General features: G+C 42.6%; 1 protein-coding gene and 3 long non-coding RNA genes across 4 annotated transcripts; 1 reads left to right on the plus strand and 3 right to left on the minus strand.

Annotated features, from left to right (window-relative positions):
• Positions 1–4,908: 4,908 nt before the first annotated feature.
• LOC132875431 (uncharacterized) lies at positions 4,909–8,708 on the minus strand. The gene is made up of 3 exons (XR_009651823.1): positions 8,607–8,708; positions 5,076–5,094; positions 4,909–4,963 (listed from the first exon to the last, which is right to left on the minus strand). It is a non-coding gene; the product is annotated as an uncharacterized LOC132875431 (long non-coding RNA).
• Positions 8,709–25,075: 16,367 nt separating this feature from the next.
• Positions 25,076–25,960, plus strand: LOC132875437 (uncharacterized). The gene is made up of 3 exons (XR_009651824.1): positions 25,076–25,193; positions 25,382–25,482; positions 25,719–25,960. It is a non-coding gene; the product is annotated as an uncharacterized LOC132875437 (long non-coding RNA).
• Positions 25,961–32,781: 6,821 nt separating this feature from the next.
• On the minus strand, positions 32,782–37,991 carry LOC132882258 (uncharacterized). Its single transcript, XM_060915530.1, has 3 exons — positions 37,954–37,991; positions 36,106–36,708; positions 32,782–35,267 (listed from the first exon to the last, which is right to left on the minus strand). Exons 2-3 carry the CDS (start codon positions 36,553–36,555, stop codon positions 33,759–33,761), a joined length of 1,959 nt encoding a protein of 652 aa, XP_060771513.1. The 5' UTR covers positions 36,556–36,708; positions 37,954–37,991; the 3' UTR covers positions 32,782–33,758.
• Positions 37,992–54,492: 16,501 nt separating this feature from the next.
• On the minus strand, positions 54,493–59,736 carry LOC132875443 (uncharacterized). The gene is made up of 4 exons (XR_009651825.1): positions 59,645–59,736; positions 58,423–58,509; positions 56,965–57,037; positions 54,493–55,205 (listed from the first exon to the last, which is right to left on the minus strand). It is a non-coding gene; the product is annotated as an uncharacterized LOC132875443 (long non-coding RNA).
• Between the last annotated feature and the right edge of the window lie 12,353 nt (positions 59,737–72,089).

The raw sequence follows: 72,089 nt of genomic DNA on the forward strand, positions 1-72,089 counted from the left end.
TTTTCTCATGTTGCAAGCTTATGGCCCTTTTCCACTACCCTTTTTCAGCTCACTTCAGCTCGCTTCAGCCCGACACGGCTCGCGTTTCGACTACCAAAAACCAGCACGACTCAGCTCGCTTCAGCCCTGCTTAGCCCCTAAAACTCGCACCGTTTTGGAGTGGGGCTGAAGCGAGCCAAACTGTGCCGAGTGAGGCTGGGGGCGTGAGCAGACACTCCCCTGTGCACTGATTGGTGAGGAGGAGTGTCCTCACATGCCTACACACGCCCCGCGAGCGCGCTGGGATCTGTAAACACCGCAAACCCGGAAGAAGAAGAATTACGAATTACGAGAATTTCTGAAGCCTTATGCGCCTCGCCTCATCTATACGCTCTTGCCAGTATCTGTCCGCGTTGTCGGTGACAACAAGCCACAGCACCAAGACCAGCAACACTAACGACTCCATGTCCTCCATGTTTATTGTTTACTATTCGGGTCGTGAGACTACCGCTTAAAAGATCACTGAATCAGTGACATACAGAGCATCGTGCACGAGTTCGCGGAGCGCAAGGCTCGTCGTATGCCCTTCAAATAATGCGCGCAGTAGGCTATTGATGTTTTATTATGAGCCATGTACAGTATGTCGCCTAATGTTTTTTTGTTTCTGAGTTACATGTTCGTTTGAAGGACTTAATGTACAAAATAACATAGTTGCACCCCGTAGTGTTGAAATTGGTAAACACAGTGCATTCAGTGAGGTTTGCACTGCCCTCCTTTTATTTCTGACTCTTCCTGTCACCGTTGCAACCTCTGAGCGCTCATTCGTATGCCCTTCAAATAATGTGCGCAGTATAGGCTATTGATGTTTTATTATGAGCCATGTACAGTATCCTAATGTTTTTTGTTTCTGAGTTACATGTTCGTTTGAAGGACTTGATGTACTAAATAACATAGTTGCACCCGGTAGTGTTGAAATTGGTAAACACCGCAGTTGCGGACATTTTGTAGCCTAAAATGATGTTATGATAAGCTTTAATAAAGGGCCCGGTCATTTGCCCCGCCCCCGCTCTGACTTGTTCCGCCACTGTCACTGATGTCACTGTTTGCGCTGCTTAACGACATCACGTGACGTCCACCCACTTTCGCTAACTCCACCCAATGTGTCCACCCACTTCCAGCCAGCACGGTTCAGCGCGGTTGTAGTCGAAATGCAACTCCAACAGCCCCGCTCAGCTCGACTCAGCACGGCACGGCTCAGCCGCGTTTGTAGTGGAAAAGCGGCATTAGTCTCTGGTTGGATACTTCTGTTGGTTTCTGGTAATTGCAATCGCCCCGACCAAAATCTACACCAGGTAATACATTTACCATGTACAAGTATCTAATACAAGACCACTTAAAAAATGCAAACCATCACTTTAAATCACAAGACATATTTTACTGGAATAGTGAACGAATTTCAACAAGGATTTTGTTCAATTACACCAATCATCAAAAATAGTCCTACCATGTGTTCAGAATCAGGCCCTGTCCACACGGCAACGGATTCAGGTGAATCTGATAAAACTGTTTATCGTTTCGGCCTGGCGTCCACACGGCACCGGCGTTTTGGGTGCCCCAAAACGAAATCTTTTGAGAACGGGTTCCAGAGTGGAAAGATCTGGCAACGGCGCCGTTGCAAAGTCGTCTGGATGAGTAGAACGGATTTGTTTACGATGACATCACAACCACATGACTGTGAGTGCTTCACGCCGGGCATAGACATATAAACACAGACGCCGCCTTCCGCGTAGAATCATGCGTCATCCTCGCCGCCATATTGGATGGGGCAAAGCGGAGAATAAAGATGCCTCATTCATGTGCTGCGTTTAACTGTACCAACAGGTTTACCGTCCAAACGAGATCACATGGGATTACCTTTCACAGGTGAGACTGGAAAAATACTTTTCATTGTATTTGGTCATTATAACGCAATTTTACGAACAGATTTTTCTGACTTTGTGGCTAATATGAAGTCTCGCGCATAATAGCCGCTCAGTGAAACCTGTCTCCAAACAATTTATAATTTATAAATAAATTTATAATTTATTTCATAGCCCACCCAACCAATTTCACCACCAGCTGTCAGATGGTGATGGCACTCTCAAAAATAGAAGAGATTGGAAGCATGTCAGACTGTGAAGCAATCACATGGAGCAATCCCATTGTAATATGGTTTAATTGAATTTTTTTTCTATATAGCACTGTATATTGCAAAAATTGTTTTTGGAGACATTTTATAGCCTATCTGCACGGCATTTAATGAAAGTGATGCGGAGACAGCACGGCACGGCTTCAGCAGCGTAAGCACAGCACATTATTCTACACGATCCCCGCTGAGCTCCAAAACATGCCTTGATGTGTAGATATCGTTAGTAGCCTACGATAGTAGCAGCGGAATAAATACATTTTAAAAAAAAGTTTCCGATAGTTTGATTCCAGTATAGGCCTGCTGCATGTTGAGGAAATTTAGGTCACACCTCCCACGGAATATTGACGGGTATTTCGCACACTATTTATAACCATCACATTAAAAGTTATATATGTTGTTTTGATGCCTGTTTGTTTCCCAAATATATACGTGTGTGTCTTAATGGGTGAATAAAAGGCATCGAGTTAAACATTATTGTAGAAAGGGGCTTTATGAAGTTCAGCCCATTTACTTGCATTGGTTTACAGGGAAGATTTGCCACATCCAATATGGCGGGGACACTGACGTATCCCAGCAACGGGCCACCAGGCTCAATGCGGCGTCTACGTTTATATGTCTATGATGCCGGGTAGAAGAAGGGGTTTATGCGCATGCGTCGTACTTCTATTGTTCTGGTGTCTCCGATGGGACCGTCTTACAGCGCACGTAGAGGTGTGGCATGTGTATTGCATCGTTTTCAGCAAGCGTTGCGTTGCCATATGTGCCTGATACTTTACTGATCCGTTGCCCATGTGGACGCGATATTTAAAAAAAAAAATCTCGTTGTCGTGTGGATGTAGCCTCAGAAGTTGAGTCATTATCTCCACCATCACCACCATCAGGAATTGAGTCGTTATCTCCATCATCACCACTATCAACAACATCATCTGTGTGGCTGTCGGGAGGGGTGCTACAGAAAGGAGAAACATGAACAGGCCTTTTCCATTTGCCCTTTTGGCTGCACCAAGTCAAACCATGCTGCACCAAGTCAAACCTTGCTGCATTATCAGTTCTAACGAGCAGAGTCTAACCATACTGAGGCCCAAAATGGACCATCTCTGCAGATGTGACATTGAGCCATTTGTTCAGCTGATCAGTAGGGATGCTCCTGGCAGCTAATTTGCCAGTCAATTTTTTTTAGACTAGTTGACTAGTCTAAAGTAAGAAAACACTCAGAAATCAGTCAAAATTGAGCACAGTTTTAATTTGCTACGGTTATAGAGCCATTTAACACCATTAATCATGTTCTTCAATAATCTAATAAATGTTGCCATGTGGCATTTGTCGCCCTGCATTTACAAACGTCGCACATATATAACATGACGACAACTCACATATCTTGTGCAGGTAACTTGCTGAGTGTGCCAAACGGTATGTTGGCAGTGCTACAGTAGCACCTGTAGCTCGCTCTCCATGCAGGTAAACGTCCACAACCTGTGCTGAATGTGGTTACACATTGCTCCAGTTGAGTGGTTATATGCCAGTTTATTCTGACAAAGCCTACATGCAACCTTATTTTCCATTTTCTATACTGTCGCAGCACATTGCTTTTACGCGTTTGTCACATTATAGTCCACCTCTCTTGTTGGATTGAAACTGCTGTGCTAAATCAGTTTCAATGAAAAAAAAAATTGTAAAAATACTGTATACATAGAAATATTTCTAGTTTTGTTACTACTCCTCTTTTCTGCCCTTGGCTATGAGAGGTCTCCATGATCATCATGTTTGATTACTCAAATAATTGTGTGTTATACAGGGCTTTTGATGTCCGAGACACTATTTAAAATGTGACCCCACCTCAAAATCAGAGTAGATGATTGACTCTGTGCCATCGCTATCCATGTGCTCGTTAAGGGACTGCTGCACAGTAGAAGAGAGACAATTCATGACAAATGTGATGTTTAGGGAGAAGTGTCACACGGAAGGCAGAAGACGTCAAGTATGCTTATGAAGCCAAACGCTAACCATTCTGTGCCGTTTAAATCACAATATAAACTCACCTCGAAGTCGGAGTCCATAGCGTCGCCCGTGCCATCGCTGTCTTTGTCTGTGCGCTCATCAAGGGAGTGCTGTACAATTGATCACGTTCTGTTACATCACTTGGTTTTAATCAAAAACAGCCACAGCCAATGAGCTGTGTATACATACAGTAAAGCATCAAGTTGGTAGGCAATGCATGCAATACCTTAGTTAATAATCATAATGAATACAGACATGAAACAAACAGTAAGGGAACCTACTTTTTCAGGCTCATCATTCATCCTCTCCCTTTCACCATCACTGCTATTTACACCGTGCCCACTGGGTTGCTGGGGGGGGACATTTTTGGAAATAACTTAATATTTGGAGTTATATGCACACCTCATGTCTCATGACAACATGATGTTTAGGGAGAAGTGTCACACCGAAGGCAGAAGACGTCAAGTATGCTTATGAAGCCAAACACTAACCATTCTGTGCCGTTTAAATCTATCACAATATAAACTCACCTCGAAGTCAGAGTCCAAACCGTCACCCGTGGCATCGTTGTCTTTGTCCATGTGCTGTAGAAGAGGAGAGACAATTCAGAACATGATGTTCACTTGGTTTTAATCAACTGCTGAGAGGAGACAATATGTGGCTTATTGAAGTTGAATGAATATTACACGTTAAAGTATACCATGACACTTCAAATTGTCCAGACTGTACAAATGTAATCTTACCCGTACCTCTTGATGACTCCCAACCTTGGCATCTTCAGTGAAATCAGAATCTGAGCTGCATAGATGATGATTATTGCCACACATTCGCTAAATATCTATAACCCATACGCAGTTTAACCACAACACAATACATTTTACTAATAATATGTATTGATTGTATTGTTTACCTGTCTCCAACACTGGCATCTGAAATAAAGTCAACAATATTAGATTGTTTTATTAATCATTAATGTTACATGAAGCTTGCAAATATACAAATATTTTACACTTTAAATTTGAATTTGAAGACACATTTGGCTGCACACCAATGCAACAAAATGTGTTTTAGCAGTTGACATTAATGCTCCCATTTCTCCTAAGGTGAGGAAAAGTTTAGCTAGCCTGGTAGTTACTGAGCAAAGTAGCTAGATATATTATATATATGGCTACATGGGCGTCGCCACCATTGAATGTGAAGGGGACGTGTCCCCCTCACATTTCATAACTCTTCGTTTGGACCCCCCCACATTTAACATAAAATATGAGTTCACCCAGCGCCGTTTCTATTGCTTCGTGAAAGAATCCATTCCACTTGATTGATAAGAGAATACACAGACCACTGAAAATCCACTCTGGGTTTTCCGGGCGTTCCCTACAACAGCTCACCACATGCAAGCGAATCTCAGCGCGAGCAGAGACAGCTGCTCGAGAGTGAAGGAGGTGATGTCAGCCACATTGCCACCTCACAATAGCTTTTGCTGAAACCTTATTCTTTTGTTATCTGCTCTCAAAATTAACCCTAGGCCACGTTAAATTAATGTTCAACTAAACAATGAAATGAGCTTAGCCTAATGGGGTATTCTTGGTTGATGGTGAATTCATTCATCTCATTATCTCTAGCCGTTTTATCCTGTTCTACAGGGTCGCAGGCAAGCTGGAGCCCATCCCAGCTGACTACGGGCGAAAGGCGGGGTACACCCTGGACAAGTCGCCAGGTCATCACAGGGCTGACACATAGACACAGACAACCATTCACACTCACACCTACGCTCAATTTAGAGTCACCAGTTAACCTAACCTGCATGTCTTTGGACTGTGGGGGAAACCGGAGCACCCGGAGGAAACCCACGCGGACACGGGGAGAACATGCAAACTCCGCACAGAAAGGCCCTCGCTGGCCACGGGGCTCGAACCCGGACCTTCTTGCTGTGAGGCGACAGTGCTAACCACTACACCACCGTGCCGCCTGATGGTGAATTGTTTGCAGTATTTCCTCCTCCCCAGACACAATGGACATAAGGACATTCTTTACAAAGCAGCGGAAAGTCAGTCAGAATTTCCCCACAGGACAGGGTTTTTTTTGTCCCAATGGAAATGTTAGTGCAGTTAGCTGGCTAGTCAATGTTAGGAGATGTATCAGCTAGCTTAATGTTAGCTATTATTTAATTCAAACCCAGTAGGCCTGCCTTACTGTAATGCCAAGAATGAGGTCAAGTCTGCTCTGATGATATTTATTGATTCCCTGTTGTGATTTGAAGAACTTGTTTTGTCTGGTCTTTGCCAGTTTTCTGGAAAGTAACATGGGAAACCAGTGTCTGGGGAAGGAATAGTAGAAAGGAAAGCGATGGAGAGAGATGGGTGTTATTCCAGGTGGATTGTGAAGGAAAGGGGGATAAAAGTTATGAAGTGGTAGAAATTGTGGTGGCACCAATGTAAGAAGGAGTTCTATCTATCAATCTATTTGTTATACTGATCTGTAAATGTTACTGTAGTACCGCCATTGCATGTAGGTTGACAAAACTGCACTTGATCATTGTGTGAAGTTCTCTTTTATGTGTCGTTGCTTGACACAGTGTGATTGTGTGTTATGAAGTTTGCATGATGCCATGGCATTTTTGTTATGAGCATCACTAAATCGGAAAAAAGTAAAACGCACCCACTAAAGTCACTGTTGGTGGTGAACAAAATCGCACCTGTTCATTGTGTGAAGTTGTTTTTTGTGTCACCGTTGCTGGACACAGGGTGATTTTGTGTTATGAAGTTTGCGTGACGCCATGTCATGCCTGTTCATTGTGTGAAATTATGAATATTCTTATTTTTAAACATACAGTTGAGTGCCACTATTGCTTGGCACAGTGGCACATTGTGTTACATCTAAAACTAAATAAAAAAAAGGAAACACAAAATAAAAAGTAAAATGCACCCATAAAGGTGATAAACTGTGTCACAGTCATCTCATTATCTTGGGCAGAGCAGTGGGTTTAAAAACAGGCTGATGAATATATGGACTCGTTGAATGAGGACTTATTGTTGAGTCTCTAAAATAGTCATTGAATTAAGTGACTTTTGTCGGTAAAATTAGGTGTTTAACAACCTGTTAAAAATCCACCAGAATGCAGGAAATGGCCTCTAATTAATTAATAAATGTTCTGGGGGAGGACCCCCCACACCCCCCGCCAGTGTGTCCCCCCCACATTAAAAATGCTTCTGGCGCCCCTGTATGGCTAACTTACATCACTGACACCATGGCCAATTTTCTCCATACGGTATATTGTCCTTCGTGGTCTGGGCTCCTTGTCCTCTCGCAAATATGGCCGGTGTTCTGTAAAGTTATCCTACCTCTTGGATTTGTCCTACCAAGCCTACTGCGCATGCGCGAAAGGTCTGCCGAGCCGCGCTGCTTGAAAATCCATCGGTCGTATAATATGGATTAATTTTTGGCTTGGTGTTAGCATTAGTTAAGACAGATACATTTTGCGTGTTTTAATTTATAAACAAACGAAACGATGCCCCGTCATAACTCTGACGTCATCTGTTCCTGTGAGGCGCCTCCATTTTCAGCCCTCAGCCCTTTTCTTTCCGCTCAGCCGCCGAGTTGAATCAGAGCGCGCGAGGCGTGTTTGATTTGATAACTTTAGCGGATGCTCGGCCCTGATTGGATGCTGGTTGCTGGGGGAGTTCGATGCCTCGGCAACCAAAAGTCAGAAGCCAGCCAATCAGGGCCAATCAGATATCCAATCAGATTCATCTCGCGCACCAACTGCTTGGCGCCGAAACAGAGAGACCGGAAGAGAAAGCAGTCAGACGCTCCTGGACAAACAGATGCGCGCGCTGATGAAGCGGCTTAACGGAAATAAAATAAGTGTCGGGTTGGACAACTCTGTCAAAGATAAGAAAATGTTAACCGACCCAAAGCGAGTCGGACTGGTGGAGCACGGGGCGCTTGGTGTAAACCGTCCTAAAGGTGGCTGGCAAGCCTTTCCGGCACAAATGATCTCCGTCAAAGGGAAGAATGAATGTGGAGCAATGAGCGCTCGCGGTGTAGTTGGCTGTGGGAGCTCAGGATATTAATGTTAGCTTCGCTACCGCAGGAGTTTCACCTGGCTGCCGCGCCTCCTCTTTATAGCATCCTTTGCGCTCCCTTTGCTGTGTGTTGTGTTGAAGACAGGGAGCGTTATGCATGCTGGGCCTGTTGCACTACAATAATCCATATACATGCACAAACGGGAATGCAGCCGATCTTTCTGTTTCTATCGGCAAACCAAAGCGCGCACAGTGTAACGCTACAGCGTCCCAGACAGCTTCATCACCACAGCGGCCAGAAACACCTGCCCTTCCGGCCAAACACTGACAACAACCGCGGCTTCCTCACCGAACTCCTCCACCCGAGCCCCGCAGCAGCGCCAACTCTTACAACACTGACAAAAGTTATTTCTGACCTTTACATTCTTGTAGAAAGCCGAACTGCAATAGCGGCCAAAAAGATTTGCTGAATATGAGTGTCCGAACAAAACAAGAAAACACTCCAACATGTCTGCTCATCTGTGCGATCTGCTCCGTATGATGAACATTAATGGGCATGTGCGAGCAGGGTTGCCAGATACTGCTGACGGTTTCCAGCCCAAAATATGTTCAAAACCCGCCCAAAATGTAAAATGTTCTTGATGCCTATCTTGTAAAGTAAAAATATGCAGCTAAAGTCCAGAATACTATTTGTAAATTGAACAACAATGCAAACAGCTTCTAAACGGCAGCATGAGCCCGTCAGTGGTGGAGGTGAAGAATCTGCTGTCTGGTCCTCGGCTCCGTGTGCTTCAATCAGATTATAACTCTGCAATCATCTGCTGGGTTCTGAATCCTACATGCACCAGTAGGTGGCGCACACGCGGAATATTCTGTAGGCTATGTTAGGCTACGATGCATATCTAACATCTGCATTGCTGAGGTTATTTATTTTTTATTTGTCTATCTTTTTATTTATCCCATTTGTTTTATTAATTTTAAAGGCCTAGTTATTCTGCTTAATTTATTTTTGTCTACATCCATGTATTTTCTTCATCTGTTATCCTGATTTTTGTGGATTTGTTAGATTGTACCTGCTTTATATACTTCAATTTCAAAAAAAAAAGTTAGGCTGCGATGCCTGGCTGAATGTAACATGAGAAGAGAAAATGGAGAATGGATTGCGTCATTCTTATTTACTAGTTTATGAGTTCAGTTTCTGCACTACATTACACACATTCATATTAGTCTTACAGTTGCATCGACATTTTTTGTTTAAATAATACTTAATGAGATTAATGTGTATTGTTAATGATTAATTTAGGCCAATGCTCGATTTTGGTTGTTTAAAATACCTAAGGGGTGCTGGGTAAACTAGGTCTCTGACTTGCCTCAGTTGACCAAAGAGAGCTGTTTTTCCTGATTTCCTTCACATGTTCAAGAACATCATTCGGCTTAGTTTAATTTGGATTGGATGTAGACTAGTGGATGTAGATAGTACATAGAATGTGCTGCATCAAAGTCCTTCTAAGGCTATACAAGTGTCTCTGGCTGCATTCTCACATAGAACGTTGGTGCGAAATATTTATAAACATCTGATAAATTTTTGTCAACCAGCCCAAGCCATTTTTCGCCCGCAAAGTAGAATTCAAAACCGCCCAATCTGGCAACACTGTGCGCGAGCCAAAGTTAAGTCTCGTGGTTAACCACACAGCTGCGAACACGACCTTAATGTTATTCTGGTACTTGTAGTTCTTTGAGAAAGCTGTCTAGTTTGTGTCATGGCTTTTAGATATGCTAAAAACTACTACTCCCTGCATGCATTGCGCCGCTCAAGGCCCCAATCACGGTTTAGCAACGTGCGCGCTCCTCCATAGACCCATAGACATACAAACACAGACGCCGCATTGAGCGTAGAATCATACGTCACCCTTGCCGCCATATTGGATGTGGCAAAGTAGCCGAGAATAAAGATGCCTCATTCCTGTGCTGCGTTTAACTGTACCAACAGGTTTACCGTCCAAACGAGATCCCATGGGATTACCTTTCACAGGTGAGACTGGAAAAATACTTTTCATTGTATTGGGTCATTATAACGTAATTTTACGAACAGATTTTTCTGACTTTGTGGCTAATATGAAGTCTCGCGCATAATAGCCGCTCGGTGAAACCTGTCTCCAAACAACGAAGTATTTCCTTCGTAACTACGCTGATTGTTGTTAGTTGCTTAGCTAACTTTTCACGTACTATGTAGGTTTCCCAAAAATAAAGCCATGAAAAAGCAGTGGGAGACAGCTGTGCGACGGGAAGGGTTTTCTGCTACTCCGTCATCCATGCTCTGCAGTGAACACTTCAGAACGGAGGATTTGGACAGAACAGGTCAGACAGTCAGGATCAGAGAGGGAGCTGCTCCTTCAGTCTTCAGTTTCCCAGCTCATCTCCACCAGGTAGGTGTAGAGTTATAAGCAGTGAGAATTAGAGAATACAGTGCCACACTATGATGAACGTTTTTGAACGTATGATGAATGTTTTTAACCTTTCTGAATGTGAAGGAATCAGTGATGTATTTTTTGTTTTGGTATGACGTTAGACCCTGGCCGAACTCAGTTTGGCGCTCATTCAGCTCACTTTATTCAACGAGAGTAGGTCTGTGTGGTGACTCAATAAATAAAACAGTACATTTTTATTTTCATTCACTATTTCCAGTTTTTCCACTATTTCCATCATTTATCATATTCAGTCTTGTCGGTTGGTTATTGTGGCCTCAGGTTTTGGTAGCTTGCTACGGTATGCTGACTGATTAGCTTACCTGAGCTATCTATCGCGTATCTGTCACTAGTTTGCAGTGTACAGGGGATTTCGCACACTATTTATAACCATCACATTAAAAGTTATATGTGTTGTTTTGATGCCTGTTTCCCAAATATATACGTGTGTGTCTTAATGGGTGAATAAAAGGCATCGAGTTAAATATTGTTGTAGAAAGGGGCTTTATGAAGTTCAGTCCATTTACTTGCATTGGTTTACGGGGAAGATTTGCCACATCAAATATGGCGGACACTCTGACGTATCCCAGCAACGGGCCGCCAGCTCAATGCGGCGTCTATGTTTATATGTCTATGTATAGACCCATTTACTGTTTCTAAACAAAGACGGCTGCACGCGCAGCTTCTTGATGACGTAGACTGTAAATTGGTCCATAGCTTAGGTGGTCAATCCCTGCTAAAAAATAATACTGTTCTTTTGCTTTATTATTTTAAAATGGAGAGCCTTGGGGAAATAAAGAGAGAGGAGAGACAATGGCTGGAGAGACACAAAATGTCAAAGCCAAAGGTATGTTGTTTCACTATTATTGAGATATATGGCCCTGAAAATAGTCAAATCTGATAGGTCTGTTTAATCTACATATAATGACAGATATTGCAATATGAGTTAGATCAGGTATTGTTAAACTTAATTGTCATTGAAAATGCATGAAATTAAAATGATGTGATTTTCCTCTATTTTGTAATATGCAAACCTGTTCCCTAGCACCTAGAGAATATGATGTGTAGACTGGGCATCACTGTAGCACTACAGTGCTTAATTTACAATTGTATGTTGTTGTCTCCCGGTCCTTCTGCTCTGCAGTAAACAGAAAAGAAATTTGTGAGGTTCTCTCTCCTGATTGGCTGATCAAGAGGGAATGGGATACCAGAAAATGTTTTTTCTGTTTACGGCAGAGTGGAGGATCCATGCTTCTGACAAAACACTCGAAGCCAGTGATGGCTGTAACAATGTAGAGCTATTTAACACTTATTTAGATTTTTTTTTTTAAACTTTAAAAGCATTTTGATTTCAAAAAGTGTGCAGCAACCCTCCATAAATTCTGACCTTTTACACCCTTCCACTCATACTTGTTTTTCAGATAGTGGAGGATGATCTACAAAAGACATCAAAGCGGGCAAAGGTACTATTACAACCCCAATTCCAAAAAAGTTGGGACAAAGTACAAATTGTAAATAAAAACGGAATGCAATAATTTACAGATCTCAAAAACTGATATTGTATTCACAATAGAACATAGACAACATATCAAATGTCGAAAGTGATACATTTTGAAATTATGACAGCAACACATCTCAAAAACGTTGGGACAGGGGCAATAAGAGGCTGGAAAAGTTAAAGGTACAAAAAAGGAACAGCTGGAGGACCAAATTGCAACTCGTTAGGTCAATTGGCAATAGGTCATTAACATGACTGGGTATAAAAAGAGCATCTTGGAGTGGCAGCGGCTCTCAGAAGTAAAGATGGGAAGAGGATCACCAATCCCCCTAATTTTGCGCCGACAAATAGTGGAGCGATATCAGAAAGGAGTTCAACAGTGTAAAATTGCAAAGAGTTTGAACATATCATCATCTACAGTGCATAATATCATCAAAAGATTCAGAGAATCTGGAAGAATCTCTGTGCGTAAGGGTCAAGGCCGGAAAACCATACTGGGTGCCCGTGATCTTTGGGCCCTGAAGGCCAATTTATGCTGACAACCCAGTCCTCGCAGATGGCGTCGCAGATAGCGTCTGCGTAGCCCCCCCACCTTCGCAGACGCTCTGTGCACACCTCCCAAAAATTGTGACCACCGCAGAAGCCTCGCAGACAGCATCGCAGACAAGAGGGCTCTGATTGGTCCACTCTACATCCGCTGTACACACACTTCCGCTTCCCTACTTTCCCGGTTTGGTTTTTTTTCACGACCGCCATTTTTAAAAAGACGAGCGAAGATGGAGCAGCACGAAGAGCGGTTGATCGAGGAAGTACGTACATCCATAGACATAGGATGTCTATGCGTACATCTGTACGACTCCAGTTCTAGTCATTATAAGTAACCGGAGGATAAACACTCCACTAACCACACCCACCAACTACTCCTAGCGATTTCGCGACTTCGCGCCCCCTTGCGTTGTGGCAGTGAATAACATCGCGCACGCCTATTACTCCCCGCTCAACGATAAATTACAACTGTCTGCGAAAAGCTATCTGTGAAAGCCTTGTCGCAAGAGCATGCAGAGGCCTTTAGACGGCACTGCATCACATACAGGCATGCTTCTGTATTGGAAATCACAAAATGGGCTCAGGAATATTTCCAGAGAACATTATCTGTGAACACAATTCACCGTGCCATCCGCCGTTGCCAGCTAAAACTCTATAGTTCAAAGAAGAAGCCGTATGTAAACATGATCCAGAAGCGCAGACGTCTTCTCTGGGCCAAGGCTCATTTAAAATGGACTGTGGCAAAGTGGAAAGCTGTTCTGTGGTCAGACGAATCAAAATTTGAAGTTCTTTATGGAAATCAGGGATGCCGTGTCATTCGGACTAAAGAGGAGAAGGACGACCCGAGTTGTTATCAGCGCTCAGTTCAGAAGCCTGCATCTCTGATGGTATGGGGTTGCATTAGTGCGTGTGGCATGGGCAGCTTACACATCTGGAAAGACACCATCAATGCTGAAAGGTATATCCAGGTTCTAGAGCAACATATGCTCCCATCCAGACGACGTCTCTTTCAGGGAAGACCTTGCATTTTCCAACATGACAATGCCAAACCACATACTGCATCAATTACAGCATCATGGCTGCGTAGAAGGAGGGTCCGGGTACTGAACTGGCCAGCCTGCAGTCCAGATCTTTCACCCATAGAAAACATTTGGTGCATCATAAAACGGAAGATACGACAAAAAAAGACCTAAGACAGTTGAGCAACTAGAATCCTACATTAGAATAGAATAGAAATAGAAAGCCTTTATTGTCATCACACAGAGTATAACGAGATTCAGAGCTGCTCCATAAAGTGCACACACACACAGAATAAAAAGAAAAGGTATATACAAAATACAAAAACTACTATTGAACTACTAGTTACTATATACAGGCACATTTGTATAGGTCCTGCATGGAGAATACACCCAAGACAAAGCACAGTAGATAAAACCTTAAGGGCAAGTAAAATGGCTGATAGTGGCAGCATCCAGTGGTGTGTAACCATGTGTGATATAATTACAGTTCAAGTATATTGGCATTATAGTAACAGCATACATACACAGACATATGTATGCATGCATGTACACATACATACATTTTATATATATATATATATATTGCGTGGTCCCCGTGGTAGTGGGGGCACTTGGGGCAGTAACCCCCAAACTGGGAGAGTGGCTCCAGCAAATCCCAGGAACAACATCTGAAGCCTCAGTCCAGAAGAGCGCAGTCCTAGGAACATCGAAGATACTGCGCAGAACCCTCAAACTCCCAGGCCTCTGGTAGAGGACCCGAGCTTGAGGATGACATGGATACCACCCCCCCCCCCCCCCCCCCCCCCCCCCACCGGGGGTGAGAAGGAGATTTTTTATATATATATATATATATATACACAATGTATGTGTACATGCATGCACACACATACATACACGCACACACACACACACATACATACACACATTCAGCTCAAGTATATTGGCATATTGTGCATAATTGGCAGCATTCAGTGATAAGGTGACATTTGTATTGACAGTGCAAAAAGACATGATGCAATACACACACACACACACACACACACACACACAAAGTTACCTTTTAAACAGTTCACAAGTAGGCCAGTTCTCAAAGCACCAGTTCCTCAGTGCAGACTGGAGTTGAGTATGGTGACTGCTTTAGGAAAGAAGCTGTCCCTGAGTCTGTTTGTTCTGGCCGGTATGGACCTGTATTGCCTGCCAGAGGGTAGCAGGTTGAACAGATGGAAGCCAGGGTGGGTGATGTCCCTTATGATGTTTTTTGCTCTGTTCAGACATCGAGAGTTGTAGATGTCAGTTAAGGAAGGCAGAGGGCAGCCGATGATCCTTTGTGCAGTGTTGGTCACCCTCTGCAGCCTCTTCCTGTCAGCCACTGTGCAGCTAGAGTGCTACACTGACACTGCGTAGGTCAGCAGACTCTCTAAGGTGGAGTGGTAGAAGGTCACCAGCAGGCTTGTGCTCAGTTGCTCCCTCTTGAGCACTCTGAGGTAGTGTAGCCGCTGCTGGGCCTTCTTGACCAGGGCTGACGTGTTGGTTGACCAGGAGAGGTCAGCAGAGATGTGGACACCCAGGAATTTGAAGGTCTGCACTCGCTCAACACACTCTCCGTTGGTATACAGGGGGGCAGGGGTAGCGCTGTTCTGCCGGAAGTCCAGGATGAGTTCCTTTGTCTTAGAGATGTTCAGTGCTAAGTTGTTGGTTGCACACCACCTCTCCAGGTTCAGGACCTCATCTCTGTAGGCCTCCTCGTTCCCCCCTGTTATCATCCCCACCACTGTTGTGTTGTCAGCGAATTTGACGATGATGTTCTCTGGGTGGATTGCGCTGCAGTCGTATGTGTAGAGCGAGTACAGGAGTGGGCTCAGCACGCAGCCCTGCGGTGAGCCAGTGCTGAGGGTGCGGGCAGATGAAAGGTGGCGGCCCAGCTTCACCTGTTGGGGTCGGTTGATTAAAAAGTCTTTGATCCAGGAGCAGGTGGATGATGGGAGTCCCAGGCTGGTTAGCTTGGGGATCAGGATGTCCAGTATTATGATGTTGAAAGCTGAGCTGTAGTCGATGAAGAGCATTCTGACATAGCTCCCTTGTCTCTCCAGATGGCTCAGCACAGAGTGGAGAGCAGTGGCTATTGCATCCTCAGTCGATCTGTTAGGCCTGTATGCAAACTGGTGGGGATCCAGGGTGGGGGGGAAGACAGGTTTTTATGTGGTGCAAGACCAGTTTCTCAAAGCACTTCGTTATGACGGGGGTGAGTGCTACGGGGCGGTAGTCGTTGAGGCTGGCTGTGGGTGACTTTTTGGGGACCGGGATGATGGTGGCAGACTTCAAACAGGTCGGGACGATGGCTTGTTCCAGTGACCTGTTGAAGATGTCCGTGAAGACCTGTGCAAGTTGGTCAGCACAGGCCTTGAGCACCTTCCCTGGTACGCCATCCGGGCCAGTTGCCTTCCTGGGGTTTACAGCCCGGAGCACCCGTCTCACATCCTCAGGCTCGACCTTCAGAATGAGCGGGGGAGTGCCAGTGATTGCTGTCAGTTGAAGTGGGGGTTGGGGTGAAGTGCTGGGGGGAGGTGTGAGCTGTAGTGGGAGCTGGGGAGATGGTCCGGGGGGTGGTTTGGCTGTGTGCTGCGCCTGAGCTTCAAAGCGGGCGAAGAAGCTGTTCAGCTCCTCCGCAAGTGCCGCATCTGAGTCCCCGGCTGACACAGCACAGCCCCTGTAGTTTGTTATTGCCTGAATGCCCTGCCACAGCTGCCTGGGGCTTGTCAGCTGCTCCTCAATCCTTCCCCTGTGGTCCGCTTTGGCTGCACTGATGCCTTTCTTCAGGTCGGCCCGAGTCCTACTGTATAGCGCTCGGTCGCCGGATCTGAAGGCTGCATCCCGGGCACGTAGGAGTGCACGGACCTGGCCGGTCATCCATGGTTTCTCATTCGGGAACACCTGAATGGTCTTTACCACGGTGACCGTGTCAATGCAGTGCTTGATGTAAGCTAGCACTGCATCCGTGTATGTGGCCAGGTCCTTGTGATGGAAAACTTCCCACTGAAAGCAGTCCTGGAGTCGGGGGAGGGCGTCGTCAGGCCAGGTGGTAATTGTCCGTCTTTGTGGCTTTGATTGCCGGCTGAGGGGGGTGTATGCGGGGGGTAGGAACAGGGAGAGATGGTCAGATTGTCCGAGGTGGGGGAGGGGAATAGCTCTGTAGGCATGTTTAAGGTTGGAATAAACATGGTCCAGATTATTTACTCCCCTCGTTGCACACTTCACATGTTGGTAAAATTTAGGCAACACCGTTTTGAGGTTTGCCTTATTGAAGTCTCCTGCAATGATGTGCGCACCGTTTGGGTAGGCTCGCTGGTGGTTGTTAATGTTGTTTGCGAGCAGAGAGAGAGCGGTTTTGACGTTAGCGTCCGGTGGTATGTAGACTGCAGTGATGATAACAGCTGCTAGCTCCCTCGGCAGAAAGAAGGGTCTGCATCTTACAGACATGAACTCTAGGTCAGGAGAACAATGCTTGTCTAAGACTGTACTGTTGTTGCACCAACCTTCATTCACGTAAACGCAGAGCCCCCCTCCTCTGTTTTTCCCGGAGTCGCTATCAGGGTCTCCGCGGATCCTTAAAAAGTCTTAAAGTCTTATTTTTAATATGTGTTTTTTAAGGTCTTAAAAAGCATTATATTTCGCTATTTTTTGAGCTATGGTATTAAATTTCACATGGGAGGTATTAAATTTCATCCGGGTAGCCTACGGTAAATGAAAAAAAAAAACATATGTCTGGATTTTTTTTCCGCGCTAACGTTATTTATTCAACCAGCGTCGTTTGTTATCAAGATGCTGAACAAGTAGCACAAGAGCCGTTGTGTGTCTAGCACTAGTTCTAATAGCGCAGGAACCACGCCACAGGGGGCAGTGTGTTCTTTTATCCATGTAGTAGAACCATTGAGAGTAGAGCAGACGAGGAAGAAGTGGTTGAACTTGAACATGAGCGGAGATGGGGAAGTGTAAGTTTAGTAACAAGTGGCTTGAGGAGCCAAAATACAAAAGTTGGCTAACAACAGCAACTTCAGAATATGAAGCGAGATGTAAGGTATGTCGGAAAGACATCAAGTTAACAACAATGGGCTGTAAAGCCCTTGACGCTCACTCGAAAGGGGAAACGCATATGCGCTATGCTGCTAGTTGGGCAACAACAGTCCCCATGCCAATGTTCGCCTCTACGGTCACAAAAAGTGCAACGCCAGCTTTAGCGTCTCCGGCAGCGCTCGAAACTAACGGTGTCCCGACGTCCCGGGACCATAAAAAATGTCATCGGGACACAAAATTATTATATCTGGGACAATCCCGGGACAATGGGAAAAAATAGATCTAGAAAAAAAGTTCTACATTAATATTATTTACAAAGCCGTAAACCATACGTAGACATTCACCTAATTTGTCAATTTTAATTTTAAAACGTTAACAGCGAAAAATACATAGTAGCTACACTTTCGATGCACCTGCATCCGTAGGCTACAGAGCAACGCATTCTGTTCTAGAATCTTCGGCCGGAGTCCGCATTATATGGACTTGGAATGGAATTGCTACCGCACACGCTGCGCCGACTCTTGCCAGAACAAAAATGCTGAAGTGGTTGAAGCGGACCGACCGCGGGGAAGAAACTGAAAGCCCAGACATAACGTCTCCGGGACCTTCAGGATCCAAAGTGTCATCGCCTGGTCTGCAGGCAACGCTAGCAACTGAATGAACTTAATGAACACTGTTAGACACGTTATAAAATACAACAGGAATGATGTGGCTGGATAACGGAAAAAATGGATAAAATGGATAACGGAAAGTTCATAAAATGGATAACGGAAAGTTCATAAAAATGGATAACGGTAATGGATAACGGAAAGTTCATAAAATGGATAACGGTAATGGTGAAAATTATAAGTTGGCCTTATAAGTGCCAACAGATATTCAAGGTATAAGTAGATGAAATGAACATAAAAGGGGTCTTATTTTCAACTAAAGTGTACTGCAGATGTAGGGAGTTGAAACATTTTCTGAATGAGCTAGTTGGCCCCTTTAAATAAACGGGTATCTATTCATACAGTGAGATCGCCAAAGTTTAATAAACTGAAAATGCAATAACTGTAATTTTGAAGTAGATGATGTATAGGACATGTGTCGCTTGTGTCTTGTGACTTATTGTAAAAATGATATAAAGGGTTCAAAATCGCATAGTTACAAATATAATAGTAACTTCATATGATAATATTAACCACTGGTTATTTCAGAGAGGAAAAAAATGGGGACACTATTGCTTCCATTCGGGACAATACAACACAGAATTCGGGACCACTGGGGGACACAAAGAAAAAAAGTTAATTTCGAGCCCTGGTCTCCGGGTCCCAGCACAAGTGCTTTCGCGGCATTCGCCCCAACCGCTACGCTGAAGGCAGAAATACTGTGGGTTCTGCAGAAGATGCACTTATTTATTTAAAAAAAATGCTTTGAACTTAACCTAGAGTGTGCTTTTTTTTTTTTTTACTGTACGTATTTGTTCCGCGGTAGTGGTCTTATTTTTTATACTCAGTGGTCTTAAAATGGTCTTAAAAAGTATTATTTTTGCTGGTCAGAAATGTGCAGAGACCCTGGCTATTCCTATAGACAAGAATGGGTTAACATTCCTATCCCTAAACTTGAGCAACTTGTCTCCTCAGTCCCCAGACGTTTACAGACTGTTGTAAAGAGAAAAGGGGATGTCTCACAGTGGTAAACATGGCCTTGTCCCAACTTTTTTGAGACGTGTTGTCATGAAATTTAAAAATCACCTAATTTTTCTCTTTAAATGATACATTTTCTCAGTTTCAACATTTGATATGTCATTTATGTTCTATTCTGAATAAAGTATGGAATTTTGAAACTTCCACATCATTGCATTCCGTTTTTATTTACAATTTGTACTTTGTCCCAACTTTTTTGGAATCAGGGTTATTATTTTTTTAAGATTATTGGCATCTCAGCTTTGTGACCGTGATTAAGTAGAAAGAGTGAGGAAAGGCAGGGGAGAGAGGGGATGATATGCAGCAAATGGTCCTGGGCTGGATTCAAACCCTGATCTGCTGCGGTAAGGTCTTGTTATGACACATTTCACCTTGATCAAAACATTGCAGCTCCTGAATATTACAATTTGCCATTTTGTGATGTCTATAATTGTTTTGTTTTGCTCACGGTGCGTGGCCAGTCAATGAACTTGAATTCAGCTAATGAAAGTGTGAAACCACTAAAGAAAACGTGGAACTAAACTTGAATTGAAAAGGAATAAAGAACCACAAAGAGTTATTACGATCTACTGCATCTTGATGCCCCCTTTCGGTGGGATAACTGAACAATAATATTTCGATCAATTGTTGAGCCCTAACTTAAATTATGTTGGAGTATTTACATATCATTCTGTCATTTATTTCCTTTCTTTAACTTTTGTCCCTCTTTTCACTCATACCATCTCCTGTCCAATCTCTTGCAATGTCTTTTGTCAGATCACTTTGGAAGATCTTGACAGTGATGATGAGACTCCACAACACCAGAAGGTACAGGTATGCTGTCCAAAACATGTTTATCTTTTTATTTTATTTTCAGTGACCTTTTACTGTAATCTTCTCCCTGTGCTCCTACCTTGTTGTGGTGTTGTACCTTGTCCCATCCTTGACAACCCAAGATGCTACCAAAATTCTCCATCCTTTAAGCATCTTCTTTCTCTATCTTCTCTTTCTCTCGTGTGCTCTTTCTCTTTCTGCCCTGAAGACTACAGACTCCAAACATGACATCAAAGAGCTGGAGGAGAAGGTTAAGGAAAAGGATAAGGAAATAAGGAGGTTGCGTCGGTTAAACCTGCAACTGCAAGAGGGTAGATATTAGGGTGCATCAGTTGCCCCCTAAAAATGAAAAGTTCCTCCGATCATGATTCATTTTTGTTTTTATGTTCCTTTTGGTAAGAAAACACACTGGGTGAAATATTTTGACAAAATTCACAAGTTTAATGGTGGCACCAGGAGCTCAAAGTTATGGAAAAAGCTGCTATTTTATGACTTTTATGCAGGGCTTTGAACCGGTTCAAGGAACGAAAACCGGGAACTTTTTCTATTTCACATGGAACAGAAACGAAACCGGAAACTTTATTATTTATGTTCCGGAACACAAACGCTTATTAAAAATAATGGTAACCGGTTAATACCGGTTTTTATTTCGTTCCTCAAAGTTTCCGTAGCCTACAAATAAGTCATTCTTCTCCTGCGCAAGTTTCTATGACCCGCTGGGATTCACTTCCTGTGTGACATTCACTGACTGAATGGAGAGAGCGGGAGGGTGGACTACTATCACGTCTCCACATCTTAAATAAGAGGTAAATATTGCAGTCTATCGTTATTCAAAAACGTCAATTTCAAACACGATATCAATATATTTGTCCACGTTAACGAGAGGCTCGCGAACATTAAATGATGTTAACCTCTGTTAGCCTATCAATGCATAGGGCCTGACTAGCCTTTGGTAACACACTAAATGAATTATCTTTCATTTTTGGCACTTTCTGTTTGTGTAGATGGGAAGACATACTGAGAATCCAAATCCCCAACATTTAAAATAATAATTGTTTTGAATTATTTCTTGTCTTATTTAATGACAGGGTCTCCACGGATCCTTAAAAAGTCTTATTTTTAATATGTGTGTTTTAAGGTCTTAAAAAGCATTATATTTCGCTATTTTTTGAGCTATGGTATTAAATTTCACATGAGAGGTATTAAATTTCATCCAGGTAGCCTACGGTAAATTAAAAAAAAAAAAACTACATGTCTGGATTTTTTTTCCGCGCTAACGTTATTTATTCAACCAGCGTTGTTTATCAAGATGCTGAACAAGTAGCACAAGAGCCGTTGTGTGTCTAGCACTAGTTCTAATAGTGCAGGAACCACGCCACAGGGGGCAGTGTGTTCTTTTATCCATGTAGTAGAACCACTGAGAGTAGAGCAAACGAGGAAGAAGTGGTTGAACTTGAACATGAGCGGAGATGGGGAAGTGTAAGTTTAGTAACAAGTGGCTTGAGGAGCCAAAATACAAAAGTTGGCTAACAACAGCAACTTCAGAATATGAAGCGAGATGTAAGGTATGTCGGAAAGACATCAAGTTAACAACAATGGGCTGTAAAGCCCTTGACGCTCACTCGAAAGGGGAAAAGCATATGCGCTATGCTGCTAGTCGGGCAACAACAGTCCTCATGCCAATGTTCGCCTCTACGGTCACAAAAAGTGCAACGCCAGCTTTAGCGTCTCCGGGTCCCAGCACAAGTGCTTTCGCGGCATTCGCCCCAACCGCTACGCTGAAGGCAGAAATACTGTGGGTTCTGCAGACGATTACCCGACACCACTCATACACTTCAAATGAAGGTGTGGGCGCAGTCTTCCAGGCAATGTTCCCTGATTCCGAGTATGCCAAATCGTTTACTTGTGGGAAAGACAAGACATCGTATCTAGCGCGATTTGGTCTGGCTCCATTTATCAAACGTGAACTTCTGGCTACCGTCAATCAAGGCAGCTTCGTTGTCATGTTTGATGAGTCTATGAATCGAACCACCAAGCGCAAGCAGCTCGACATTCACGTGAGGTATTGGGTGACGGATGAGACTGGTTTTCGAGTGCAGTCCCGGTATCTCGGATCACAGTATATGGGCCACTCAGCTGCTGAGGACTTGCTGGAAAACTTCAAGGTAGGCTTCCACCAACCTAACAAATTAAGATAAGGATAAACGTCTTGTTTTCAGTGTTTCATGTAAATGAGAAATTAATACTGTAATTGGTAAGCAACTTTTGCAACTGTTTGACTTGGTTATGAGGACCTGAGTGAGTGTTTCCTCACTGTTTATGTTCATGGCAGTACCCTACTATTAAAATATCGAGAAGGCAGTTAATGTTCTGTTTTGTTAACTGAAGATCAATTTGTTTCCTCACTGTTTATGCTTACAGCAGTACCCTACTATTAAAATATCGAGAAGGCAGCTAATGTTCTGTTTTGTAAACTGAAGATGCACTTATTTATAAGAGTGATTCCACGCTTATGGGTACTGAAATGGGGACATGAACTTATTTTTAAAAATTCACCTAAAACCATTTCTTTTTTTTACCATCAGGTCACAAAACATGTAATCTTTAATGAATGATATGTTAAAAGATAACTTTAATTTTCTGAGATGTAATAAAAACATATTTATATGCCAAAGTCAGAACGTAACAGAAGTGTTGTGGACATATAGATTCTCAATTTTAACAATGTAGAATTACTTTTTGAAACATAGGAAGGTGATGTTTTAGCAAATATAATTAATAAACATGTGTAGTAGAATAAACATACACATTCTTTCAATAAGATTAACATGGTATATAGCTAGATTGTAATTAATTTGTAACAGACGCGAGATGGACAATCGTAACAGAAGTAATGTAACAGACATCATTTTGGAACTCATAGGATTGACTTTGGCATATAAATATGTTTTTATTACATCTCAGAAAATTAAAGTTATCTTTTAACATATCATTCATTAAAGATTACATGTTTTGTGACCTGATGGTAAAAAAAGAAATGGTTTTAGGTGAATAAGTTCATGTCCCCATTTCAGTACCCATAAGCGTGGAATCACTCATTAAAAAAAATGCTTTGAACTTAACCTAGAGTGTGCTTTTTTTTTTTTACTGTACGTATTTGTTCCGCGGTAGTGGTCTTATTTTTTATACTCAGTGGTCTTAAAATGGTCTTAAAAAGTATTATTTTTGCTGGTCAGAAATGTGCAGAGACCCTGAATGAAGGTTGTAATAGAATTAGCCTACATTTGGCTTAAGCTGGATGAGACAGAGACATAATTTTATAGCCATTTGTTAAACAGCTGACAGGGAACGTAATTAACCGTTCCGGGAACAAAATTTTTTTGTTCTAACCAGTTTGGGAACGTCTATTTAATGGTGGAACCCAAAACCAGAAACGTTAAAATTCCGTTTCTGTTCGGAACGAACCAATAGGAAAAAAATTCTGGTTCAAAGCCCTGCTTTTATGACACAATTTCGATCACTTTTCATGAAACATTATGGCACCTTATAGAGCATACCAAATATCTTAGATACACATTTTAGTACATATTCTAAATATATTATCAAGCACAGTTTGAGTTTTAGCTGTTCATTGAATCATTGTTCAGCTACTTTTAAACAATTCAATTGTATTATGAATCACATTAATGCTTCTCAATCCCTTGCAAAGGTTCTTAACATGATCTCTGGGTCACAAGAAATCAGTAAATGGAGTCCAACATTGTGATTCAAACCTTACGCGAAAACATAAAATAAGCGTTTTTTAGCAAAAAATGAACCTCATGGTGCCACCATTAGACTTTTGAATATGGTCAAAAAATGTTACAGGATGTCTTTATTGGTGAAAAGGAACACCCAAACAAAAATGCATCAGATTTTATGAAAGTGAGGGCAACTGATGCACCCTAGTAGGTATTGCAGTAACTTTTTACCTATTTCCATGACCATTTTGTAATAATACTATATAATAAGTTACACAACTCAGTTGGCAATTTTGAATAGTTAAATGGTCATACCTTCTTTTGATTTAATTGTAGGGCTAGCAGATACAATAAAGAAGGCCATAGAGGCTCAGCTTGCCAACAGCAACAGTCATCTGGCAGCGGAGAAGGTATCACGTACATAGTCAGGAGAAGTAATTTCATTTATTGACCATGTAGTGTTTCGCCATACATTTTATCATGTTTGGGTGGCCTGCCTAAATAAACCCTTTTGCAAGCCCCAACTATATCAGGGTATCCGCAGATCCTTAAAGTCTTAAATTCATGTATCTAAAATTAAGATCTTAAAATGTCAATTCATTTGAAATGTCTTAAATTGGTCTTAAATTAATTACTCAAAGGTCTTAAAATTTTTGGGGCAGGAATATTTTTCTTTTCTTTTTTTTTTTTTTCTCGTGGGACTTTTCTGTTGAGCAAAAGTTTAATTTCACTGAGTCGCGCGCAGACTCCTCCTAACCAAAGATAAATGTTATATATTTTTTGTATTGAGTATAGTGCACTAACGTACACACAAACAGATTGTGCGCTCAAAACACATTACTGTACGTCAAATGAAAACACTACTGCTATCACGCAAGAAGATGATGACATCACAGCGAGGAGATTGAATCCAGATAGCATGTATTCTTCACATATTGTTATGGCATTCTAGAATTACATGTATTCTAATATTATTTCATCTTTGCAGAAGGAATCTGTCCTCACCCTAATGAACCCAACTGCCTTGGATTATGCCCAAAGGTGTGATGGACTCTGTCTTCACTGTGGAGGAGATGGCAACGTGCTCCGTCACGGGGGAAAAAAGGGATTGTGGGGGAAAAAAAAAAGACAGCGGCTTGATGTGGACAAAGTGAAGTCAGTGATTGGTAAGCATGCCAGAATATTGTTTTTGTTGGGCAAAATGGTATTGTATCAGCTTCTTAACTCAAAAAATCTTGCTTGTTTTCAATTTTGTCATTAACAGCCCTAATGCAAAGTAGGGCTGCAACAGTTAATCGATGACTAATCGACTATTGGATTAATTTAAAATACAATTTCATTTAATTTCTTACAGATCATGTCAAAAGTGTTCACAAGGGTGTTGGGGACACTGAAATCAAGGCCTGCATGGCACAAAAATTAAGACATCCAGAGACGAGCAGAGAAGGAAAAATGGTAACCAAGTTATACTGATGATGATTAAAATCCAGTTTTGGATGGCTTCTAGAGGGCCGATTGTATGTCTGCACAGGATTTCTGTCTGTTTATATATTTGACTATGAATGTATAGATTGTTCATCATTTGAGAATAGCAGAACGATGTGGAAATCCAGATAGAAAAGAATTTAACCTTTGACAGAATCGGCTGGTATTCGTACTGCCCTAATCTTTATCTTTCAATCCCAAAACAGGGGACCATCTGGAGGAGACCAAGAAGATGAGGGATGCGACGATGCAGAAGTTACAGAAAAGTTCAAAGTTTGTTTAAAGGAATAGTTTGACATTTTGGGAGTTAGATAAGACTGACACCATTTTCATGTCTGTTAATTAACCCTCCTGTTGTCCAAGGATGGAAGGAGGAAAAGGTGAAGAAGGGAATGAAGGAAAGGAGGAATACTATATATCATGTATTTATGTTTAAGATAAAATAACATGTGTTTTCAATCAGACATACAGTATACTTCATTCATGTTTTGTTCCAGGTATCATGAGATATCAAATCGTTTTATCTTATGTATCGAATCAAATCATTGAGTGGATATTTACGTCCCTACGGAAGTCTGAGACAAAGACTAGTTTTGGAGATATGTTGTTGTAATTCTCTCTGGCCTGTACTGTTATTTATCCATCTGGACTGTTTTGATGTGAGTTGACTAGTTTTGGTTAGGGGCTGTACAGTAGAGATGTCTGCCTTCTCTCTAATATAATGGAACTAGTCACGTGTTCAAAGCACCAAAAATGCATTTGAAAAACTTAAAACCAGTGTCTTTACAAAATCAATGACCCAGTTACCCCCCAAAAATCCACAGATCTTGTTGTGTCATGTTAAATAATCACTGGTGTCAAAGGTTGGGGTTAGGGGTGATGCTAAGTAAATATGCTTTTACTTACTGTACCTTTTTTCCTCTCACACATCTGCCAGCTCGTCCATAACTAGTTTAGATTTGTGTTTTTTTTAAATACTAATACATTTTCTATTGTACAGTACACACACTACAAGCAAGTGTATTTCTGTATGCAAGATTGTACATGGGAGTTATAGGTTTATTTTCCCTGTGCAAATAATGTGATCCCGTGGGTTTCATATGGGATCACATGTGATTCACATAAAATTGGCCCAAAAACACGTTTCCCATGTGCAAATAACATGTTGTCCATGGGTTTCACATGGGGGTAGGCATGGATCTCACATGGGAATTCACGTGATTCACATAAAATTGGGCCAAAACCACATTTTTCCCATGTGCAAAACACATTTTCCACATATTTTATACGTGAAAAAAATCACATGTGAAGTTCATGTGGTTTTTCTGTAAGGGTATATGCAAATATAAAAGAAAACTCAAAAACACAAGTGATTTGATTTGCTGGAGTATATGAGACTGAGGAACTGAAAATAACAGTTTAAATTTGAAAACATTTAATAGGGTTAGTTATGAAATGTACAGTGGTGCTTGAAAGTTTGTGAACCCTTTAGAATTTTTTTTTATATTTCGACATAAATGACCTAAAACATCAGATTTTCACACAAGTCCTAAAAGTAGATAAAGAGAACCCAGTTAAACAAATGAGACAAAAATATTATACTTGGTCATTTATTTATTGAGAAAAATGATCCAATATTACATATCTGTGAGTGGCAAAAGTATGTGAACCTCTAGGATTAGCAGTTAATTTGAAGGTGAAATTAGAGTCAGGTGTTTTCAATCAATGGGATGACAATCAGGTGTGAGTGGGCACCGTTTTATTTAAAGAATGGGGATCTATCAAAGTCTGATCTTCACAACACGTTTGTGGAAGTGTATCATGGCACGAACAAAGGAGATTTCCGACGACCTCAGAAAAAGCGTTGTTGATGCTCATCAGGCTGGAAAAGGTTACAAAACCATCTCTAAAGAAAGAGTTTGGACTCCACCAATCCACAGTCAGACAGACTGTGTACAAATGGAGGAAATTCAAGACCATTGTTACCCTCCCCAGGAGTGGTCGACCAACAAAGATTACTCCAAGAGCAAGGCATGTAATAGTTTGTGAGGTCACAAAGGACCCCAGGGTAACTTCTAAGCAACTGAAGGCCTCTCTTCCGTTGGTTAATGTTCATGAGTCCACCATCAGGAGAAGACTGAACAGCAATGGTGTGCATGGCAGGGTTGCAAGGAGAAAGCCACTGCTCTCCAAAAAGAACATTGCTGCTTGTCTGCAGTTTGCTAAAGATCACGTGGGCAAGCCAGAAGGCTATTGGAAAAATGTTTTGTGGACGGATGAGACCAAAATAGAACTTTTGGGTTTAAGTGAGAAGCGTTATGTTTGGAGAAAGGAAAACACTGCATTCCAGCATAAGACCCTTATCCCATCTGTGAAACATGGTGGTGGTAGTATCATGGTTTGGGCCTGTTTTGCTGCCTCTGGGCTAGGACGGCTTGCCATCATTGATGGTACAATGAATTCTGAATTATACCAGTGAATTCTAAAGGAAAATGTCAGAACATCTGTCCATGAACTGAATCTCAAGAGAAGGTGGGTCATGCAGCGAGACAATGACCCTAAGCACACAAGTCGTTCTACCAAAGAATGGTTGAAGAAGAATAAAGTTAATGTTTTGGAATGGCCAAGTCAAAGGTCTGACCTTTATCCAATCAAAATGCTGTGGAAGGACCTGAAGCGAGCAGTTCATGTGAGGAAACCCACCAACATCCCAGAGTTGAAGCTGTTCTGTACGGAGGAATGGGCTAAAATTCCTCCAAGCCGGTGTGCAGGACTGATCAACAGTTACCGGAAACATTTAGTTGCAGTTATTGCTGCACAAGGGGGTCACACCAGATACTGAAAGCAAAGGTTCACATACTTTTGCCACTCACAGATATGTAATATTGGATCATTTTCCTCAATAAATAAATGACCAAGTATAATATTTTTGTGTTTCATTTGTTTAACTGGGTTCTCTTTATCTACTTTTAGGACTTGTGTGAAAATCTGATGTTTTAGGTCATTTATGTCGAAATATAAAAAAAATTCTAAAGGGTTCACAAACTTTCAAGCACCACTGTACATTTCATAACTAACCCTATTAAATGTTTTCAAATTTAAACTGTTTTATTTTCAGTTCCTCAGTCTCATATACTCCAGCAAATCAAATCACTTGTGTTTTTGAGTTTTCTTTTATATTTGCATATACCCTTACAGAAAAACCACATGAACTTCACATGTGATTTTTTCACGTATGAAATATGTGGAAAATGTGTTTTGCACGTGGGAAACGTGGTTTTGGCCCAATTTTATGTGAATCACGTGAATTCCCATGTGAGATCCATGCCTACCCCCATGTTATGCAGAAACATAGAAAATTCTAAAGGGTTCACAAACTTTCAAGCACCACGGTATCTGGTCAACCTCATGAGGGAACTGTACTGACAATTTGCCACAGGTAACAGGATTGAATTTGAATTTATATTCATCGGAGCTTCATAAAGTGAATCCAGGACAACAAAACCTTTGACATCTGAACGTATGACTCGTCTTCTGGCTGATAAGCTAACTGAATGAAGCTACCTGCTGCCTCACTTCCCCCACCTCAATTAACCAAATGTTTGAACATACCTTCATTCAGTGTCGCCTTCCTGTGGAGGTTCAAGAACCACCTGGTGGAGATAAAATAAAGTGAATGACTGCCAATAAAAGAAACCAACACCGGGGCAGATATGTTTTTGTTAAAATATCATTCATGACCCAATTTAAACAACATTTCATTCCAAAGAGAAAAGTCACTTTTATGGCTGCTAGGTCTTTTTTTTTCCAGTGTAACAATAAGAGAGATCCAAAATTCCCTCATTAAAAAACTATGACACAAATATATCAACAAAATAAAACAAGAATTGTGCCTTTATCCAACATTAACTTTTTTTTTTTTTTTTTTTTGCTCTGAACGTATGTAAATTGGCACATTTCAATAAAAAATATGCCAACAGGGCATTGTCAAGTCATTTTCAGAAAACTTGTCAAACAAATAAAAAATGTTCTCATTGGTTTTGTGGTGATATCATGAAGCTAACAGTGTTAGCGTCATATCACCACAAGCCTGTTCACCTGTAAGGTTAATGGTAACTTGTCCCTCGTTGATAATATTATTCAATTTGCAGTTTCATTAGCCAATTCTAATTTTTGTGGATTTTGATTTTCTTTCATTAGAGCTGTAATTAACAGCAAACACAAAAGCTGATTTTGCTTTTTTTCCATTCTAAGACACTGTTAAAGAACTACTTATTTCAAAAAAAATTTTTTAAAGCTGCACAATGTTACATGACTTATAATACATAGGGCCAAATTACTCAATTCTGATTGGTCAATCAAGGAGGGCTTTTTTTCCTTAACACAGGGCTGTAATTCTGAAATGCTATTGGCTAGTTCATTGCTTAGTTACGGTTACAAAAATTAGCAAATTTTGTCAACAAAATGGCTGACTCTGCTGACTCAGCAATGCCGCGTTTCACTATATTTGACGAAGAAATGATAAACCAATTGAAAGCTGCAAGCGAAAATGAAAATAAAAAAGTATGAATTTTTGGCTTTCCGTGTTTAAGAAACGGGCAACAGAAAGACAAATAAACGACTCTCTAGTGGCGTATGAATGCTGTGAGTTAGACAAGCTGCTATCGCAGTTTTATGCAGAAGTGAGGAAAGAAAATGGGGAAAACTATGAACTAGACTCTCTTAAAGTAATGCAGGCAGCACTGCATCTGCATCTGAGACACGAGAAATATCCGGGATCAATCCTGAAAGATGTTAAAATCCTGTCCAAAATCGTCGTGTCCTGATGAAAGACGCTTTAGAAACCGATTCAAATGTGCAAGAGAGCTCGCGTCCTGACCGGTTCAGAAAACGTTGTGAACTTGAATGGCTTCCGAAGTATGAATTTGGCCCTCTATATTATAAACAAGTAATCGTATGGGGCTGAGTAAAATTAAGGATCAATTTCACTCGTGATTTCAAAGTTTTGAAAATTTCAAAACCACTCGTGAAATTAATCCTTAATTTTACTCGGCCCCATACGATTACTGACACTAATCTCTCATTCTCACTCAGAAAAATCTCCTCCTGAAGATGTTGACTTTCAAACCCTTTATTCCCTCTGTTCTCCTGAGTTCTATAGAAATAATGTTGGAAATGTAAAAAACAGGCCATTCCTTCATCTATGAAAATAACACACAGCTGAATTGACTGCATTACGTTCACACTGTTGAAAGATTTAAACTGCATTATTTACACTTATCTCTGGATGTTGTAATTCAGAAACACACAAGTTTACATCGTCACACTCAATTACAATTACACAACAATAACTAGCCTACAGTTACAGACCGTTTCATCATTTCTCTGCTGCTGATGTCTCTTCCCTTTCCTTTCCTGCTCTGAACGGTCGGTCTGTTTGCAGCTGCAATGAGTTTTTAATCTGGTTCTGTATCCAGTTATTATCATATGATGATGTATTTCCTGACGCGTCTCATGTCAGATCAAACTTTTTATTGCCATCTTCATATGCTTAAGTTGTACTTTAGTGTCTGAGCGTAGTGAAGGTTTCCTTCAGCAGCCTCAGGTGAATAATCCTTTACCGTGCTGTTTCCCAGCCTCGGGGAGCTGCAACTGGAGGCTGCGCCCAAATACCCACAGACAAAGAAACACAGGCCATTTGGTTTTAAATCTCCCATTTTGGGGACATTTTGTGGGACATTGTTGCTGTAAAATGTTCCCACAATGCACTTGGGGCGCAAAAACCTCACAGTGTTTGGTAATGAATGGAAAAGAGTAAAAATAACAAGGTTTGTTTGGTTGAGATTGTGAACAGAAGAAGATTGGCTTGCATTACTTAATTATTCTTGTTGAGAAAAAAACTTTTGTTTCTAACAAACACAAATTGATTGAAGACTAGATATATCTGTGTAAACATGCAAACTTGAATTTTTATTGTTAATATCACAAATTCAAATTATGTTAAATTTACTTCTCAGATGTATTTTTTCAGTGTACACGGCGGACTATCCCTCCCTAATTTTACATTTTATTATCGGGCTGCTAACATTAGGATTATGTTGTATTGGAAGGAACCTTTAATCCACGATGCAACTCCGAAATGGTTCCAACTGGAAAACCTCCTGATTGGAGGCTAAAAAAATGTTTACCTCAAATCTTCTCCTTTTTGCTTGAGTGTTGCTGCTCCGTTTCTTCTTTGACTGCTTGCTTTTGTGCTCGAATTTTGTCGGAACAGCGTCAGGTTTGAGCTTCTCTGTCCAACACTGGCACCTAAACTCTCCAACAGACAGGGATTCTTCACTAATGATCCTCCTCCAAGTTTTTATTTTTTATTTTTTATTAAACAAAGGAAAATATACAAACTCTCAGGGAGGATCAGACATGCAGCTTGTGAACATGCAAGGCAGGCAGCTGCTTGGGGCCCCCTGGCCCAGGGGCCCCCCGAGAGTCGGGGCCTGAGGGCTTATTTATTTTGTTTTTTATTGTTTTTATTGTTCTTTACTATTGTATTTTCACATTTGGAATTTAAAAAACTTTGGTTTCATACATTTTTCATTGGGGTCAGATTATTTATAACATATTGGTGATGAACACTGGTCAGAAGGGCCCCCTGGAAATTTTTGCTTGGGGCCACAACAGACTCTAGAATCGCCTCTGGGGAGGATATGGATTAAAATTAAAGATTAGGGGATACATGTAAGAGAAAAAAAACAAATAAGGTGCATGTAAATTACATTTTAAATTAGGCAATTAAATGAACATATAGCGGAGCAGAGACAAAAGGAAAAGGATTCATAAATTACAATAACAAATAACGAGCAATGTCTATACTTGTTTTTCTTGCAATTTTACAGTCTATTTTTTTGAGAGACAAGAAAAACGTTTTAAAGTCATTAATAAATCCAGGGAAGGAGGGCTTACAGTTTCTCCATTTTGCACAGTGAATATGATATTTACCGCTTCATAAAATTGTTAATAATGTCCGAAACAGAAGAGGGCAAATTATCCATGTAGAAAATAATATGATATAATTCAAAGGATGGAACATGATTAATTTTAAGTGATACCCAGTTATTTATATCTGACCAAAAACAATGAGAAACAGGACATAAATAAAACAAATGCTCCAGTGTTTCATCATTGTTAGGATTGTGCTGCGTGCTGTTCAGATGCGTTACAAGGAGTACTCCGAGGACAAAAAGAGAGCAAACCACATGAGTTAAATCAATCTGGTTTATTCTCAGTCGTGCCCCAATGCGCAGCTGCGCGTCGGGGCTTTATATACTCTGCGTAGGGAGTATCAGCAGTGGAAAGTTACGGAATGTGCTTTGCACACTCAGTATCAAGGTCACACAAGAGTTATGCACAGTTCAACAGAATGTTTCACACAAAAACATAGACAAAATCAAGATATGAAACGGGAACAGAACATGTGGAAATGCAAAATGTACAGAGCAGCACGTACTGTATTGTAGCTGGCCTAAAGTAAACCCTAAACTGCTACACTAAACGACAGTCACCCTTGGGCCGCGCATTTACAAGAGTAGGTTTAGGAGTATTCAGGATTATATTCTTACAATCCCCTCTTTAATACTCTGACGCAAGCCCAGAGTATTATTCACACCCCAGTCTTGGCCGACACAGGGACATAACCTGTGTGCGAGATCATCATATTATATATACGATCCATGCAACAACGGAAAAGAAACGGGCCACAGGCTGAGCCATGTCATATTAACCTTAGAGTAGTTAGACGGGGCTATTCGGACCGGAAAAGGATCGCTGCTGTCATGGGGTAACAAAGAACACACATAACAGGGTTTACTCATATTCATTGATGTTTTTACAGTGAAGTTTACATATTTCTAAAACTCGTTATCCCTTGGGTCCCGGTGTATTGCTTGTGCGGGTAACCCTGCCCCAAGCGTTGAGATCAGCACGATGATGAAGAAAGTCATACTGGTCACTGACTTTGTTCTCTAATGCTCACAGGGTGCAGACGGCGAAAAATGTCACAGGCTCCCGTGCTTTTTCAGACTCTTCAGCCCAGAACTTTGCAAGACTCACCAACCATCCCCTCTTTGTAGATCAGCCGAAACTGGATTGCTCCAGATGCTGGAAGGGGATCCCTGAAAAGGCCGTCAGCTATTGTCACAGCAACTTCTGAAACACAAAAGTCTGTTAAGCATCAACAATATAGATTTCTATTACATTGGAGCCTTCTTTATTCTGCTGGCATGGATCCACTGTGGAAAAAGGTCCGTTAGCACAGCCGTGCGAGTTACAGCGAGTACATCGGTGGGCCCACTGTAGGGTGACTCCTCCATGGGAGCGTTTAGTTTACCGAATCTCTTTACTAAAACTCTGTCCCCTACCTCAAAGGGGTGAGTGTGTGCCTCTGGAATGGGAGGCTTTTTGGAATTTACTCTCGCCCAATACTCATCCAGCACCCGCATGAGACCCACCGCGTGCTCGCTGAGATGTACTTCAAGATCACCCGTTCCTATAACCTGCATGCCTCTACGCCAAGGGACAGGAAAGGGGCGTCCCATGACGAGCTCGTACAGAGATAAATTGTCGAGAGCAACCTGAGCAGTCATGCGCATATCAGCGAGGACCAACGGTAAAACTTGGACCCAATTTTTCGTGCCTGCGTCTTGCATAGCCTTACGCAACTTACCCTTAATCGTTCTATTCGCGCGCTCCACAATGCCAGAGGACTGTGGATGGTATGGGATATGAAAACGCCAATTGATCTTGAGGTCTTTACATAGCTCCTGCGTTACCTTAGAGGTGAACGGCGTTCCCTTATCAGAGTCAATTCCTACCGGAAGACCGTAACGTGGGATAATTTCCTGTGTAAGTTTGTTCACTGCTGTTCGGGCGTTCTCTTTGCTACACGGGAAAGCCTCAATCCACCGTGAAAATTTGTCAATCATGACCAAAAGGTATTTGAACGGGCCCTGCTTTGGCATGTGAGTGAAGTCGATCTGCCATTCTTGGAAAGGCGTGTCGGGTATGGGAAGGTGCTGATGTACCGCGCCTGGTTTAGATAGATTATTCTGGGCGCACGTTAAACACTTGTCCAGAATGTTGTGTGCGTCTGTGTGCAAATTATTGATGCAGAATGTTCTGTTCATATCTTCCACTACCCCTCTTCGGCCGCGATGAGTGGGACCATGGAACTCGCGGACGAGAAAGGGAGTACAGTGACGAGGTAAACAAAGACGGCCCTGTGCGTCAAGCAAAACGCCACTCTTCTCTGTCGCGCCCTGGGCGTCCCAGAACTGCGTATCTGCCACAGAGGCCGAGGCCTGGATAGAAATGAGATCTATGTCAGGTAAGACAGCGCTAACCATGCGATCAGTAGAAACTAAAGTGCAGTTAAAGCCTGGAGGCAGGACACCGGATGCGGCTGCAGCTTTAGCGACTCGATCAGCGAATGAATTGCCCTTTACTTCAAATGAGTCCCCTCTTGTGTGCGCGCGTGTCTTAACAATGGCCAACGTGCACGAAAGGAGACAGGCGGTGATTAAATCAGTAACAAGTGAAGAATGAGAAATGGGCTTACCGTCGGCTGTCATAAACCCCCGAGACGCCCAAATGCGGCCGAAGTCGTGCGCCACGCCGAAAGCGTAGCGTGAGTCGGTGTAAATAGTAATGTCTGTGTCTTGAGCCAAAATACACGCGCGAGTCAAAGCATAGAGCTCCGCAGCCTGAGCAGAAGAAAAAGGTAAAGAATGAGCTTCAACAATTTCATCAGGGAGGCGACAAACAGAGTAACCACACAGGAACACACCATCCGCAGGGCGGGAACAGGAACCATCTACAAAAAGAGAATCGCCTGTGGAAAGAGGGGTGGAGTGTAAGTCTGGGCGGATGCTAGTCTCAAAAACGATATTAGAAAGACAGTCATGTGAGTCAAACGCAACATCGTCATCCTGTGAGTTAAGAAGACGCTGAAGAGCGTGGGCGACAGAATCAAACGACGAGGAGGGCTTAACAGTGAGATGCTCTGTGGCCAAAAGAATAAACTCATAGCCAGAGCGACGCTGAGCAGACAAATGCTGAGTGCTAAGATTCCGCAGAATGTACACGACGTCATGTGAAGTGTGTAAAATGAGCGGATGCGACAAAACAAGTTTTTCAGCGTCCGTGACCATGAGAGCACACGCAGCAACAGCCCTAAGACAGCCAGGAAGCCCTTGTGCCACAGCGTCAAGAGTTTTAGACAGAAACGCGCAAGGTCGCATGCCCCCCCCCGTGCTCCTGAGCCAGCACCCCAGAGGCGGTCCCCTTCTGATTGCACACATACAGGTGAAACGGCAAACGATAGTTCGGCAGCCCGAGAGCAGGGGCGGAGCACAAAGCTTGCTTCAGAGCCTTGAAGGCCGTTAGCCTGTCTTCAGTCCAGACCAGGGGCTGAGTCAAAGGATCTGAGTGACTTATAGCTGAACGCAAACACTTGTCATAGATTGAACAGTCAGGGATCCATTGACGACAGTAATTGATGAGGCCCAAAAATGCCATGAGAGCGTGCTTGGTTGCAGGTACCTGAGTGTCCATAATGACTTGAACGCGTTCCGGGCTAAGCCTCCTGGAACCCTGAGAGAGGTCATGTCCCAAGTAGCGAACAGTTGTGAGGCAAAACTGCAACCTCGTGCGGGAGACCTTGAAACCCTTCTGCGCCAGGAGTGTGAGGAGAGACAATGTGGCGGCAGCACAAGCGTCTTGATCCTCCGCCGTTATCAGGAGATCATCCGCGTACTGGAGCACCGTGGAGCCCCGGGGAAGACAGAGATCAGCCAGCGCGTCCCGCAATACGGCAGTGAAGACCGCCGGTGAGTCAATGAAACCCTGTGGCAACCGCGTCCACGTGTATTGTCTTCCCCTGTGTGTGAAAGCAAACAGGGGCTGAGTCTCATGGCCCACAGGAACACTGAAAAAGGCAGAGCACAAATCAATCACAGAGAAATAAGCATGGTCACACGGAATAGAATACATAAGAGAAGGAACGTCAGGGACCACTGGAGCCACGGGAACGATGAGTTCATTTATTTTACGTAGGTCTTGAGTGAGGCGCCATGTGCCATCCGGTTTTGGGACCGGGTTCACTGGGGTGTTATACGGGCTGACACAAGGAACCACGACACCTTGCTGCAAAAGAGATTTTAGAATATTGTCAATACCATTGAGCTTACTAGGAGACAGAGGGTATTGTTTAACATAAACAGGTGTAGAGTGTTTAATAACAGCTTCATACGGAGAGCAGCTCACAGAGCCCACATCGTCCTTATGATCCGCCCACAGGGTGTTAGGAAGAGCAGAGAGAACAGGGGAAAGAGCTTGGGACGTACAAGCAGCGTTCAGAATGTTATGTGGCAGCACAGAACTGGATAGAGCAAAAACATCAGGCGGAGAAATACCTAGTTAACTGCTCACGCAGGAGCTGCAAAGCATTCGGTGTGTCCCTCCAAAAAAAAATGTCGACACGGTGCGCTGACGCGGACGGCCACCTTCCTGAGCCGGAGCTATTTCTTCCTTTATATTCATAGCGACGTCATTTCTAGGTTGCAACACATCGACTATTTCGAGCAAACGCTCCTCATCATATAATCTGTGTCAACTGATGAGGTGTTCAAATGTGCGAGCTGATCTGAACAGAGCTGCCAGACATACACATACAGAGGGCTTCCAAACCCATACTGCACACCGCACATTTCACTTACTTCAATAGTTAGTCCATCTGGAGTGGATGTGAGATTTACTTCTAATTTGCACATTAAATCATGTGCTAACAAATTTACTGGACATGTATATGAGATGAGGAATGAGTGGGACGTAACTATTCCTCCCTCGCTTTTCATGGGAGGTTGACTGAGAAAGTTTTGGTTTTGGAATAGCCTTTAAAACAGGTCTCGGGGTGTAAACACCCTTTGATTTATCCCATACCTTCTTCATGTCAAACCATTGCTTTCGTAAATCATACGGTGCGCTGAAGCAAGGAAGCCTGGATTAAACGTCCCATCACGGGATACGATGGAATCTGAGGATTTGCCTCCGTCCACCCAGCCAAATTGTCCAGCCACGGCGTAACGTAATAGCCTAAACCACACTTATTCATCCATTCCGCCGGGGTGTCTGTGACCTCAGGTTTAGGATACGAGCCCCCCATCATACAGTAAAGCAAACGGATCTGAACAGAAACAAACAGCAGATATTTATCTAAATTTCTATAGCACGCTCTTCCTGGACTCGAACCAGGGAAAACAAAGCCCTCCTTGGGGCACTACACAAATTTCTATAGCGCGCTCTTCCTGGACTCGAACCAGGGAAAACAAAGCCCTCCTTAGGGCACTACGGAACTACTTCCAATCAGGTAGTCAATCAAACATGTCTTACCTGATTGAGAGTATCACGTCGGGGTCACCAAATTGTTAGGATTGTGCTGCGTGCTGTTCAGATGCGTTACAAGGAGTACTCCGAGGACAAAAAGAGAGCAAACCACATGAGTTAAATCAATCTGGTTTATTCTCAGTCGTGCCCTAATGCGCAGCTGCGCGTCGGGGCTTTATATACTCTGCGTAGGGAGTATCAGCAGTGGAAAGTTACGGAATGTGCTTTGCACACTCAGTATCAAGGTCACACAAGAGTTATGCACAGTTCAACAGAATGTTTCACACAAAAACATAGACAAAATCAAGATATGAAACGGGAACAGAACATGTGGAAATGCAAAATGTACAGAGCAGCACGTACTGTATTGTAGCTGGCCTAAAGTAAACCCTAAACTGCTACACTAAACGACAGTCACCCTTGGGCCGCGCATTTACAAGAGTAGGTTTAGGAGTATTCAGGATTATATTCTTACAATCATCATTATTGCAGAAGGAACACTGATCCACCTCAACATTAAATCTTTTTTTTAGAAGCTCGGCCACAGGATAAATCTTATTCATGATTTTGAAATGCGTTTCTTTAACTTTAGGCAAAATAGGCCATTTAGTTACCAAATTAGAACCCTGCCAAGTTATCCCTCTGCAATAATCATGAAACATCTTGGATTTCAAAACATTACTAATGAACTTATTATTACATTTTTTATCAGTCAGATTATATTCTCCAATCAATAGATTTGGTAGTACTGTTAAAGGATTATTGTATACTAAATAATTGTGAATCAACTGGGTCAAAGGTAAAGGAATCACATTACATATTTTGTTATATTCTCTTTGAGTACAATTTAAGTTAGATTTTTCTATAAAGTCTGTGTAACTTAAAATGATACCATTACAATCCATTAAATCAGTTACAAATATAATGCCTCTTTCAAACCAATTACTTTTGAAGACTGTGTTCCTGTTCATTGTGATTACTCTGTTGTTCCATAAAGTTGAACTATGAGGAGAAAAATTGTGGGTGAATATCATTTTCCAAAAATGAAGAATCTGTTTATGAAAATTAGACAACTTTATAGGGATCCTGTTCACATCAAAATCACATTTCAAAATAAAATCTAAACTTCCTGTTTTCTTAAACAAAGATCTTGGGATGTGAAACCACATTGAATTTGGCTGTGACAGACAAGATTTTATCCAGTTTATTCTAAAGGTGCCGATTCAAATTCTGCAGCTTTAATACTACCCTTGTCATACTCCTTAACGAGTTGGGACCTTCTAATATAGTGAGTTTTATTCTTCCATAAAAACTGGAAAATAACTGTGTTGGCTTTCTTAATATTTTCTGAGGAAATATACAGGGAGTGGCAAGGATAAATCAGTTTGGAGATACCTTCCGCTTTAGCTAAAGTGATTCTGCCAAAGATAGTGAGGTCTCTGGTTAACCAGTGACTGAGTGATTTCTTCATATCTAATATAGGCTTAGAAATATTAGTGTCTTCTCTTCTAATTAAATTTTTAGATATTGTTAATCCTAAATACTTAACTTCAGATTCAACTCTAATTGAAGCAATAGAGGAGTCAGAGCTTGTGTGGATAGGGAGTAGTTCACATTTTTAATATTAAGAGATAATCCGGATGCTTTGGAGAAGACTGAGATCATATTGAGAGTTTTATCCACTATTGATTTATCTTTAAAAAAATAGATGTATCATCCGCAAACTGACTTATTTTAAACTTTGTTGAAAATTGTAATTCCTTGTATATCATTGGAATTATTGATAAGCAATGTTAATAGTTGTGTTGCCAATATAAAAAGCTTCGGGGAAATAGGGCATCCCTGTCGAATACCACGTAGCACCTTAAATCTAGGAGTCACTCAGTACGTTTACATGCGCATCCAAATCGAGCTACTGTCGGTAATCGAGCAAAGGGTCCCAGCAGGGGTGCCAGAGAAATCCAATCCTACATGCAACTGTGAAATCGAGCTATTGTGTAAGGTGCATTGTGCACCCGAGCCACAGGTGGCGCTACACGCCCCATCGTGTTGGTACACTTCCGGTTGTCGTCATGAAGACGAGCTATAGTGTTGCCAGATACTGCTGACGTTTTCCAGGCCAAAACATGTTCAAATCCGCCAAAATGCACTTAAAACCTCCCAATCTGGCAACACTGGCAGTTCCGTGCTCAAGCTGTTAGGCTTGCTCTAACAGACTGTATGGCTACAAACTGTCTGGCGCAGACCACTGTTTTGTAAGACAACTTATTTTGAAAAACAAGTTGAAAAACAAGTTTTTCCAAGCCAGGTGTTAAGACTGAAGAGTCGAGAAAATGCAAAACTTCCTCTCGCTGGGAGTGGGCCACTAATAAAAGATTGTATTCCAGTCTTATAGAGATCAGATAAAAGTTTTCTGAAATCATCTTGGACAAACAGCTGTTCTCTGAAAACATCATTTGCTCCCACATGCACAACAATACGTTTGATAGTTTTATGCTCGGACATGAGTTTCAAAATGCTGTCTTTGGTGTCAGAGATGGATGCATTTTGAAGACAACAAATAATCATCTCATGACCTTTTAAATGTTTTACAGTGGAATCACCAATAACAAGGGTTGTGGGATCAGGTGGTGTAACGAGCTGCTTTTTGCCTCTTCCCACAGCTCTTCGATCTTGGTGTGATCTCTTTTTACGATGTGTTTGTCCACTTGAAAAATCCTCTTCCACATCCCTGAGGCATTCAAATTTGTTCTGAAGCCTTATGGGCTGTGAATTTTCCATAGGATTGTAAATCCTATTGTAATTTGTAGAACGAGCTGGTGTTGAGGTAATTACTCTTCTGTTTTTATTTTTGGGCTTGCCACCCATCATTTGCCAGTTTTCTGTACTCACATTTTGCCCAGCTTGATCAATGAATTCCTCCACTCGATTTGCAATGCCATCGGTCTGTCGGAGTGCAATCTCTGCATTCTCAGCCACTGTTTCTGTACTCTTTTCCTGAGATATCGCTTTTAATTCGTCTGTCTTTGGCAGAGCATCAATCTTTGATTCCAGGATAGAAATCCTCTGTTCTAGTTCCATGCATTTTCTGCAGGATATTTTGCCCCCTGGCATTTTGTTTTAAAAGCTAACTTATAAAGATGAAAAATAAAATGAAAAAATAGTGGAAATTAAATTAAAATTAAATTAAAAGCTGGGGGCGTCGTGGCTCAGGTGGTTAAGGCGCCATACCATGAATGCGGGCGACCCGGGTTCGATTCCGGCCCGAGGTCATTTCCCGATCCCTTCCCGTCTCTCTCTCTCCCGCTCATTTCCTGTCTCTACACTGTCCTATCCAATAAAGGTGCAAAAAGCCCAAAAAAATATCTTTAAAAAAAAAATTTAAATTAAAAGCTGATAAAGATGAAAAATAAAATGAAAAAATAGTGGAAATTAAATGAGAAAGTAAAGTATAGAAATAAAGATCAAGAAAGCAGGAGCAAAGCAAAGAAGCGTCCTACTCGCTTGAGTAGGAGGAGCAGAACCAGTCATACACACCGCCTGGTGGTCAGTGTTAGTAATTACCAGTCATACACAGCGCCAACTGGCCAGTGGTAGTAATTACCAGTCATACACACCGCCTGGGGGCGGCACGGTGGTGTAGTGGTTAGCGCTGTCGCCTCACAGCAAGAAGGTCCTGGGTTCAAGCCCCGGGGCCGGCGAGGGCCTTTCTGTGCGGAGTTTGCATGTTCTCCCCGTGTCCGCATGGGTTTCCTCCGGGTGCTCCGGTTTCCCCCACAGTCCAAAGACATGCAGGTTAGGTTAACTGGTGACTCTAAATTGACCGTAGGTGTGAGTGTGAATGGTTGTCTGTGTCTATGTGTCAGCCCTGTGATGACCTGGCGACTTGTCCAGGGTGTACCCTGCCTTTCGCCCGTAGTCAGCTGGGATAGGCTCCAGCTTGCCTGCGACCCTGTAGAAGGATAAAGCGGCTAGAGATAATGTGATGTGTGTGTGTGACACACCGCCTGGTGGTCAGTGGTAGTAATTACCAGTCATACACACTGCCTGGTGGTCAGTGTTAGTAATTACCAGTCATACACACCGCCTACACGGTGGTGTAGTGGTTAGCGCTGTCACCTCACAGCAAGAAGGTCCGGGTTCGAGCCCCGTGGCCGGCGAGGGCCTTTCTGTGCGGAGTTTGCATGTTCTCCCCGTGTCCGCGTGGGTTTCCTCCGGGTGCTCCGGTTTCCCCCACAGTCCAAAGACATGCAGGTTAGGTTAACTGGTGACTCTAAATTGACCGTAGGTGTGAATGTGAGTGTGAATGGTTGTCTGTGTCTATGTGTCAGCCCTGTGATGACCTGGCGACTTGTCCAGGGTGAACCCCGCCTTTTGCCCGTAGTCAGCTGGGATAGGATCCAGCTTGCCTGCGACCCTGTAGAACAGGATAAAGCGGCTAGAGATAATGAGATGAGATGAGACACACCGCCTAGTGGCCAGTGCTAGCCAGTAAAGAAATAAAACAAGAGACTGGCTATGATATAAGAAAATTCTACAACCCAGAAACAGATGGGAGCTCCACTTTTAGGCAGTGCCTAAATCTATATATTATTTATTTAAAAAAACCTCAGTGTATTGCAGGGGTGTCAAACTCGAGATAATTTCATATGGCTGTTATTAATGGCCCACTGGTAAATAGCGCTCCCACCACTCATACTATAAATCCCACTGTGCACTGCAACAGCTGCCGCGCAGGTCAAGACCTGTGCACCCACCCGTTTCCCCGCACTGCCAGTGACACACTGATCAGTGGTCAGCGGATAAAAACGTCGGTCAGCACTTTTTACAGTGACCATTTAAGCTAGCCTGACCCCAAAAAAATGGACAAACAAAAAGTGGACTTTGAAAACAGGGATTTTCAAAACAGGTGGGAGGCAGAGGACCTGTTCGTTGACATCAGACGTAAACCTGTGTGTCTTGTTTGTGGAGCTAACGTGGCCGTAATTAAAGAATATAACAAGACGGCATTATGAGACAAAACATCAGGACAAGTCCAAAAACCTGGACATGCAGCAGAAGCTAGAGAAGGCAGAAGAGTTTAAAAAGAGTCTGGTGTTACAGCAAGCTATGTTCACAAAAGCGAAATCACAAAGTGAAGCTGCTGTGAAAGCTAGTTTTGTAGTGGCAGAAGAGAAAGCCAAATCAGCCTGGCCTTTTGTGGAGGGAGAGTTTTTGAAGCGCTGCATGATTAAAGTGTGCGACGTCGTGTCCAGATAAAAAGCAAGCGTTTTCAAATATAAGTCTCAGCAAAAATACGGTTGCTGATGGGATATGTGAGCTTGCCACTGATTTACAAGCACAGCTGATGGAAAAGGGAAAAGACTTTATTGCATGTTCCCTTGCCGTGGATGAGAGCACCGACAAGACTGACACTGCACAGCTGGCAATCTTCATCTGTGGAGTGGACTCCAGTTTGTGTTACAGAGGAACTTTTGGGAATTCAACCAATGCACGACACAACCACACGAAAAGACATATTTGAAGAAGTATCTAAATGTGTGAATGACATGAAACTGCCCCTGGGACAAACTTGCGGGACTGACGACAGATGGAGCGCCTGCGATGTGCGGGGAAAAGAGTGGATTGGTGGGACGGATGCGGGAGAAGATGCAGAGGGAAAACTGCACAGGTGAGCTGACAGTGTATCACTGCATCATACACCAGGAAACGCTGTGCAGCAAAGTCCTGAAGATGGAACATGTCATAAGCACCGTAACACAGACAGTTAACTTTATAAGAGGCCAAGGTTTAAATCTCCGGCAGTTTCAGTCTTTTCTAGAGGAAATACATTCTGAATTTGGTGACGTGCCTTATCACACAGAGGTGCGATGGCTGAGTCGAGGAAAAGTGCTCAGCAGATGTTTCGAGCTGCGTGAAGAAATTTGTCAGTTCATGGAAAGTAAAGGAAAAGACTCAACAGGGCTCTGGGATGAACAGTGGCTGTGCGAGTTGGCCCTCCAGCTTCAGGGACGGGACCGTGTGATTACGGATGTTATATTGATGAGGCTTGACAACCGACTTCATTTATAAACGTAACTTTACTGTTCGTCTCCTCAACTCACAGCCAGAACACAGAGTAGCATTCAAAACCCGCTTCTTGTTTTTTCCTAAGGCGTCACACACCTACAGGAACCTCTAAGGCTCACAAGCCTGTTACATTACAGCCCCTTTTTGATGCATTTTTTAAGTTAACATGCATGAGAGACTGTTCACTTTGTTGACTTAACCTGTGAAAACCTGTCTTATTAAACATAAACATTTTACCAACATAAAATGTACCCAAACATTTTACACGCTGAAAATGTTGCAAACAGCTACTGTGGAAATAGCTTTCATATAGACAACCATGCACTTCAACATCTCTGAAACCATAACAAGTATAACAACAATACACATTCACTAACTGGTGCATTTACTTCATCTATTCTCTGTATCTAACAGGTAGTCTCACTTGTCTACCGGATCTGGTTCAACATGAGTGTTTCAGATCGTTCATTCAGTGTCTCTTTTTTGTCTGCAACGACAGTGTGCTCAGCTGAACCTGTGTGTTTTGCATGTCCGTCATTTGTGCCACAGGGTTTCATCCCTGAGTCTGTGTTCAGCTTGAGGTCCTGTGCATCTGTGACATGAAAGGTTTTCTCATCAGTTTTTCGCAGATACTTTCTGTTTCTTCTGTACAGTCTCCCATCAGGTGTACAAACCACAAAAGATTGCAGTTGGTCATGTTTGTGCAAGACTACTGCTGGCTGCCTGCCAGGTCCCTCCTTTTTGCACCCTGACATTTTCTCCTGCCTGCAGGTCAGACAATGTCTTGGTTTGTCTGTCAAAATATAGTTTTTGTTTCTCCTGCTTTTCTTTCAGCTGACTGTGTACTCGGACAGCACCCTCTGGAGTCAGGAGTGAGGCTGAAGTTGGCAGTTTCCCTTGTAGCCGCCGTCCCATTAGTAGCTGGGCTGGTGATAATCCTACTCCTTCCAGCGGTGTGTTGTGATACTCCAGTAGTGAAATGTAGGGGTCACCATTAACGTCTGATTTTTTCAGCATATTTTTAATCATCTGTACTGTCCTTTCTGCTTGACCGTTTGACGTGTTGTGCTTGAATTCCCAATTTTCTGCAAAGTCCTTGAACTCAGCACTGGCATACTGAGGACCATTATCGGAGATGACAACATCAGGAATGCCATGCCTTGCAAACATTGATTTCAGTGCGACTATGACACTACTACTGGTGGTGTCTCTTAACTTTACTATTTCAAGGAACTTGGAGAAATAATCAACACAAAGCAGAAACTCAGATCCTCTGAAGTGAAAGACATCAGTCCCTACTTTCTCCCACAGTCTGTCTGGTACAGCACTGTAAAAAAACTTAAGTGACTTTAACTTAAAAAAATTATTCAACATTATGCGTACAGATTTTTGAGTAAACAGAACTTTTCGTCAGCAACTCAGATTATTGAGTTCAAACTTAAGTGGACCAAACACACTAAACTCAGTAACTACAACAGAGACTGTTATGTTCCCTGTACTCAATACTTGAAGTTAATGGAACACTTTCTGAAACTCAGATTATTGAGTTTCAAACTTCAACTTAAAAAAATGATTCAACATTATGCATACAGATTTTTGAGTAAACAGAACTTTTTGTCTGTAACTCAGATTGAGTTCAAACATAAGTGGACCAAACACATAAAACCCAGTAACTACAAAGATGCTAATGTTGCCTGAACTCAATAATTGAACTTACTGTAACACTAAAAATGTGTTTTCCTGTAACACTAAAATCGTTAAATGTTTGACTTCTTTTGCAGGTTTTGTTACTTGCTGAAGCAATTTAGACTAGGGATGGGCATGATTAACCGATTAATCGATAATTGATCATTAAGGATTTCATTGATCACATGCAATCACTTAATTTGTGAATTCCTATTTTCTCAACTGGTGTACTTACAAATGACGGTACATTTTTTTAGTCAGAGAGAACTTTATTTGAAGAGCTGAGCTTCGGCACATTCAAGTAATCCACAGTGAGGCAAAAAGATTACAAAAGACAAATGGGTACATCTCTGGTTACTGATACACAAATAGCCACGGTCACATGACAGACGTGACCCCTGTTTCAACATCAAAGATTGCCATTTGAAAACAGTTAACTAGGCAAAAATAATGCAAAGCACAAACAAAAAAATAAACCCTGTAAATTTAAAGGAACAGTGCGCTTTTTTACACTTAAAGCCCCGTTTTCAGTCATCTCGTCATCAAGTACAACAAGCAAATGTGATTTTTGTTCAAATACACCTGTTTGAAGACTTTGTGCTACTTGGTAGCAGCCAGACCATATTGACAATCACTCCAAAAACTGATTAAACTTCCATTTACAAAGACGTGAAACTCACCGAGTGGCCAGGGGTGCTCACTGATACTCTTACAAAAAAATTGCGGCGAAATAGCAGCTTTCCAAAAGGTTTAATCCAAGTTCTTGTGCAGCAACCATAAGAACAGCAACTTGCAGGAAAACCAAAGACTCGTGAGCAAAACAAGCTACAGTACAGCCAGAACTTGTAAAAAATGGCACCCGTGGAACAGTACTTCCATTCTTCCTCATTGTCGGTTTGTTTTCACGGAAGCGACTCTTCTCTTTCTGCTGAAGGGTCTTGAGTTTACTCCCGCCACTGTCAGAATTGTTCAAGAATGCCTTTGTAGTCTTTTGCTGCAGCAATATCTTCTGCTACACTTACCAGAGTTCACTAGACATCCATTTCTATCATCCAGAGTCTTAACAGCGAACACCCCTGACCACTCAGTGAGTTTCACAACTTTGTAAACGAAAGTTTAATCCGTTTTTGGAGTGATTGTCCATATGGTCCGGCTGCTACCAAGTAGCACAAAATCTTCAAACAGGTGCATTTGAACAGAAATCACATTTGCTCGTTGTACTTGATGACGCGATGACTGAAAAAAGGGCTTTAAGTGTAAAAAAAAGTGCACCGTCCCTTTAAAAGGGTACATCTTTGGTTACTGATACAAAAACAGCCACTGTCACATGACCGAGGTGTCCCATTTCATCTCAGCATCACAAATTGCCATATGAAAAAACACGTTCACAGCAACAGGCTGCACAGGAAAAAATATATAGTGTATAAAACATAAAACTTCAAACATACAATCCACAGTGAACCAGGCAATTAACTACACACCAGGCAATGAATTTTACAAATTCAGCCAGTAGCTACCGTAACAGTTTGTCTTTGAATGACTGAGCTCTGGTAGAGCAGTTATCCCCAAGACCAAGAAAGACTTTGAATTATTTCACACGTGTAATTTAATTTCCAGTACCCCAAGGAATTGAGCACATAATCCGAAAAATAAGGAAAACACAGAAGGCAAATTCTTAATATTGTGGATTACCACACATTCTTCAAGCACTATTGCGAAGTCCTCCATTGCACACCAGGCAATGAATTTTACAAATTCAGCCAGTAGCTACCGTAACAGTTTGTTTTTGAATGATTGAGCTCTGGCAGAGCAGTCATCCCCAAGACCAAGAAAGACTTTCTGAATTATTTCACACGTGTACTTCAATTCCTTGGGGTACTGGAAATTTAGCACATATAACAATCCAAAAAATAAGGAAAACACAGAAGGCAAATTCTTAATATTGTGGATTACCACACATTCTTCAAGCACTATTGCGAAGTCCTCCACGTGAGGTGAAGCTGTAGCCCCGCCATCGTCCTCGACCACAGTCAGGGCTGCCATTCTCACACCTTTGGTGTGTTGTTCTTCTGGATCAGTGTTCTGTTGAGCAACAAGGCAAAAAAAAAAAATGTTTAGTTGTAGGCATCTGGACTTCTTCACTCTATTCCAAGGAGCATTTTCTTTTCTGGTTGGTATGAGGGAATCTAGTGGTTGTATATACTTCTCTAGACCCTTCCTTCACCAGTTGACCAAGGAGTCACATGTCAAGGTGTTCGAGAACCCTTAGCAAAGACCATAGATCCTAAGACGGCTTACTGGCCAGGAAATGCATTGCCAAACGTGTAGTACAGAATGCTGTTCCATGGGCCCCTCCATTGGGCCATAGGGGTGCATTGGATGCCATTTTAGGGGGATTATGGTGACAGGTAGTCATAGATATAATAAAACACCTCACCTCAGGTAGCTGTTCTGAAAAATGGCTTCCGAAATAAGTCACCATATATGGTCAAATCTGGCCGAACATCTGGATTATGGAGACCCAAAAACTTAATTTTCGTCCATTTCATGAACCATGTGACCAAATTCGTGGCGAGATCAATGTGTCTGGGTCATAGACATGTATCTATGGTCTGGGTCACTTTTCCCTTAAAAATAGTGTCCATGGCCGTACCAAATAGGTTGTATAAAACACGAGTGGACATGTCATTGCCTGACAGTACCGGAAGGTGGCCAGTGTCGCCGCCATCTTCTGTAGGTAGACCTGTGCTGGGCTGTCAGAGTAAATCAATGGAGAGAGGGCCCACCTCTGTCAAAAAGTGACTGACTGACTCAAAACTGTGGAAATATCCTTTGACACAATAAAACACACAACTATTTGAAATACCTGGCTAAATATCTACCTAAATCATATGACTTATATTTTTTTCTTAAAAAAAAACAACAACAGTTATTTAGTCAGGCATTTCAAATACTGTCCTTGTTTAATGGATTTTTTTTACAGTATTAAGCCAACTCTTGAAAGAGACAGGTCGTTTCTCCATTGATTTACATGGACTGCAGAGCAACTGTCTACATACAAAAGATGGCTGCCAGGATTACCGCGACGACTGGAGGTGTGGCCACTCTAGTGAGCCTTGGGCCGTACTACATGTTTTGATGTGAATGACCTGTCCTAGTATCAATAGTCCTTGCCGTTAGTATCACATCTCTCAGTAGATGTTCAAGTGATGTGAGTTGCAGATGGGCATAGAGTGTAACTCTAGCAGGTGATGATGGTGATGAAACTGCATATCAGCGGGAGTTTGAGAGACTGGTGCTCTGGTACAGTCAACATAACCTGGAGCTTAACACTTCAGATTGTGGAGATGGTTGTGGACTTCAGTAAGCACCCCAAAGTACTGCCTCCCCTCACAATATGAAACAGCCCAGTATCAATGGTGAACTCAATCAAGTTCATGGGAAACACCATCCTCAAAAAAGCTCAGCAGAGGATGTACATTGTGAGCCAACTGAGTAAATATGGTCTACCAAGAGAGCTGTGAGTCATCTTCTACACTGCTACAGTTGAATCCATCCTTGGCACATCTATCACCGTCTGGGTTGGGTCAGCCACTAAAAAGGACAGATGCAGAATACAGCGCACTAGCCAGGCTGCGCCACCTAGTGCTCCATTTCAATTTCATTTCACTTTGCGACTACGTCAGGGATTCCTAGAACACCGTGACCCGGAAGTCCAAGTAACACATAAGCGAAACTCAAGCGTCTTTTGCTGTTCAGCACAGCAGTAAACAAAGCAGTAGATTAGAGAACGGACAAAGCCATGCATTGTGTTGGCAATGATTCCCAACATCGAGAATTTAAATCCAGAACAAACCTAGGCCATGCCCGAGCGAATCCCAGTGCTGTGCGCTCAGACGGTTTCCACAAAGTGTCAAGGGTGATGCATCAGGCTAACAGCGCACAGTCAGGACGGCTGAAAAGATAATTGGGGTCCCCTGCCCTCCTTACAGGACCTGTACTCTGCCAGGATCAGGAAGAGAGCAGACAACATCGTCAAAGACCCCACACACCCTGCACATACACTCTTCAACCTCATACCCTCTGGTAGATGCTACAGATCCCTGCGGACCTAAACTACCAGGCACAGGAACAGTTTCTTTCCCACTTCCATCACTCTCCTGAAGAGCCAATAAGTTGGTCACCACCATCTGACCACAAGATTCTGCACCACTGAACGTACTTTTGTTGTTTCACTAGTTCACCATCCGAATTTTGGATAGACATATATGCATACATTCTAAGAGCTTCTCTTGATCAAGCGGTCTCAGAGGAGAACTACCTGCGCGCACCGGGCGATCAGAAAGTGCTACATGGGTCACAGCGGGACATGAGCACCCGAGAAGCGCGAGAGCTCGATCTCGGAGAATATGCAATATGGGCATAATAGGGCTAAGCGCGCTTCTCTGGATCAGCCAGGTCTTGCTGGAGAGCCACCTGTGCTGGCTGGAGTGATCACTAGTGCTAAACAGGGTATCGAGCTCGCATGGCGGGAATTGTGAAGTCTAAGCTAACGCATAGTAGTACCCTTCTCTACTGGGGCATAGCAGAGAAGGGTCCAGGAGCACGGACAGCACGGTGACAACCATGGGGTAGACCTTGAATGCCGCCGAGGAAGCCACATCCGGGGGCAGGTTGGTGAGCTCGAGGGGCCATGAGCCGGTGAACCAGTGACCGTCGTAAAAGCCGCTGAACCCGTCTGAGAGTGTGGCATCAATGAAAAGGCAGAGCTCCACGGAGAAACGCGGTCATCGTAAAACATGGACAAGCCATTCCATTGTAGGAGAAACAGGTGCCACATCTCCAGATCCCGAAAGCACTGACCGTTGAGCGAAACGGAATCTTCCAGGGTCAGAATGGAGTGCGCGGCCGTCAAAAGATGGGAAATGATAGCCCTGCCCTGGGGGGTGACCCGGATAGCAAAGTTGACATGGCCGAGTAAAGACAGGAGGTTGTGCTTAGTCTGAGTTGGACAAGCCAAGAAGCCGTAAATAATCATGATGATGCGGTCAACTTTTTCCTTGGGGACCGTTATGGGGAGCGGAGAGGTCAACGATGAGCCTCTTTCCTGAATACTTTCGAGTAGCGACCCCAATGGGGTTAATGCAATACACCGGGAAGGGGGGTTTGGAGAACGCCACTGCTGAAACTAGGCAGGGGGTGGTGGCACGGCTCCATTGAAGGGGGGAAAGGTAACGCGGGTGCCGCGGGCATCTGCGTGGGTGGGGGTCAGGGGCAAATGCGGTCCGAGACTGAGGGATGGAGAGGGGGAGAGTAGGGAGCAGCGAGGTGGTCGCCGTGGAGGGAGGCAGCGGCACAGCACCCTGGTTCAGCAAGGAGAGCAGCGTTGGGGAATCAAGGGCGGGCACTTGGGATGCCACCGCAAACGAGGAAGCAGGAGACCAGCGGGCCCCAGACAGCCGCGCGGGAGGGTCGAGACCAGGCACGGTCGGCACGGAGGAATCGCAGGCAGGAGAGAGCAGGAGGCAGCCTTAGCCTGGCCCTCAGTCATCCCTGGAGAAGGGGAGGAGCAGAGGAGAAAAAACCAACAGTGGATGGCAGAAGCAGGCAGCCAGAATCATCCCTCTGGAGCAGGTGGACAAGGGCATCCTTCCGTGCAGATGAGGAGAAGCAAATCCCCCGACACCTCAACTCACCCCAGAGCTAAGTGACTGTGTCGGCGATGTGGACCTGCGAGGCAGGGCTCCAACAAGACGCCGAGGAGTGCACCGACCCGCGGAATGGGGCAGGAGAAGAAGCATGGCAAGACCTGGCACACCGCTACGCTTAGCTGGGACCGTGGCTCGGACGCCCGCAGTGCTGAGGCAGCGGGAAGCCGCCAGGGTGACTTCCACACACGTGAGGTGGAGCCGTGGCGAGAGGAAGCTGGAGGGGCAGTTGCCCGGTCGGCGCGGTCCTGGCGAGCGGGAGGCGAGTCCTTGGCGGGGACGTCCGCAGGGTGGAGGAGCAGCAGAGCTTGGCTGGGAAGCGGAGCTCTGGTGAGTGGGTGAGTAGAGGTGGGGGAGCCAGCAGGGAGGCTCACTGGGCAGAGAAGATGGAGGACCAGGCTGGGAAGCGGGGATGAAGTCATCGAGGTCGGAGTCCAACGCATGGAGGTAGAGCTCCACGGGAGCCAGCAGAGACAAGATTTGCCGGAGCAGAAACCAGTTCGTGCGAGCAGAGGACACAAGATCCAAAGAATGACAGGTGAGCGCTGATTAAATTGCTCAGCGGCCAAAAGGAAAGGTGTGTCAAATTTCGTCACGCTCCAAGTTCCGTTTTGTAGAAACCCCATTTGTTTTTAGAGAGAGCTCAGCTGAAGACCAATTCCTTGTATACGAAAGTATACTTGGCCAATAAAGTCTGATTCTGAAATGGCTTGTGTAGGCCAGTTGTATGCCTCTTCTCTTGGTAGTTTATTCCCTTGTAAATTTAAAGTGTGCTAAAGTAATTCTATTTTTCTACAATGTCATATTTAATCTGGCTTGTAGTGTAAAATGTAATTTCATACAAGTCTATTTCTGCATTAATATTTTAAGGCGTATTTGTACATTGGCATAGTATATTTTGTACATGCATATTTGCACAAGACCATTACATTTTCGCACATTAACTAAATAATTGTTGTGTTTTCTCTCTATATTTATATTTCTTGAAGGTTTTTCACATAAATAAAAGATCTAAAGTAAAGACCTTGACTGCACCAACCACAACTGTTTCCTGCTGCTAACATCTTCCTGCCATTGCAACTCTATGGATGTGCCCTAAACTTTAATCCATCCACCCATTCAAAAGTTATCGCATTAACACGAAAAATATATGAGTCGGCCATCTTGAAAGTCGGCCATCTTGAAAGCATAGGCCTCCAAAATCGAATTAGTCCATGTCCCTATTGCTGAGTGTCAGCATACAAAATCTGAGCCACATCCGTCCACCTGTTCAAAAGTTATCGTGTTAATACGAAAAATATACAGCAGCGGTCGGACCAAAACCATAATATCCCCGATGCTCCATGTTTCAAGGATATAAAAAAACCCAGGCGAATGAGAATATCCATACACCTGTAAAACATGTACTTACCAAGCATGTTTTCAGGATCTTCTCTGCTCCATAATCCCTGACAAAGAGCGGAAGTCCTCTGAGGGCTACAGCTTTTCTGTGTCCCAGAGATGTCAGATGTCTGGAGAGGGCGGCAGATCGAGACAGAGACCATCAGCATTCATCAGTGAAAGAGGCGAAACTGATTTGCATACTGTTTGTGCATGTCAGTGAGTCAAGAGAAAGGGATTGGGTGAGTGAGTACATGAATGAGTGTGTATGAAAGTCAAGAGTGACTGTGTAAGTGTGTGTGTGAGAGAGAAGGTGAATGAATGTGTGTATGAGTGGATATGTGACAGCATGTCCCCCACCCACAAACAAAACTGCACTTCACATACTTTACTGCTATCACAACATGCCACCAAGACACACTCACCCCCGTGCCCCTCTCCACCAAGACACACTCACCCCCGTGCCCCTCTCACCAAACATATTACACTTACATACACTCTGTTACACATACAGCTACACAGTGTCGTCTTTGACTTGAAACATCTACATTCGTCCACCAGTAGGGGCTCAGAGGCAAGGATTTCTGTGGAGTCGGAAGAAGTGCATTTATGGCCTAGCAGATGCCTCTCTATATTGGTACTGTACAATAAAATGAAAGACACTATGCATCAGTTGGGAGCAATTGTCTCACAAGCTTACCAAGTTGGATGCGAAGAGCACAACACCTTCAGCTACGTTAGAATGTTTTTTTGTTGAGTGACTGAGTAAAGTTTCATGTTTGTTATAATCCGTTGTCTTTGACTGTTGTCATCTTTGACCATTAACACTACCCTCCCAAAAGCACTAACATCATTCACAAAGCGGGGGAGATTGAGAGAGACAAGAAAAACTACATTGACTACATGTCTTCCTTCTTACCTCCTTATCCAACGAGTCAAGGAGTTTCTGCATCTCCTCACCGAAGTGTGTTCTTCTGGTTCGATACATCTTCAGGATTTTAGGGGTGTGAGTTTCCAGGAAACCAAGGAATTTTCTTTGCAGGTCAACCATAGTGATTCTGTGAAATTCACAATTCACCTGTAGAGGAATACAGTGAAAACAACAAGGTTAGTAAAGATTTTGTGATTGTGAATGAAAGTGTGTGTGAGATCTTGAAAGAAACATTACTAAGTTGGACAGTATGTGCATGTCAAGATGGATGGTTTTGAAAAAAGGTTTTGGAAGCAGTGTAACTGGCAAAGGGAGAGGAGGTCACCCCACTCGGCTTTGTACCAGGGTGTCTAGCATACCAAATATGTGTTCTGACCGCCATATTAATAAGCTTGGCTCTTTGGCATTGCAGTCAGAGCACATGTTTGGCACCCTTGAGACCAGGGTTCGAAGCTTGATTGGGTGACTTCTCTTCCCTTCTCTCCAGTAACATTTAACATGCGACACAGACTAACCTGGTATTCCATGAAAAGTGCTGGCCATCTGCGCTTCACCAGATCAACACCGGGTTCCTGGTCAACTATTTCCTTCCTCCTCAAGGGAAACGTACGATCCATAGCGTCATTAATAAACGTCATGTTCGGACTCCTTTTTTCCATCTCTGCTGTCAGTGCCTCTCTGTCTTTTTCCATAGCGTCTTGAGTTTGTCCAGCGGGCTGGTCAGGGAGGAAATGAACTTCAGTTCTCCTTGCTTTTTTTAAGCCAGGCCTACCTTCTTCACGGCTTCCCCTCCTTTCATTTACTTTAACTTCTTCACAGCCGGCATTCCGCAGCTTTTGACGGTAATTTCCAATCTTGAACGCAATACTCATTCTCCATCCATTCCACCCATTTCCACTGCCTGGTTCACGGAGACAGGGATATTTGTTGACCAGAGCCATTGCTACAGAATCTATTTCTGACCTGTCTGGATATGCAGTCAACTCAAACACGGCTTGTGCAATTTTATCAAGGATTTCACTCTTGATGTCTCTGGTGACGTCGAGCAGAGTACCATTGTCGTTGTAGATACCATTTGCCTTTTGAAGGCGCAATTCAACATCATAAGAGAAGCTTGGTATTGGAAAAGGAGAAGGCCATGCAGAGGACCGCCTACCAGCTCTTACAGTTGTTCTGGGGGATTCAGATGAGCTTGGAGGTGATGCAGTATCCAGTGAAGACAATGACACATCTGATCCCTCTGGGTCAGGGCTTGAAGCATCAATGACTTTTAACATTGCCTTCTCTGGTGGGAGCTCTGACATATCTTCTAAGTCACATAGTTCGTTTCCGAACTCTGGATCCTCATACTGCAAACGGAATCTTTCTTTCAGCCGAAGTTCTTCCTGGAGAATTTCTTTTAAACGTTGCACAGAGTCGGGGAGCTCTGGTAATCGCAACTTCTTCACTCTGTTTTCTGGTAGTTTCACACGCAGAATCATTTTCTAAAAATAATAAAAGAAGAATTGGTGAGGTGATAATTTGAATGATGACTACTTAAAGGGATAGTTTGGACATTCTGGTGCTATTTATGCATGATAAATACAACATTGCAGTATGAGGATTAAGTTCTAAGGATACCCACACTCTTCAATACCATTTCCCCAATGAACAAAAGCAAGAGGCAAAGATGGCACCAGTTTAAATGATCATGAATCAAAAATGCATTCCGTCATAATACACAGTATCCCAAAAATACATACAAACTTTAAATCTTCATGAAGTAGGTGTTTATCAAAATTCATGCAATTTTCAAAACGTAATAGACTTTACAAACATTATTCTATTGTTTTGTTACCACCTGTTCTCAAACTGACATCTAAAGTCTACGTTATGATACCTACAACAGCCACTGAATTGATAGCACCCCAATGAAAATGAATGCAAGCAAATACAAAGACAATTGTGTGTGATTCGCATTGTAAGCAGCATCTGGACCAGAACGAACATCAGTTTGAGAACAGGAGGTGACAAAACAATAAATTGATGTCTGTAAAGTCTGCTTCATTTTGAAAAATAAATGAATTTTAAGAAACACCTACTTTACAATGGTTTAAAGTGTGTGTACATTTTTTGATACACCCTGTAGTTACCAATGACCAAATCAGTGCATTAGAAATTTCTTTGGCGACACAAGGAGTTTCCCCCTGACAGAGTAGGCTATCAAAGGATAAAAGTCATTCAAGTCCTCAAGCATCAAAATGTCAGTTTCAGCATAACTTGTTACATCCAACTCAAATGATCGAACATGTTCAATGTACCAAGATGGGTGCTTTATGCACAAAAACCCAATGTTTTCTGCAACAAGAATTCTATGTATTCTATAGAATTCTGGTAGGCCACCACACTGACCTGCAGAGATAATCATGCCCTCTCTGTATCTAATTCCATCCACTTGAACATCAGATGACAAAGACACTGTGGTGAGATGTGAACACCTTCTCTGTACAGTATCCCTCCATGTTGCATCTAAAGATGTAACCTGAACAACTCTGACATTCTCCACATGGATACGCTGTCTGAATAAATTTGAATCCAGGTGATATGCTACCATCAACTGGTGTTTGGATGCTAGGGTAACAAGAATGTTCTTAAAATTTTGGACATCATGGACAACTGTCTTAAAAAAACTGTGTTTCGCCTCGAAACGCATTGTCCATAGCTCAACCAAGGGACCAAAACACCTAACCAGATGTGGATAATGTTCCAAGTAATGATGCTTGGGACGTAAACGGATGTCAGGGAACGTCTGAATTAGCAAGCTACGATGGTCTGCTATTTTACTTTCCAAATAGTTCAGTGATGTCTCAGAGAATTTTGTGCTGACTACAATTTCAGTGATGTCTTTGAGATCCATAAGAATTTCCCACGCTGGCTCATTTTCCGGTACACAACTACCAATCATAAGAGGCAATAGCCTCAACAAAGTCCAATTTTCATGGCCATTGCCCCAGCCAGTGCCTCTCAAGAAACTTGATTTTGGGATTTTGTGAGGTTTATTAACCTTGTCGTAATGCATGTACGGGAATGACATTATCGTACTGTTGAGATAATCAAAGGAAATGAATTCTTTTCTGATTAGTTCTTTCAGGCACAAGGATAACTCTACTGGCACAATTCCCTCAAAGAGATCATGAAGGAGGTCAGGAGGAAAGCCGGTGATGGGGTGGAAATAGGCTAGCTGTTTGCTTAAAGCACACTCACCTTTCACACCATAAAGAATGTTGTTGCCGTCGATATTTGCCAGCAGGTTGTTGTGCTGCTCAGTTGTTCTCATCTGAAAATTAGAAGGAGGAGTTTGTTGTAGTGTCTCGCGGTTGATCAGACAAAATCTGCAGAAATTGGACACTGAAAAACTCTCTTGAAAGCCAGCCAAGCCATGTGCTGCCAGGTTATCAGCACAGACACAAAAAATGCTGCCTTTCACACTGTGTCGTTTTGCCTCAACATATATCCCTTCCTTTTCCAAGATTGAAATGTCTCTCAACAAAGGTGCAAAGAATCTGTCAAATCCATACTGCTTCACATCATCACTCCTACCAAGGGCAGCCAGCTGAATAGATGACAAAGATGACCGGAACTTTGCAGGTAAGTTCAGTGGTACCCAATAAACTGCTGTGATTTTATGTTTTTTTTTCTGGAAGTACCCAATGGATTGCAAACTTCAAAATCATCGGTGTAAAAAGCTAAAGCCAAGCTAGACTCTTCCTCTCCAAACAGTTTATTGCATTGAAAGTATCGCCCATCTCTGAATGACTGAAAAAACCCAGGAGTCGTCTCTCCAGTGAAATGAATGTTTCCAACCACATCCTGGCAACAAAGTAGACGTTCAAGCATCTGCAAAACTGGTACATAGACAAAGCATTTCTTTGACGCACCATCATAAAGATACTCTACTGGTTGTACTACTGGAAAGTTTTGTAAATAGTAACTGTTCCTACGATAATCAGTGGATAGAGCACCCTTTGCTTTAGTACTCTCATAAAATGGGTTAGCTCTAAGCACGGCTTCAGTCACCTCCTCGACAACACGGTCATCAACTTCCTGGCTGTGTTTAAGAAGTACCCCTCTCACATTTTGCTGTGCACGTAATCTTGAATAATGAACTATGTCATTCAACTCCTCTATAATTTTCTGTGTGGCCTGTCTTGAAATATGCAATGTTGTCTGCATACAAAGAAAAAGTGAAGCAAGTCTATGCTCTAGAGAAGGTGCATCTACTCTATCTTCACAATCACTTACTGCTGATGAAGAGGGAATATGTTCACAGACATGTTCACTAGCTGACTGTCCAACTCGGTCTTCATCTACAGGCTCTGTTTCAACAACATCACTTTCAGCTGTCCTTATATCTTTCACAGTGTGGTGTTTATGCAACCTACTTCTGTGACTACTGAAAGTAGACACCACATTGCTTCTGAAATCACAATTTACAAATGGGCATCTAACTGTCTGACGACTCCTTAAATGCAATCCTAAATGACTGAAAATCTGCTTTTCATCACACACATCCTTGAAATCACATAGTTCACATGTAAATGTTGTGTTCTGTACATGTGTTTGTGATTGTGAGTGGAAGTTAGACAGATGACATCTTAATGAACCAGATGTTTTAAAAGAACAGACACAATCATTGAAAAAACATGACCAGCGGGCACCTACATGACCGTGGTGAATTCTGTGGTGTCTCAGAAGAGTCTCTGTGCTGTGGTGTGAAAATGTACAGAATTTGCACTGCATCACCATTCACTAAGATGAAGAGAGAGAGATAAACAGAATAAACACTTCTGATAAGGAAAATGCCATGAATAACCTACATGAAAAAATAGCAAGCAGCCTATCACATGCTAACACCAGCAGAGGGGTAAGCTGGTGTGCTCACAAGTAATGTAGGGTAACACCATGAATAAACCTCTAAACTGACAAGCTTAACTAAACATGCATATTGTACATGCATGCATACTGTATAGGGCAACTACAGAGTCTATTTACAATTTATGAAATGTATTACAACAGCAAAAAGGCACAATTAGTCTGAATCACATGCATACAAGACCATATTCAATTTAAACTGTACAACTACTCGGGCTCGATGACAAATTGGTGTTTTGATTTAAATTTCTTTGACTAATCAGCCAACATGCACCATGTGTTTCTAATACTTCGATTCACCTCGCGGGCAAAAGCAGGCTATCACGTGACACCAGCAGAAGAGCAAGCTGGTGTGCTCACCCATTACAAGTAATGTTAGGTACCATGAAACATCTAAACTGATGAACGTAACTTAACATGCATATAGGGCAACCACAAAGTCTATTTACAATGTATAAAATGTATTACAAAAGGCGCAATTAGTCCTAATCACATCCATGCAACACATTTAAATTGGGCTCACTGACAAAATGGTGTTTTAGCTCTGGTGTAACTTTCTTGGACTAACCAGCCAACATGTGACACATGTTTCTATAGGCTAGCCTACTTAAATTCACCTCCTATGTGCACTGAAATCTCTCGGTAAAATGTTAAGGACAAACCAGTTACTCCAAGCGAACATTGGGTAACATGTGGAGAGACAACACTTTTGTGGCGTGTTTTAGCTGGCGAACGTGCGCTAAATATAGACAAAGCTGAATGCACAATATAAGGGCTAACAGTTGGTTAAACTAGCAAACGTGCTCGACAGCCCACAGCAAACACAGTTGAATGCATGGGCGAAGCTAGCGTGCCCCAGCTTAATTAAATCGACTGCTTCTCAGAAAACCTCCCTTGGTCTTTACAAAAACAACTGCTTTCGTTGGTATATTGTCTTGGGTAGAGACACTTAAAGTACTTCAACCATATCAGACAACAAAGCAAAAGTTCTTGAACAGACACTTCCACTCACCAACGAAGTTACAAGAGGTGTGGATTGCAATGGCGCTGCGGTGGATTCATTGCTCTTCTGACCTCTTGGACGTTGCCTCCTACTGAGCATGCTCAGTCATCTCATCTCATCTCATCTCATTATCTCTAGCCGCTTTATCCTTCTACAGGGTCGCAGGCAAGCTGGAGCCTATCCCAGCTGACTACGGGCGAAAGGCGGGGTACACCCCGGACAAGTCGCCAGCTCATCACAGGGCTGACACATAGACACAGACAACCATTCACACTCACATTCACACCTACGGTTAATTTAGAGTCACCAGTTAACCTAACCTGCATGTCTTTGGACTGTGGGGGAAACCGGAGCACCCGGAGGAAACCCACGCGGACACGGGGAGAACATGCAAACTCCACACAGAAAGGCCCTCGCCGGCCACGGGGCTCGAACCCGGACCTTCTTGCTGTGAGGCGACAGCGCTAACCACTACACCACCGTGCCGCCCATGCTCAGTCATATTTCAAAAAAGTTGCGTCAACTTGGCAAAGACGTTGCTGCAATTAACGTACATATTTTATTTTTCCAGAGACTTTCAAGCTCAATTTTTCTCAACATTGACTTAAAACAGACATGCAAAACACATTTGTGAGTTACGGCAACTTCCATGACATATAAGTTTCTTTGTTAATTAGTTATTTGAGTTAAGGCAACTAATTTCCGAGTTGGATTTTTTACAGTGAGGGTGTGAGAGTAGCGGCTCTCTTGGGTTGCTGTTGCGGTTCTCATTACAAGTGGGACACCGTGACGCCATCTCTTCAATGTGTGTAGACGTGTGGCCAATACAAAACATCCCTGGCTCTTTCTTTGCACTTAACAATTCCTAAGTGTGATTCATGGATTTTGTTAAGCATATCTTGTCTCAGCTGATGTGGAACAATGAGCTTTGCTGCTTTGAACATCAGCCCAGATGTGTGTGTGATTTCATCTCTAAATGTCCAGTAGGGCTGAATTTCTTTTGGTACTGCACATTTTTCATTCGGCCAACCTCTTAATGTAATGTCTTTCAGTAACTGCATTTCAGGGTCATCCGCTGTTGCTGCCCTGAACTTGTGCAGTTTTTCCTCTGGCACGGGTAGATGATATTGTGTGATCATGTTTACCTCTAATTCTTTCTCCAGCAGCTCTTCATTCTTCTCGTTGAGGAATGCTCGACTCAATGCATCTGCAATGTGCAGTTCCTTGCTTGGTCGATAGGTGACTTTAAGGCTGTATCTTTGCAGCCTAAGCAGCATTCTCTGAAGTCTCATGGGAGCTTGGTGCAAGGGTTTTTTGAAAATACTCTCCAGCAGCTTGTGGTCACGCTCAACCTGAATGTTTTTTCCATACACGTACTGATGGAATTTCTCACATCCATAGACAATGGCGAGTAGCTCTTTTTCAATTTGCGCATACCTGCACTGACGGTCAGTGAGAGCCCTCGACCCGTAAGCTACCGGTTGTCCATCCTGCAATATGACTGCACTGATGTCTTCTGAGCTGGCATCTACTGACAGTGTCAGTGGTTTGTTAACATCATAAAACTTCAGGCTTGGAGCGTTGGTGACCAGCTGTTTAAGATGCTCAAAACTCCTCTTTTGTGTTTCTTCCCAGTGCCACTCCGTGTCACCTTCAAGCAGCTTTCTTAAAGGTGCACTGATGTCCAACAGGTTTGGAATGAACTTTGCGAGGTATCGAATCATCCCCAGGAACCTCAGCAGTTCCTGCTTATTCTGTGGGTCTGGGAGCTGTGTCACTGCTCTCACTTTTTCCTCATCCGGTCTCAGTCCACTGGCGCTGAGTGTGTCCCCGATGTATTTAATTTCTTTTGTCCTGACAAAGCCCTTGTTTTTGTTCAGTTTCAGGTTATTCTCTTTTGCTCTCTCCAGCAACAACTTCAATCTGTGGTTGTGCTCTGCCACAGAGTCTTCCCAGACAAGTCATCAATGATGTTCACAACTCCATCTAGCCCTTCAATCATCTGCGCAATAGCTCTCTGAAATACCTCTGGCGCTGATGAGATCCCAAATGGTAAACGTAGGAATCTGTATCTTCCAATGGGGGGTATTAAATGTGCAGAGCTTCAAGCTTTCATAATCAAGTTTTATCTGCTAAAAGCCCTGATTGGCATCTAGTACTGAGAAGTACTTAGCGTTTGGCATACGGGAAACAACCTCCTCTACTGTGAGTAATGGGTAATGCTCCCGTTTAATTGCTTGGTTTAAGTCTTTCGGGTCCATGCAGATACGAATTTTCTTGGGTGTGACCACTGTTACCATACTGTTAACCCACTCTGTTGGCTCCATCTGCCTGGTTATTACTCCCAATTTCTCCATGCGCTGTAGTTCCTCAATTACTCTGTCTCTGAGTGCTACAGGAATCCTTCTGGGAGCATGCACGACAGGTGTAACAGTGTGGTCAATCTGTATATGATGCTGACCAGGTAAGCAACCTAGTCCGGTGAAAAGATCCTCATAGTCTTTAAAGTGCTGATGACATGTTTTTGACATCTTTGGCGATGTTTTATAACAAAAAGTAATTCCCAATGATCCATATATTAATTCACGAAGGCGCCTATTTTACAAGTTATGATAAAAAATGCGGCTATTTGGGCAAATTTGACGGGGCTGCAGCACCCAGGAGACGAATGAGGAGGAGGGGCTATATGACGTCAGCGAAAGAATCTTCCTCCTAACTTACCAGTTTGTTGTTGATGCGACAGGTGTTCAGTTTATCATTATTAGTATTATTATTATACATTATTATACATTATATATATTAGTTATTATGCCTTTGCATTGTGTTGCCGGCTTTTGCTTCAAAACCCACAAGGATGGGGTAAGTTTATTCAGTTTCCCAGAGATCCCGAGCTGCATGCGAAGTGGGTGAAGCAAGTCAGGCGCACTCGTGACAAGTAGGAGCCCTCACCAACATCTGTCCTGTGCTCTGAACACTTCGATTTGGATTGTTTTGACACCCTTCCTAGCTTAAAAGAATCTCTTGGGTGTTCAGTTCAGCACAAACGTGTGCTGCTGCCATCAGCAGTGCCTACAGTATTCCGGAGGGGGTCTACTAGTAGCTATGCCGGATCCAGCAGTCGCCTGGGACAAGCCGACTCCTCCAAAGACAGTCCTCCTGTCAGAACATGTGTTGAGAAACGACATAAGATAAAGGTACGTAGAGCTATAGAGTGCTCCGACATGATGCTAAAAATAGTAACCATGCGGTCTGCGCGGCCATCTTGGAAGTGACTCGCTCCAGAGCGCTCATAGAGTACACATCATAGAGTACACATTCATGATAATCATAAATGTAATCATAAAGTCGGCGTGATATCAGTCATGTATTGGCTTGTGAAAGCTTGCGGCTTTCATGTAACTGCCGCCTAGCAACGAGAGGCAAAGGGTAAAGAGGGTAGGCTATCATAGATTCTATTCGGAAGAGATCAACACATGATTGCTTAAAAATTAGGTATTTTAACAATTTGCATCTGCTTTGTGATTATCGTGACACTTGTGTGTTCTATAGAACTGTATGTCTTATCAGCACATCGAGGATCTTCCACCGGAGGCTTTAGCAAGTACTCGTAGCAACACTACACTTTACCCTTTGCCATGCGTTGTTAGGGAACGGTAGCAAGTACCCCGATGACCGACTTCAAGAATATGTAGAAAAAATTTAGAAATGATACTTTCCAAAAGTCATTTGAGCTTAGTGTATTGCATTTCCATTTATATTGTAGGTTCTTGCTGATGTTTTTGCGGAGTATGACGCAGCTGCTGAATCAGAAGCTGCAGAGTTTGTATGTACTAGTTGTGAACATTCACATTATTATCAATCTCATTTATTTAAAATCAGATAAAATCATGCCATCATTATCACTGCTTAAAGTACCCTGCAATAGTACACTGCAATAGTACACTGGTTGTATGAGGATCCAGGTGCACCTTCATGGTATGTCTTAGAGGCCCTGTCTTGTCAACCCTCCTCTTTGCCAGCCTTGGTCTACTCCTCTACCCCGACCCCTCATCAAACATTTCCAAAAATAAGGTTGTCAGAGCAACGTTAAGGATCCGGACTCAGATGGGCCATCGTTTTGGATGGATGTCTTTCTCTTTAAACGCTCCCATTCATTCTAACAACAATTTTACACCATCCTTAAAAGACAAATCATTTTTGAACTGGCAGAAATTGGGCATTGGGCCTTTTAATGACCTTTACTCTGATGGGGTTTTCTCCTCTTTTGATCAGCTGTGTAAGAAATTTAACCTACCCAAAGTTTACACAGGGAGTGGCACGGTGGTGTAGTGGTTAGCGCTGTCGCCTCACAGCAAGAAGGTCCGGGTTCGAGCCCCGTGGCCGGCGAGGGCCTTTCTGTGTGGAGTTTGCATGTTCTGCCCATGTCCGCGTGGGTTTCCTCAGGGTGCTCCGGTTTCCCCCACAGTCCAAAGACATGCAGGTTAGGTTAACTGGTGACTCTAAATTGAGCGTAGGTGTGAGTGTGAATGGTTGTCTGTGTCTATGTGTCAGCCCTGTGATGACCTGGCGACTTGCCCAGGGTGTACCCCGCCTTTCGCCCGTAGTCAGCTGGGATAGGCTCCAGCTTGCCTGCGACCCTGTAGAACAGGATAAAGCGGCTACAGATAATGAGATGAGATTTATTTTCCTGCCAATCTTCTGTTCCACACTCCAGTCCAGTAGGTGGCGGTAATGCACGTTTAAGCTGGCATGCCAACCACCATTCAACCCAGAAGAAGAAGAAGTTGTTTTGAGAAGACGGGAACAGAGGAGCCTGGGGGCGGTAGGCAGCACAAACTGGTTTTTTTTTTTTTTTAATTTCTTTTTTAATTTTTTTTTTATTTTATTTCCAAAAACATTCAAAATACAAACAAATAGAGCACCATATATATACAGATCCAAAAAACATCAAAGAAGCAAAAACACACACACAGCAATAAAGTTAAAAACATGAACAAGAAAGGGGCCACTCAACCATCCTTACACACGTCAATCGAGCAAATCAAAGTCATCCAAAAAGGATATAAAATAACCAACATCCCTATTTTCAACCAACCTTAAAGACCTGGCAAAAAGCCTGAGGTCACTCTTCCAGTGTGCAACACAAGGTCCAGTTTTAAAAAAACGACATTTGTGAATAAAGTGTTTACCTAAAAGTAGCAAATTATTAACACCATATTCAATTTTGTTATTATTTAAAAACACTCCAAATTTAATTTCCTTAATGGATAAAGGGGCAAACTGAATCCCCCTAGACTGTAGCCAAGCCTGAAAATCAATCCAAAATCTTTGTATTAAATCACATAGAAAGAAAAGATGTTCCAAATCCTCCTCCTCTGTTTCACAAAACACACATTTACCAGTTTCAAATTTAAATTTCTTCTTAAGAAATTCTTTGGTTGGGTAAATTCTATTCAAAATTTTGAACTGTATTTCTTTCGCTTTGAAGGGAATTAGAAAGGAGAGATATTTAGTTCTAATCTTTTTAATTTCTACTGTTTCAAAATCTTTTAATATGTAATCTCTTTTGACAGAATTAGGAAAGCAAATATTTTGTAAGGAACATCTTAAAAATTTGTTATCGCACTTTTTATTACAAAATTCGACCCCTTCAATCCAAAGTTGTCTCAGTCTAGGAGAGATGTCAGAGTACACCATATCCTGTTCCACCATAGTTCGGATTGGTACAGGAATAGCCTTTACGATTTGGTTGTATTTTCTTTTTGTACATTGAATCTGAAATTTCTGACAGAAATGGCCATGTTGTAAAATCTGTCCATCATTCATAAAGTGAGCAATAGCCCACACACCTTTGGAAAACCATTCCTCAATAAAAATAGATTTTCTATTAACCAAAGGCAGCACAAACTGGTGGAGATGATGGCTGAGACGAGTGGAGGAAGTGTCGTAAAGGCGGTTGGTGACAGCTGGACTGGGAATGGTCAGGAGTTTGCAAAGGGAAGTGATGTTTCAGGAAGTGAGTGTGAGGAAATGGAAGAAAGCGGGAGTTATGAACCATGGATGATAACTCAGGGTAAAAATCGGAAAAAAAGAGAAAACAAATAACAGTAATGAGGAGGAAAGGTGTATGCCTACTGTTGTGGAAAGGAGTAGAGTGGAGTATAAAGTGTTTGTGAGATTGATTAATGAGGCATTGAGGATCTACATTTGACGAGTGGATCAATAAAACTAACCAAAGCACTGCAGAGGGAGTTTGGGGAGGTAAGAAGTGCCAAAAAAATTAAGAAATGGTTGTCTACTGATTACATGTAAGGATGAAGAGCAGCAAAGAAATGCAATCAAAGTTAATAAAATAAATGGTAACAAAGTCAAGTGTTCGGTGGTGTTTGACAGTAACCCTGTGGGGGTGTAATCTCAGGGGTCCCGTTAAGGGAATCAGTGGATGATGTCAAAGAAAATATAACTAATGCCAAGGTAAAGGAAGCAAAGCAGCTGAAAACAAGACGAGGGGGAATTATAACCGATAGCCTTTCAATTGTGCTAACGTTTGAAGGAAAACTTCCTGAGAGGGTATTCATAGGATTCATGAGTTATGAAGTAAAGCTGTATATCCCACCATCACTAAGATCCCTTAAGTGCAAAAAGTTTGGACCTATAGCTGCAGTATGTAAGGGGAAACAAAGGTGTAGTAAGTGCAGTGGAGAGCATGAATACGGGCAGTGCGACAAGGACGCAAAGTTAAACTGTAGTAATTGTGGGGGGGGACAGCTCTGCCTACAGAGGATGTGAAGTGAGCGAGAGAGTGCAAGAGGTACAGCGGCTCAAAGTAACTCAAGGGTTATCATATGCAGAAGCAGTAAAGACTGTTAAAAGGGTCGTAGCAGGTCCAGCCCCAGCTGTGAAAGAGGGGAGGCCGTGTGTAAAGTGTGACAAAATTAAAGAGGAAACACTGATTGTGTCTAAAAGTAATTTTATATTGTTCATGGCTGAGGTTATCAATTGTTCAGCACAGACTACAAGCCGAACAGAGAAAATTAAAATTATAGTCAAATCTATGTAGTGGATGTTCATTATGTCTAACTATTACAAATATTTTAAGTTCGTTTCTTAGACAAGGATATTTTTTAAGCTTGTTACCTCGTTAACAGTTTCGGCGAGAATCTCCCGCCTTCTTCAGAAACAGTCACCAGATGTCGAGTGGTGACGTGCCTTATCAGCTGATGTTGCGTGCAGGAGGCGTGAACCTCCCGCCCAATTTGACAAGTAGTCCACGCCTCTTTTTTATGGAGGATCTGGAAACCCGAGCCATAGAAACAGCACCGGATGACTGCAAACCTATCTTCTGGAAAAGATATGTTGATGACATTCTCGAAATAACCAAAACAGGCCACACACAACAACTCACGGATCATTTAAACTCCATAGACAAGACAGGCAACATAAAATTCACACACGAAGAGGAAATGGACAAGACAATAGCTTTTTTGGACTTAAAAATACACCACACAGAAGAAGGGAACATTAGAATTACAACATACAGAAAACCTACACACACCGACCAATATCTTCTCTGGACATCTGAACATCCCATCGCACACAAAATGTCAGTAATCAGAACACTATACGACCGAACACAGAACATCACGGAGGAGAAAGACAGACAGGAGGAGGAACAACACATCCAACAGGCATTAAAAAACTGCCAATATCCACCGTGGGCAATTCGGAAAGGGAAATACAGACACAAATAAAAGAAAATAAACAAACAAGAAAAAACACCGAAAAAACAAACCGGGGCTTTGTCACACTACCATACATAAATGGAGTCACAGAACGCATCCAACGATCCATGAGAAAATACCACATCAACACCGCGGTCAAACCATACAAGAACCTCCGACAGCTGCTAGTTCACCCCAAAGACAAAATACAACTGGACAATAAATGCAACGTCATCTATGAAATCCCTTGCCGTTCATGTAATAAAGTCTATATTGGCGAAACGGGCAGATGCTTCCATACTCGAAGGAAAGAACACCAAATAGAGTGTGAAAAAGAAACAACAAGAAGACTCACAAGATCCGAAAAAGAAAAAGCAAACCAAGAAAACCTAAAATCAGCCATTTCAGACCACTGCAAACGGCAAAATCACATAATGAATTGGGAAGAGGCCAGAGTCATTCGCGCTGAAGAGAATAGATTCCAGCGTTGGATTTTAGAGGCAGTGGAGATACGCAAGCGGGCGCAGAGGACAATGAACCGGGATGAGGGAGCGTACGCGCTGTCGCACACCTGGAGCGCCGTCCTGGAGGAGCGACCTGACAGCAGGAGGCGTGGACTACCTGTCAAATTGGGCGGGACGTTCACGCCTCCTGCACGCAACATCAGCTGATAAGGCACGTCACCACTCGACATCTGGTGACTGTTTCTGAAGAAGGCAGGAGATTCTCGCCGAAACTGTTAACGAGGTAACAAGCTTAAAAAATATCCTTGTCTAAGAAACGAACTTAAAATATATATATATAGTCAAATCTGCTGAGAAATTATTGGATGTAAAAGAACTGCTGTGGGAATCAGTCAGGGATGCTTTAAATGAAGAGGTACATCAACAATCTCAAGTATGGGTTGGCTCAGGATAATGGTCTTGTTTATATTGCAATGGAATGCGAGGAGCTTAATAGCGAATGGGCAGGAATTTAAAAAATATATAGATAATTTAAGTATAAAACCTAATGTTATATGCATACAGGAAACTTGGTTGATCCCCAAACTGGATTTTATTATTAAAGGATATACTTCAATAAGGAGGGATAGAGAATCTGGAAAAGGTGGAGGAGTTATAACATTCATACAAAAAGGTATTCAATATAGGGAAATTACAAGAGGGAAAGATCTAGAATACACTATAATAGAGGTCTGGTCAAATGAAGGCAGTATAGAAATAATAAATTACTATAACCCATGTAGGCAAATAGAATTAAGTCAATTGGCAGAAATTTGGAAAGATACAAAGGGGAGAGTGGTATGGTGTGGTGACTTTCATGCACATAGTACATTGTGGGGGGATAAGAATGATGTTAATGGGGATGTGATTTTAAAATTTATGGATGAAGAATTAGTTTGTTTGAATGATGGGTCAGGTACTAGATTGGATGTTGTTGGGGCACAGAGTCAGCAATAGACCTCACATTAGCTACAATATCATTAGCAAATAAGTGTGAGTGGGAGGTATTGAATGATAATACTATAGGTAGTGATCACTCCCCTATTAAAATTCAAGTGGGTATGGAAGTTCAATTTGAATACGAAGTTAAAAATGAGAGATGGATTTTAGAGAAAGCGGACTGGGACAAATTTAGAGAGGTAAGTGATGAAATGCTGTCAGTAATAGATATAAATAAAGATATTGAAAGCTTATGTAAAGATATTAGTGCCAGCATAATTAGTGCAGCAAGTTTAACCATTCCTAAATCCAAACCTAACCAGTTAAGTAAGATAGTTCCATGGTGGTCTAATGAATGCAAAAAAGCAATAAAAGATAGGAACAAAGCATTTAGAGTCTTGAAAAGAACGCACAATTTCCAAAATTTAATTGAATTTAAGAAGTCTCAAGCGGTTGTAAGGAAAAGGCCCGGTCCCACTGCACTTACGGATGCAAAGAGGATGTAAAACGTAAAAAAATCTTTGCCATCCGTTGGAAAACGCTATGCACCCTTGTGTACTCATTGCATACGTGCTTCATATGCTCTATCCATCGAGCATCTGTCCACTGTGATTTCATCCGCGCAAAAAGTTTTGAGCTGCACAAAACTTTTAGAACAGATGAACTTTCCACCGTGTACGATGTAAATCCGCGACATATATGAGCAACAAACGTTCTATGTCCGTTATCATCCGTTAAACGTCTGCTGTATCCTCTCTGCATCCTCTGGGCATCCTCGCAACTCACATCCGCTGCAGCTGAAAACGGAAAGAGGGAGGAAAGATAAGGTACATGAAGCGTCTATTCATCGTTAGTAGCACGGAAATAGAAAGGATATAAGCGTATGCATCTCATATATAAAGTATTTAAAACGGACAAAGTGTTTATATCTGGGATGTATCTCGTATATTGAGGATGTCTGGAGTATGTCTAGAGTATGTAGAAGGACAACTAGCGGACAATCGGTCTGCATCCGATATACATCCGCGCAACATCCCCTTTGTTTCCGTTAGGCGTACGTGATGCATCCCCTTCATCCGCTATGCATCCGCTCTTTCTGCTATGCGTCCGCTTCTCAGTTATCACCGGTAACCCCTTCGGAGCTGTCATCCACTTCCATCCGCTTTCATCCGCTAGGCTTCCTATGAACATGCATTTAACATCCCCGCTATATACTACCCACGTCCGTTCTTTTCCGTTCTGTTTTCACAAATTTTCGCCAATTTTGTCCATTTCTGGAGCGGATGAAAACGGATAGAGCCACCCCCGAAATTTTGCTCGTCCGCTGTGTCCTTTTTGCATACGTTTTGTGTCCATCGGCCAGTGGGACTGGGCCTTAAGGGAGGCTAAGAATGGCTACTGGAGAAAGTTGTGATTCTATAGGAAGAACTACTCCAGTGGAGAGAGTCTGGGGCATGATAAAGGAAATGGGAAAGAATATGGTTATCCTGTGTTGATTGATGGTCAAAATATAGCTATTAGTCGTATTGACAAAGCAGAGATAATGGCAAAGACATTAAGTAAGGTACACAGCACTGAAAATCTTAGCCATCAGGAAAAGAGAGCAAGGGCAGAAACAGTTAAAAATTGTCAGCAGGACTGTGAAGAGGTGATTGGTGAGGAGTTGAATGAACTACTCACAATAACTGAACTTAATAATGCACTAAGTTAGGCAAGTCTTCTCCAGGGGAAGATGGGATTTGTTATTCTATGTTCGAGAACCTAACTGATAAAGGAAAGGAAGTTCTATTGGGTCTTTATAATAGGGTCTGGACAGAAGGAATAATACCAAAAGTATGGAAAGAATCTATAATTATCCCTATTAAAAAGCCTGGGAAAGACCCAAAGATCCCTAGCAACGACAGACCAATAGCACTAACATCTCAGATGAGGAAAACAATGGAAAGAATAATAAATAACAGGCTAATATATACAGTTGAGGCTAAAGGACTGATAGAAAATTATCAGAGTGGTTTTAGAAGAGGCAGAGGCACCATGGATCCTTTAGTACATTTAGAGGATACCATAAGAAGAGCCCATGTGAATAAGGAATCAGTTGTGGCTGTCTTTTTTTTGATATTGAGAAGGCATATGACATGATGTGGAAGGAGGGCCTTTTGATTAAGTTAAATCATATGGGAGTCAAGGGAAGAGTTTTTACATCTCATCTCATTATCTCTAGCCGCTTTATCCTTCCACAGGGTCGCAGGCAAGCTGGAGCCTATCCCAGCTGACTACGGGCGAAAGGCGGGGTTCACCCTGGACAAGTCACCAGGTCATCACAGGGCTGACACATAGACACAGACAACCATTCACACTCTAATTCACACCTACGGTCAATTTAGAGTCACCAGTTAACCTAACCTGCATGTCTTTGGACTGTGGGGGAAACCGGAGCACCCGGAGGAAACCCACGCGGACACGGGGAGAACATGCAAACTCCACACAGAAAGGCCCTCGCCGGCCCCGGGGCTCGAACCCAGGACCTTCTTGCTGTGAGGCGACAGCGCTAACCACTACACCACCGTGCCGCCCCGAGTTTTTACATGGGTTAAGGAATTCTTATCAGATAGAACAATAAAGGTGAGGATTAATGGAGTGACAAGTGAGCGGTATCAGGTAGAAAATGGTATCCCACAAGGGAGCATTATCAGTCCTTTATTGTTCTCCATTATGATAAATTACATTTTTAAGGACGTAGAGAATTTTGTGGATGTAGCATTGTTTGCAGATGATGGTGCTTTATGGAAAAGAGGGAGAAATATTGAATTTGTGGTGAGTAAGATACAGCAAGCAGTTGATGTAGTGAATAAATGGTCCAATAGATGGGGTTTTAGGATCTCTATTGACAAAACTAAAATAATGGTTTTCTCAAGAAAGAAAATGGTTAAGGATATAAAAGTGAATCTCTCTGCTAATGAATTGGAAAGGGTTGACTCCTTTAAATACCTGGGCTTATGGTTTGACCAAAGATTAACGTGGGTAGTGCATATACAAAAAATGATTGATAAATGCAAGAAAGTAATAAATGTAATGAGATGTCTATGCGGAGTGGAGTAGGGAGCAAGCAGACATGCTTTAAGAACAATTTATACAGGTTTGATTAGGTCTGTGCTTGACAATGGAAGTATAATATATGGGTCTGCAGGCAAAACACTGCGGAATAAGTTGGATGTGATCCAAAATCAAGCATTAAGGTTATGCTATGGCGCTGTTAAAACTACTCCAGTGTCAGCTCTCCTGGTGGAGATG

The sequence above is a fragment of the Neoarius graeffei genome, chromosome 2, assembly GCF_027579695.1.
Source record: "Neoarius graeffei isolate fNeoGra1 chromosome 2, fNeoGra1.pri, whole genome shotgun sequence".
NCBI lineage: Eukaryota > Metazoa > Chordata > Actinopteri > Siluriformes > Ariidae > Neoarius > Neoarius graeffei.

What these genes read in the sequence shown, in the direction of transcription:
- LOC132882258 (XM_060915530.1), bottom strand. Translation starts at nt 36,555, where the DNA reads ATGTATTCTATTCCGTGTGACCATGCTTATTTCTCTGTGATTGATTTG. An exon ending in AAGTCATTATGGACACTCAG is followed by an intron (nt 35,268 to 36,105) that starts GTACCTGCAACC and finishes TCTTCTGCTCAG; the next exon opens with GCTGCGGAGCTCTATGCTTT.